Genomic DNA, 72,089 nt, shown 5'->3' with positions numbered 1-72,089 from the left:
TTACCAAGGTCATCACAAATGTTGTCAGATAGTAGGAACATATTCATCCAATATGTGGGTTGAGCCTGCGCCACACTTTTAATTAGTACTTCTTTCCCTGTCATAGACAGTTGAGATTTATTCCACCCTGCCAGTTTTGTCCACACTTTCTCTATAAGGAACCGAAAGGCAACTTTTTTGTCTCTCCCAACAAACATAGGCACCCCCAAATAAATACCGCATCCATTTCACAAATTTACACCAAGTAACTCACATACCTCAGTCATAGCATTGGTGGAAGTATTAGAGCTGAAGAGAGCCTCTGATTAATTATAATTTATCAACTGACCAAATGCTTCTTCATATTCTTTAATACACCATTTCACAATGTTTCCCTCTAGTTTATTTGCACGGAAGAAAAGTAAGATATCATCTGCAAAGAACAAGTGAGAAACAGTAGGTGCCCCTCTTGATATGTGACACCCGCCCCAGCCTCTCCTTCCTCCTTAGTATAGCTGAGAAGTCTTCCTCACAGAGGATGAATATATAGGGGATAAAGGGTCCCCTTGCCTTAGACCTCGACTCGCTGTGATTGGGCCCACTTTGTTGTTGTTATTCACCTCGAAATATTTCACAGATGATACACACATCAGTATCCACCGAATAAATTGATCATTGAAGCCCATACGACAAAGCATCTGTTGTAAGAACCTCCCTTCAATGCGATCATACGCCTTCCTCATATCAAGCTTAAGAGCTGCAGAACCCGTCTCACCTTTTGATTTCCTATGCATCCAGTGCATTGATTCAAAAACAATAAGCGCATTATCTGTAATCAACCTCCTGGGAATGAAAGCGCTTTGTGAGTCTAAAACCACTTTGTCAAGGATCTTTTTCAACCTATTAGCCAACACCTTCGAAATGATCTTGTATAGGACATTACATAAAGCAATAGGCCTAAAATCTGCTACGGTCTTTGGCCTTCCCTTTTTTTGGGATCAACGTAACAAACGTGTCATTAAGATCTCTTGGTAAAGATTCAGAGTTAAGGATTTGAACACAAAATTCGATAACATCTCTACCAATAATATGCCAAAAACTCTGGAAAAAACAAGGATTCATTCCATCGGGACCTGGAGCCTTGTCCGGGTGCATGGAGAAGACTCCTTGTTTGATTTCTATCTCAGTTACCTCCTCGGTTAGCAAAGCATTATCTAATGGAGCCACACGACCAATCACCGCATCAACGACTGACTCACACACCAACGGTTGGGCACAAAACAAATTGGAGAAATAATTAGAAATTACTACCCCCAAACCATCTTCCCAAGATTTCCACCCACCATTATCATCTTTCAACTAGGATATAGCATTTTTCTTTTTTCTAGCAGATGCCTTCGCATGAAAATACTTAGAATTGCGGTCACCATCCCAAAGCCAGTGTTGTTTTCCCTTTTGTCTCCAAAAGATTTCTTGTCTTGCAAGAGTATCCGAGTATAATAGTTAGGCCTCCATACCCGTCTTCTCCTGTCCACATCACGTCTCCCTCTTAGAGCTGACATTTGTCTCTTACTCTCCTTAATCTTCTCATGAAACTGCTTAGATAAGGAATCTCCCCAAATTTGAAGTGCATGATCACACATATTTATTTTCTCCATGATTAGGTTGATTGATATAGAGTTCCAGGCTTTTTTCACTATTTCCTTACATTCTCTTTCACGAATCCATAAATTTTCAAAGCGGAAAGGTTTAACCTTCACCACGTATACCTCCGAGCTCAGATGCAGGAGGATCGGAATATGATCTGATGTGGCTGTGACTAAATGCCCTACAATAGCAAGACGATGCTTCCTCCTCCAATTTGGACATGCCACTGCCGTGTTGAGTTTTTCCTCAACCCAGTTATCTGTGCCTCGACCTCTTTCCCAAGTAAACGGATATCCCCGACTCTCAATGCCTATCAGTTCACCATATTCAAGCGCCTGTCGTAAACCTTCACAATTTGGCAAATATATTTCTCTCCTTCCTCGTTTCTCAACTGGCGATAGGAGATCGTTAAAGTCCCCTAGACACACCCATGGGAGCATCGACATATCCTTTAACCTTCTAATCAAATTCCAAGAGTCTCTCCGTCGAGACACCTCTGGAAAACCATAAAAACCAGTAAGGCGCTAAGGCTCTTCACCTTCAAGTTTAACTATAATTTCGATATAATTTCTCCAATAAGTTAGAACCTCCACCAATACCCACTCTTTTATCTATCAGACCACCTTCAAAACCAAATTGTGCTTTCACATATTGGTACAATTATTAGTATTATTTAATCTAATGCCCGAATTTTGGAGCGATTTATAAAAATGACATTAATGCTAAAAAATGGTTTTGATTTATACTTTTGTGCTTAAAGTCTTAAACAATGACGCATGTATATCTGATTTTCACATTAAATTTACAGTTTGACTTATTCGTCAAGTATTAATTAAGGAGGCCTTTATTTATTATATTACCTACGCCTATAAAATTATCATTATAAAGGAGTATATTTTTAGTGTGTGTGTTGGGGGGACCTTATTTCCTTTAACAAATGCTTGGAATATTTTAAGAACATGTTGATTCATTGAACATTCTCTCTACTTTAAAAATAAGCATTATATTTTCTTTTGATTTTGATATATTGAGTTTGCCAGTTTGATGAAATTTAGCTACGTTAAAGCCGATAAATCTCTGTGGATGCAGCAAATTTATAATGGACCAAAATAACATTGTTTTAGCCAACCAATTTAATTTTGAATTAATAATCTTTTATTTTATTTATTAAATAATTAGGATTATTGCGTTGTAACTTTAAAAAATATTAGTTTATTTCACAAACTTTCAACTTGGTATATAAATTAGGGATATTGGTGTATACAATTATGAACTTTGCCTAAAATTTAGTATTACCCAAGAACTTTGAAATTGGTATATAATATCACAAACTTTGCATTTTGTTTGACATTTCCCAAACTCACTCAAATAAGATATTTTCTAGGGATGTCGAAACGGGTACTCGTGGGTACACGCACCCGATTTCGGCCGAATAGTTAGTCATGGTAACCGTCCCGCAGTAAGTCGGGTATTACCTGATACCTAAGTCGGGTATCTCGCACCCGACACCGCGGGTACCCGACCTGAAACATATTTTTTTTTTCAAATCTTCTTTTATTATTATTATTATTTGTATTTTAGTTGATTTTTTAAAAATACTACTTGCTTAATATAATAGTCTCACTTGAAACTTTATTTTTATAATTTTGTTGAGAATTGAGATGAAGCCATGTAATCCTTGATTCTTTGTCTTCGTCTATTTCTAATTTTTAAGTTAAAATTCTTAACATTTTATATTGTTAGAGTTATACATCTGAATTCAAGAATAAATAAGGAATTAGAAGATTAAATAATCATATGAGCTGCACAAATGCTCATTTGAATAAATTTTAAGAATAATTGAGAACTTATATTTTAAAAATAATAATTTGAATTATCTTCTTTAAATTTTCGTGTTACCACCTGTAAATTGTAATCCAAATTTAATTACAATGCCAAAAAATCCAAACTCCAAATCACCATTCAAAAATCTAAATACGAAAACAATTAAATAAAAACTCATAGTTACCTGAATGGACTGAATTAGCGGCAGCAAATGCGGGTGGAAGGAGACAAGGTGTTGAATAGTAGAGTAAGAGAAAAGATGGTAAAAAGATAAAAACACTTAACCCTAGCTAATTGAAAGTTAAAATCTAAAAAAATATGTTTTGTAATATATTATTAATAAAAAATTATATTATGATTTGTAAGCCAGTCCAGTTAGCAAGTATTAAATAAAAAATAAAAAATTATAAATATTAATATACATATCGGGTATTTCGGGACTATAGGGATTACCCGGTCGGGTATCGGGATACCCGATACCCCCAAAACCCAAAATAATTATACCCGACCCCGCCCCATTTCCCGATTTCATTGGGTAACGGGTACCCGATACCCGGCGGGTATCGGGTCGGGTTCGGGATTACCCGTTACCCGCTACCCATTTCGACACCCCTAACATTTTCTTTAAAATATTATTTTACGTAGGCAACCGTGATACGTTTTATGTTATTTTAAACCCTTTTCAAGTTCATATCATATAGGATAAAAAGTCACGTTGAAAACCACGTTGATTTAATTGTGTCAAGTATGATAAAAAAAGCCTCGTAAGTTAGTCAAATATAGTAATAGACATGCCGTGGAAAATACCAAACAAAATGCAAAGTTAGTGATAATATATATTAGACTAAAGTACCAAAATGGTCCTTAATATATTGTGATTTTTTTATTTTGGACCAAAACATTATCTTTTGAATTATTCAGTCCCTCACATTTGAAAACGGGTCACATTTGGTCCTTTTTGGACGGTTCCGTCAAATTTTTGACGATTTTAATTACCGGGTCACTAATCCGTCACTAACACAAACCAAGCTCAACACCGCCCCTTTATGCCCGTTATGCACTAACACAAACCAAGCTCAACACCGTCCACCTTGCGCCGGATCTCAGCCACGATCTCCTTATCCGCGGCCAGAATGTTGCAGTTTCGGCACGCTAAGGAGCCTTCAATCTGGTACTCCTCGGCGGGGTTGGTGTACACCTCTACCGTCATGCTCGACCGTCCGATTATAGACGATCTCCGCAAGCTGAACAACGCCTTCTTCTCCTCCGATCCCTCGCCGACGAAGCCCTCCCACCGCTGGTGCAGACTCGGCCTCTACTCGATAAAAATTGGGGAAAACAGATCAGTGAGTTGATTCAGATGCTAAATCACATGATCCAGAAATATACAGTTATAGTATACAAGTCATCACTCACATAGTTTTAACACATACATACTTACCAGATCTATACAGATTTATTCTTTACCAGCACCATCAACCATTTAAATTCCACATTCGTATAGTCTCCGTTGATCTCAATGAATTTACCACATAATCAGAAATCACATATCCATTCATAAAAATAAGCTAGTTGATTTCAGATGACCACACCAATTGTTCAATTAAACTCAAAGAATACATTGCAATCTTATTCAAATATCAACACACATACGAATAACAAATCAATAATATTTTCGCATATACGAACAAATATAGCCCTTTAAGTGCTTAGTGGCATACTAGGGTACGCGGACCAGATCAGAAACAGAATCAGATGCAGACGCGGATTTTGTCCTCGAGATGACTCCGCACAGACCACCCATCTAGGGTGCAGACAGATAATCAGAAAGATCAGGTATCTGATCAGATAAACGATCCTCGCTTCGGTTATCCAGAAGACGAGAGATCACAGAAAATGCAGCTCGCTGTCCTATGGCATGCCAATTGTACTCACAGAACACACTCAAGCACGAGGCATTAACACATCCAAGTATGCTCATTTTCATCAATTTACTTATTTCCAATAATCTTTATCATAATAGATTTGCAACTTCTTTTCACACGGTATCATATCAAATAAACGGATAGATTCCAATTCTCATAATACCATCACATATCCAAAATTCTCATATTTCACGCTATAAGCAACATATACAGATCACATAAAGTATCACCGATTAGCACACAATATTCTTTATGCAATCAAGAAGACTTATTTCAAGAATTGAGACCTAATGTAGAATATTCTACCTTAAAACCAAGAATCTCTTCCTGAAATCATTTATCCTTCGCCTTGTCATTGCTATCTCTCAGGGAAGAATTCCCTTCAATTATATAAACTTTTATCAACAACACTACCAACAATGATTTATAACAAGTTCTGTTTTCAATTACTTTCATCTACTAACATATTTTAGCTTATTACAGAGAATTTTATATTTCTTCCAAATTCCAAAAGCTAATTACCATGATCTAGCATAAAGACTCAAGTTAATCCACCAACCTTAGTCTGAACATTTAGAATATAACCCCAAAAGCTTATTGTGAACATCTTTAATAAAAAAATATGTAAAACTCCTCCAAATTCTATGTTGTGTATGGGCTGTCCCAAACCTTACCATGCCAAGAGTACACATTTCCTCTTTATAAAGGTGCAAATTATGGTTAACTATAAAATTTTAAAGCCAAACCAAGAAGCAAATTAATTTCTCAAACCAAAAAGAAGAATTCTAAGCTTTCCCTACATTCACACATCAAGATAAAATTTCCTTCTAATTCACTTCTCCAACTATATTAAAAAAAAAGCACTTAAACTATTAACAACTTAGTTTATCACTTAATTTCCTTAAATTTCAGTTTGAGGAAAATTAGATTTAAAACCTTAGCTTTAACTTGAAGAAATTGGACAAAATAGAGGTGCAAGGGACTTGCCTACACAAAGAAAAGACAAGTCTATCCTGGAGTTTCAGAAACCGGCAATGGTGACGGCAGAATCGGCGGTGGTGGCAGAAGAATCGGATGGACAGCCATGGAATTATGTATCAGAGACGGAGAGGGGGGAACGAGAAAGGACGCCACCTTCGACTGAAGGAGGTGGTCGACGGAGACATGGCGTCGCCGGTGGAGGGTCTGTGTTTTTGTTTTCCTTGTGTGTGTATATTTGTGAAAGAAAATGTAGGAGAGAAAGAATATAGAAGGTTCTCGTAAGTGGAAGAGTGAAGATAAAAAAAAATCTTACTCCCATTTCCAATTTATTTTTCTATTTCTTTAATTCACTCTCTTTTTTTTCCTTTTTCTTTTCTTTCTAAAATCCAACACCCGCTACTTAAATTTTTGCCTTTTAAAACTAATATAAACACATTTCTAATCAAATTCTTTCCTACTAATCCGACCCACAAATTTTCTAATCACCGAGACCACTAGTTTAACTTAAGTATAGACTCCTAACGCATTTTTTTTACTACTTTTAAATTTACGAAATTTTGGGTTGTTACACCTTCGCCGATCGCAATCGCGACACCAGAATCTTGTTAAGGAAAACTATCCTTTAATAGTCCCGAGGGAAGATCCAATCTGTAAGTCCCCACGCATTCGGCAACAACTCTTGCTCCATTCCCAACGCACAAGTCAACTTCCTTATGCCTCACTTTCATGCCGTCACTTAGACTCTGCACGTTATTACAAATGTGTGAGCCAAAAGTTGTATATAATACCCAAGATTAAGAATTATTCATAGACATATTTATCTCAATGACAAACATACCTGAGCTCCCACTTTCTACACCTAATGCTTTGAATTTTGGGAAATCTCTCTTCCAGTGTCCCTTCTCATGACAGAAAAGACACTCATCCTTTGATAATTTCGACTTTTTCTTAGCCCCTCCCCTCTTAGCCTTTAGAACAACATCAAGAAACAGGGGGTGAGGTGGATCTGGCGGCTGGGTTCGAGTGTTTAGCGGTCGGAGACCAAAGGTCAGCGTTTGTGGTTGGGGGGAAACCCCTGTTGTTTCTGCTGGGTTATCTGAGGGGGAAACCCCGTTTAATGTTGTCAGTCTTGGTGAGGGGGAAACCCCTGTTGTTCCTGTTGAAGTTTTGGAGGGAGAAACCCCTAAAGTTACTGTTGGTATGTCTGAGGGGGAAACCCCTGTTGAAAATTTGGAGGGGGGAACCCCTGTTCTTGATAGTAATGCTGATAAGGGGGAAACCCCGGTGAAGATTGTGGGTGGTGAAGCCCAGGAGGAGAAACAGTTGGTGGAGGGGGAAACCCCTATTTACATTGAGGGAGCAACCCTAGAATTGTCTGAGGAGGCGGTGGCTCCCATTACTGAAGAAACCCCGGAGCCCGTCGATGGGGAGGTAAATTTAGTGGTAGATATGACAGATGTCCCGGAAGAGACGGTTTCGCCGGTACACAAATGGGAAATTAGGCGGAAGGATGAGATTGATGATACAGCCCAACCTACTGGAACGGAGAAGGCAGATTCTCCTGGACCTAGCGATGAGGAGGAGCGCCGCCAGGCGGCGGAGAGGAAAAGGAAGGGTAAACATACAGCTACTTCCTTGGTCAAGAAGTCGAAGAAGGCCGTTGGGGGCAAGTCTGATGAAGCCTCACTTCCTCCACCTGCGAAAGTACCGTACAAGGAAGAACACTCTAACCCTGCCCAGTCCATTGAATCTGAAGAGGTCGAGTTTGAAGAACCAGAGGAGGAATTAAATTTTGAGCCCGCGGAAGTCTGGATCACTAAAGGACTGCTAGACGCAATGAGGAAGTTCGAGGATCCCAAGCGGGCGGCGACTTACAAGGAACGGTGTACTACGGGTAAGCTTGCAAAGTCTGGAAAACGTTATGATCCTGAGGAGTTGAAGGAGATAGCTTGTGATGAGGAGTTCCGGCAATATATCGAGGCCATCGGGTTCGACTGGCTGTTAAGGCATAGCACTGCGGAAGTACCAACGACCCTGGCACGTGAGTTTTTCTCTACCTTCCGACGAAAGCCCACCACAGATTTGGATGCAGATTCGATCACTTTCCGTCTGTTTACTGAAGAACACGAGATGAGTATCCGCGAATGGTCTCTCCAAATGGGATTGTTCACTCGTGGGGAGGATAACGAGGGGATTTGGAACGATCGGATGGTAGGAGAGCCGAAATTCACTCCTGATTTCAAACCATAATCTGCGTGGGAGTTCATCACCCATCCGAAGGTGGGACAGTTCAAAACAAGCTACTCGAAAGGGTTTCACATTGGGAATCACGTACTTCGTTTTGCTCAGACCTTTATCACTTACAATCTTATGGGTACTGCCAACTCTGCCTTGACTACAACGGATCTCTACTTCACATGGTGCATGGCCAAAGGAGTCAAAGTGCACCTAGACTACTGGTTAGCCCAGGCGTGTCATCAAATGGCCGCCAATCCTTCCAGACATATGTACACGTGTCACCTCTTAGGGGCTTACTTACAACGCAACACGATAATGAAGATCGCCAAATCTGCCCTTGAGGTAGATATGTGTGAGCCCCCAGAGGTTTTTAACATGGAATATTTCTTCAACAAAGGATTGCTATACATGTCTGGAAAGGATGTGTGCCTTTACGAAGTCGGCAGATTGGAGTCCCAGGTCAAGCAGGAGCAGGAAGTTATTGAGTCGAAAGCCAGTGTTGAGTTTGAAGAGATGAAAACGGAAGTGAGTGTTATGCGCAAGGAATTGGGTGCAGTTAGAAAAAAAGTGGCAGAGATAAGGACAGAGCTCGGCAGAATTAGGGATGAGATGCAGGCCCTCAAGGGGCGCATCACTATCTTGGTGCGAAAGTCATCTACACAGAACGATCGGATGGCGGAAGCCGTCAACCTGATGATGATGATGACAAAATGGCTGAAGGAGAAATTTCCCGAGCCACAAATGAAATTTCCTACTGAACCTAGCAGTGTGCCTAAGCAGCCAGGGCCAGGAAGTTCAACTCCCCAGCATCCCCCACCATCGTCAAAGCCCTTGACAGCCCCGTATGCATCAAAGCCCGTTTCAGTTAAGCAGACCGTGTCTAGACCAAGTGAGAAGGAGTCAGATAAGCTGGAGTCGCCGGGGAGGAAGAAAGCAAAAGTAACCCGCCCTTACGTTCCACCGCAGTTTGGCTCCCGTGGGAGCCAAACCCCGAAATAAACCCTCCTTGACCAAGTAACTTTACTTTCAGTTTTTTTTTTTCTTTTCCTCTTATTTTCTTTCTTATGTGTGTTTATTTGTTGTTTTGTGTAATGTGTTTTTTTTTCCGGCATGCTCTGTACATATTTGCTTGCGTTTATAATTGTTTTCTCCCACTTAGCCCAATCTTTGGTCTAAGTGTGAGAAGTTTGTGTTCTTTTCAAGCATGTTTTGGTTTTTGTTCTGATTGGAATTTCTCCCACTTAGCCCGATGTTCGGTCTAAGTGTGAGAAGTTTGTGATGTCTATGAGTGTTGTTTGTTTTGTGTTTGTTTGTCTGTTGTGTGCTGTTCATACTTCCCTGTTTCCCCCCTTCACTAGGATAGCTTGGGGACAAGCTTGAGTGAAGTGGGAGGGGGAGGAAGTCAGTGCAGTATGTGTTTTTGTGTTTAGGAGTCTCTAGGTCTAGTGTTTTTGTGTAGCGCATGAGTGAGTGGATATAATAAGACAAGATCCCTTTAGTAAGAGCAATTGAAGATATGATGTATGTCAACTTTGATGCCTTTTTTCCTTAATAAGCTGAATTCGGTTTGAATGAAGTAAGGACGATAGAACACGCCTTAGATGACTTAGTTGTGAAGCCCCAACATAAATGTGAGTTATAAGCCTATACACTTTGAGCTAACTTGTATAAAAAGGGGCCACCACTTGATGCTTAGGGAGTAGAGTCAGAAGGAGAAAAATAAAAAATTGGGTTATGGAGGTATAAGCTGGACGAAGTCCAGAAAATAGAGGTATAAGCTGGACGAAGTCCAGGAGAGGAATAAAATTAAAAGAATCGGAGGTATAAGCTGGAGGAAGTCCAGGGGAAAATATAAAAAGGGGGATAAAAGAGAAATTAATTTCTAAGGGCAGGAAGCAATAATAACCTGACCCAGAAATTAAAAAAAATTAGAAAATGAGGAGATTGTAGAAAGGAGAAACTCTCATAACCCGACGCATCAGTGGTATAACTTTGACTTAAGAGTGATTCAATCCTAACATCCCTGGTGAGGAATGAGTGATCGAGTGAATCCAACAAGTGGGAAGTCAATATGCTATCTTGACGAACTGACAGACCGACTAGGTAGAAGAAGGAAAAGGGGAGGAATTGAAGACTGTAGACGAATCGGATTGACCTTAAGCTTGTGGGGACGACTGCCTAAAAGTTGAAACTAGTTCATGCCTTTGTGTTTTTCTTCATGTTTAAGTGTTTGTTTTTTCTTTGTGAGTCTGTTTTATGTCTAGGTCTAGGAGTTTTTGTTTTTTAGAGTTGGTCATAGGATAATCATGCATTGAAATTCGCCTTATTCCTTTTTCTTGTCTTTATACTTGAGGACAAGTATGGTTTAAGTGTGAGCAGTTTGATAAGCCTATTTTCATGCATAGGTTATAGGGTAAAATTCTTGTATTTACGGGGTCTAACACATGTTTTAAGCCAGGTGTGTGGAAGATTTTCGCCAGATCCAGGAAAAGAAAAGGGCAATTGCATGGTCCAAGGAAACTGGCGAATAAGTGAGCAATTTGAAGAAAAATGACAAGACGGAGGAAATCAAGGAGCTGAAGGGTAGAATGGAAATTTCTATGAAGGCTTCTCGAAGATTATGTCCGCACCTATATAAAGAAGAAAGCACGCAATCAGAGGGGACCTTCTCGGTGGAGGCCTTATGACCAGATTGTAGCTCTAGCTCACTCACTTCTACATACCTTTGGGTTTCATCGGGAAATTGTGGGGTATTCTCGGGTTTATTTTTCTAGTTAGTAGTTGGGTAACACCTTCCTTACAGAGGGCGAAGAAACAATTTAATCGCTTTCATTTTACTTTACTGTCGTGAATTTCACCGAGCTTCGCCGTTCGAAGCTCGGCCCTGCTTGCTGTTGCATTTTCATTGTTTATGATATTTCTGTTTCCGTATTTGAATTGTTGATTAATTTCGATCATGGATGCCATTTATTTTGAGTTTGATGATGCTGCGGAATTGGATGTTTGATTTTTGTGTTGATTGGAGCAGATCGTTCGAATCAGAAGTTATGGAGTTGATTTTGTTTGTTGTTGGGTTCGGAATGCTTGGATCCAGAGTGGATTAAGCATCCGGCGGTTGGATCTGAAACAGGGTGATCGGAGTTGATGCCTAGCTTTCGTGTTTTCGTTTCATTCCGTCTAGTATATGTAGATCTGTTTTATTTCCGGCTAGTCGCAAGTTTCCGACGTCCGAATTTTTACATTTTGCTTGAATCTGGGTTCGTGATCTGTTTTCTTCATATTCGTGTTTAATTCAGCTGATGAGGTGCATGTTGCTATTAGTTAAAACTTTAGTTAGTTATTTCTGGAATTTGGTCGCCACTGTTACTCGCTTTCTGGTTGGTTATATCAGGAAGTTGTTTGCTCAGTCTAGGAAGTTAGTTGGTTATTTTTGATGTTCGTTGCCAGCGTGATGTTTACAGTTCCTAGGTCTAGTGGTTGATTTTGTGCCTAGGTCTAATAGTAGTTCACCTCAACCCAATTTACGTGGCAGCAGCCGCTTTCTAAACCAAAGTCTTTAGATGCTTTCTTACGTGTCCATCTTAATGGGATCGACCCCTGCTTCTCTATACTAGTCTATAGTATAACGGGTTGAGGGATCTTTGAAACACGAGTCTTGTGTGTCCAACGACTGAGTCTTCTATATTCCCTTGAGTTCCTAGACCTAGTGATCTAGTGGATTCATTGGAGTTAGTAGCTCGACCTAGAACATTAGAACCCACACCGCACACACATCGCTCGATGAACTTTCAGTGCTCCCTTGCTTCAGTCGTCCCCTTAGTTCACACCAGCAGGGAAAACACTTGGTCGACATAGATGAGGACGTTGATTCTTCTCTATGTTGCTCTGAGCTGTCTCTTAACTAAAATCAAAACACGAAAAGGAAAATATTAAAAATATTTACACCCAAAGTGTCTTACATCAAATGTAGGGTAAACGCCATCATCCCCGGCAACGGCGCCATTTGAAAGTGCGCTCTCTACACCACTCTTCTACTCTTTTTTGTCCTTTTTGTGTTTATGTCGTCTTGGAGTTGCTCAAGTAAAATGGCCAAACTGATCCGGCCGGTTTAACGTATGCCATCTCCTGCAAGATGCGAGTGAGTGGATCCATTTGAAATTCGGATTGATTAGCTTGATTCAAGTTCAACTTGAGTGAGAGTTCGAGAAGCCTTCAAAACCTTAACCCACTAATACTATTAACTAGTATAGGAAAGTAAGGATCGATCCCATAGAGAAGAGGCATTTGAGATTTGCATGCTGGACACGAAACGGGAATGGCTGCTGCCATGCTTCTAGGGGTGGGTTAAGTTAACTACTGGACTGGAGAGATTAAAGCTACCAAACTGATCAACTCATAAAAGCTTAACTAGTCAACTTGATCAACTCAACTGAACTTTCCATAAATGGACAAACAGAATAAACGGGAGACTGTTAGTCCCCTGCAAAGTGAACGATAAAGCAAAAACTTTTTAACGACTTCATCTTCTTCACAAAATCATCATGGAAAACAAAGCAAAGAATAGATCCGAGAAAAACTATAGAAGAGGAACATCAAACAACTCCTAAAATTAAATCTACTCCTAAAATCTAAGCTGCAGCTGCGTAAACACAAAACTAACCCATACTCATGCAGGAGCGAAACAGAAACTGCTAGATCTAAACACCCTAAGAACTTTCAAGCGTAAACATCAGATCTTACTAAATCAAAACACCACAAAACATGCTGAGTTAAGATGTGCGACATAAAATAGAAATCAAGACAGATCGGAAGTATCATGCATGAGAAAGAACATATCAGCCGGAAATGAAAACATAACTTCAAATCTACTAAATCAAAGCATCAAAAGTCGATAACATCCAAAAGTGAAATGAAAAACTAACAAGGAAAGCGGGAAATTGTTTCATTGCTTCTTCTCGAAGCGGAATAACAGAACCGAAAGCTAAAAAGTGCGGAAACCAACACCAAAACGCCAACTAAACTAAACTAAACTAGAATAGGACCAAGTGTGTGGTCGAAAACAGGAAGATGGAGTGTTTGGAGCTCCCAATTCCAGCTCTGGAAGAGAGCTGAAAACTAATGAGTGACACCGACGGAAGCTGCCTCCTTCCTCATTCTCTATCTCCATTTATAGGAAGGCGTGAGGTCTTGATCCTTAGGGGATTTGTTCTTTGAAAGGTCATCTTTACCCTTTGCCCTAGAGGATTTTTCTTGTGCGACACATTAGTCTTCTCATCGGGTGCTCTGCTGCGTGTCATTTGCTTCAACTTGATCCATTTGTGCAGCAATTTGGCTCCTTCTCCTGATCCATTCGTCCGCCCAGTTGATCAGCTCAGTTTCTGAAAACGGCGGACTTATACAGACACCTGGCTCAAAATTAGACGTTAGTTAACAGAATTTGATGAAGTTTTACTATTGAACACATGCATAAAACCAGTCTCATCAGTCAGTCATCACCTGCATATGTTTGTCCTGGCCGGCAGGATCACCCTGATTCACTGGAGGGGATGTGTACACTCCGAGTTTTTGTGCACTAGTTTTGGAGTAAAAAAAATATTTTGGACGAAGAGACGTTTGGTATAACCCGGATCATGGTCTTCTCATTCCGTGGTCATTGCACCCTAAACATCGGAATACTCATAGTCAATCTCCTCTGGGTCGAAAAAGTGGAACACCTCACAAAGGTCCTCTATGGAGAAAGAGTGGTTGCGGTTGCCGAGGTGAAAGTCAATGCTCTCGGGGGTGCGGGAACGGTGGTTCTTGTGCACCTTGAGTGTGCTTAGGAACTCGAGAGTGAGTCTCCTATATGATGGCCATTTCCCTTGGAACATGTGGATTAGGCCATTTCCCTCCCCGACGTTGCACAACGCCCAAAAGTCGTCTAGAATCCCCAAAGTACCAAGGGGAAACTCATGGGGGTACCGTGAGGGCACTGTATCTCGTACCGAGACTCTCTTCCACATTGCCTTTTGTTCATCCATGGGAAGGCTAACTTCGTAGCTCTTCGCATTATCGGGCTTGCCTCTTGTTGTCATTTTCCTACAAAAGAAAATTAAACTCTAATAAGAACACCAAATAATAGACAAACAATGGTTCCCCAAACTTGCACTAAACTAAGCATACATAAAAAAAATCATCAAAGATGCAGAAGTTTGTAACAAGTAAATATTCTAAAATGTAGCATGCGATCATGTGAAACAAAACCAGCAATTTAGAACAACTAAAATCCATCCCCCAACGTAAATTCATCCCCCATGCAGAGACGTATAACATAAACAACACAAAACAACAATCTCTATGACTACACATGTATTGCAATTCATGGAAGTAATAATAGCCTCACAATTCTATGAACATGATTGCAACATATAGACAACTAAGAACAAGAGGGAATTCATCAACAAAAACCAACAATTCATCACCCTATGCAAAATTCAACCATGAAACACAAGTAAAAACATCATCACACACCCATCCCCCATATAATTTATCAAGAAAGAGCAAAATCAATGGAAGAATTCCATCTAAGCTCAGAAATTAAAAGTATGATTCATACCTTGAGTTGGAGAGAATTGGACGATGAAAGCTTGAATTTAGGAATGGAATGGGAGAAGGAGAGTGTGGGTGTGTGAATTTGGTGATATTTTGTAGTTGGGGTCGTGTGCAGAGGAGAATTGGAGAAGACGTTGGAAGGAAAGAGAGAAAACTCACCTTAAATAAGAAAAAATGCGTCTCAGCCCCTTCCGTGGCAACCACTGCGAGTTTTGCAGCGACCGCTGCGCGTGTTATGAAAATGGCACCTCTCCAACAAGCCGTGGCGGTTCACAAAGCGGCCGCTACAACCCGCCCTAGGCCTGCTGTAACGGCCCGAATTTTCAAATTTTTTTTTTAATTAGTTCAAATACATCGGAAGTCGTAAATAAATTCAATTCTAGAAGTGTGTAGATAGTTTCTTATCATGTGAATTATTTGTTTGTGTGGTGTTTTTTTTATTAGAAATAGAGAAAGAATAAAAGAAAAGAAGGAAATGAAATAAAGAATAAGAAAAAGAAGAGGTTGGAGGGGTGAAAGATTTTTATCTCTAATCTCCCTTCTAGAATTCACGGGAACTCCAATCCCATTCTACATTTTTTCACTCCCACTTTTACACAAGGATGGATGGCTGCTCCTCCAGCGAAAGTGAGCAAACTCCCCTCATCTCCCTCTTTGCCTTAACATCTCTCTACTCACCCACACACAACACCATCTCTCTTCTCTGCATTGCCGTCGCCGTCGGCTTTCCGGCAGCTTCCGTCGCCGGTTTCCGACAATCTTAGAGTAGACTTGTCTTCCCTTTGAGCCAGCAAGTCCCTCACCTTTCGAATTTGTTCAATTTCTGCCTCATCTTAAAGCTAGGGTTCTTAAATTGGTTTCTCTCAATTTGAATTTAAGTAAAATTAGAGTATATAGTTGGATTATCTTAGATAGTAGGTTTTTGGAGGTTGTAAATATATATTATGTTGTGGTGAAAGAAATAAAGGAGATAGCCTTTTGTGTCATGTTCTGGCCGAATTTATCAACTCCGATTTAGCCAAGTAAACGTTCTCTTTTTCTTCCAAAATTTTAACTGGACATACTTTTATGTGTCTTCTGCTATGTGGCCAAAATTCAGCTTCATCCGAATTGAAATGAATTTATAATGAATTTTAAAAGGGGACTGCGCTGTTCGGCTAGGTCTGGGTATATTTTGCTGTTTTCAGCTGCTGGTTTTGAAGTTTTCGATACCCTTAAGGTGTTGCAAATTGTATTTTCAAATTTTCTGCATGAACCTTGATGTGTTGAGGGGCTCTTTGTAAAATTTCAACTGATTTGGATGTCATTTACTATTTTTAGAAAATCTCCAAACACAGCTGCCAGAACCTGTCAGGTCGTGATAGACAGTAGGAAAATGGCCATATCTCCCAACCTACTTGGAATTTTTGAAAGAACTTTGTTTTAAAATTTAACTAGACACCAAGGGGATTCTTTTGTCATAGGATTGACCTCTTGTACTCCGTGCAAAAGAAGTAACTAAAGAGAACTTGTTTATTGCTTAAGTTATTTTTGGTGTTGTGTTGATAAGAATTATTTATTGAAAGGTAATCCTGCCCCGAGAGATAGCACGGGCAAGGAGAAGGCGAAGGACTAAAGTGATCTAGTATGGCATTTTGGATTTTAAGGTAGTATATTCTACATTAGGTCTTAATTCCTGAATTAAGTTTACGTGATTGCATATAAAATATTGTGTGTTAATCGGTGATACATTATGTGATCTATATATTTTGCTTATGACGTGAAATATGTGAATATTGGATATGTGATGATATTGATAGAATTGGAATTAATCTGTTTATCTGATCTGATATGGTATGAAAAGAAGATACTGATGTGTTATGTTAGTGATTATTGAAAATAAGTATTGATATGAAAATGAGTATATTTGACTGTGTTTACGCCCCGTGCTTGAGTGTGTTCTGTGGGTACAATTGGCATGCCATAGGACAGCACGCGCTGCATTATCTGTGATCACTCGTCTTCTGGATAACCGAAGCGAGGATCGTCTGTTATATGATCGTCTATATGATGGGCCCCTTTCTGATCTGCCTGATCTGCACCTTAATGGGTGGTCTGATTATCTGTTTGCACCCTAATGGGTGGTCTGTGCGGCATCCTCTCGAGGACCATGGCCGCGTCTGTATCTGATTCTGTTTCTGATCTGGTCCGCGTACCCTAGTTTGTCACTAAGCACTTAATGGGGCTATATGTGTTCTGATATGTGAGAACAATGGTGATCGCTATGTGTTTTATGATATGTGATTGTGTGAAACCTCTGTTAACTCTGATAAATCTGACATGAGAGCATGTTTTGTCATATGTGTTTGGATATGTGAAACTGTAGTGATCTGTATATGCGTTGGTGTGATTATATTATATAAAGTGCTATACGATAGTGAATGCCAAGATATGACGTTATATGATCAAGGCGACGATATGTGAAAACTATATGCTTATGTGATGCTAAATTATATATTCTGATGCTAATGATCCTCTGATGCAAAAAGGGTGAATATGACAATGTTTGACATGATTTGACGTTGTATGAAGTTATGATTTTGCTCGACACTAGCTACTGATAATTGATCATATTTATTGGTATACTATGAGATTATATGATTATGCCTTAAGTAAGTCCCAGGAAATCAAGGGAGGACGATATAAAGGTCAGACTTTTATTGTTGTTATTTATTATTGATATATATGGTTATGAGAATGTTGGTTCTGGAGAATAGTCAAGGGTTAATATTGTAAACACATAGGTTGTATAATGTTTACTTAACTCCGGAAATTAGGCTCTAATGTTGAGTATACTACTGGGCTGGTTGAAGCTCACCCCTTCCTTTTCCCCCCTGCAGATTAGCTCTTTCGATGTACAACTGCTCAAGTCGGGTCACTAGCCAGCCTTTTTGTGTTCAAAAAAATCTTTCGGATATACTAGATGTGGCATGTATAGAAAGTGTAATAGAGTTTGGACGTTTCATTTACTTCGTTATCCAGGTTGTATAAATATATATATAGACTTTTGGAAATAGATTTATGGTCTAATTCTAGATGTTATATAGCAGTTTTTCCGTTTGCCAAGTAAAGGGAAATGATATATCTTTGTATAAAAAAATATAAAAAAAAGAATCAAGGAGTTTTCTGTTAATTCAGGATTCGTACCAAAATGTGATATCATTTATTTGATTATTAAAATAAACGGGTAAGGGGTGTTACAAGTTTGGTACCAGAGCCTAGGTTTAGGCGGTCCTAAGCTTGAGACGAGTCTAGAACATGCCACATAGGATTTTGATCCGGGTCTTTGCTAGTGACTTGATGTAGCTATTATGGTCTAGTGGTCTGAATATGTGAAATGAGAGCTGTCATTCGTGATCTTTCTTTGAGAATTCTTGTTGGTCCTCCTGTTGTTGGCATTCTGTTGCCTAAATAAGTTTTCATCCTCATTTGAAAATTTTGGACCGTCTATATGTATATTCTCTAAAGTCTCTTCTGGGATTATCCACTTGTCACCTTATTATATTGTCAGATTTTGACCATTCCATAATTCATGGAACTCTTCGATCTAAAATATTCTATGACAAAAGTTTGTTTCATATAGCTTGACTTTTGGGATTCATTGACCACGGCATTGCTAACCTGAATGATGAGATGTCCTTAATTCTAAATTTCATTGCATTTCATCAGCTTAGTGAGAATCTGGTGATAACTCCTTTTTGTTTTTACCATGCGATCTTTGAGTTATTACATTCTTGAATTATTACTATTATTTCGCATTTGTTGTTTTAGACCCTCCAACATGTTTGCCTTTTTTTTGCTGACCCTGCAAGATAATTGAATGAAGTGTTTTCCGGTTGAAATTATCTTCTTTGATCAATTCCTGATAATTGTATTGTTTTGGGTCACCTAAACATTGATTGCTTACTTATCTACCACCTCTATGTCATTATTTTCTATACCGAGTTTGTAGCCACTGATATGATTCGTATATTCCTATTGTTCCTTAACCATGATGTTTGTTAACTTCAAACCAAATGTGGCTCAGAGAATATGCTGATCAGTCTTTGTTCTATTGAAATTTTTACCACCTCAGTCGTACTTTTTTTGACCTTTAGATCACTGACCATTAGTTTATGTCTTTCGATTGTTTAAATGGTTCCAGAGGTTAGGAATATTTGAAATATGAAATAGAATTTCTGTGTGACTGAGAAAGTAGTTACGTGGAACTGGCCACTCCACGTAACTCGAATCTCGGTAGCGTCCCTCTTCGACAAACTGATTGGTTTTAACTTTGAAGCCATTTCATTCTTACCTTTGGTTAATCTTTCCAAACTGCTTTGCAGTTATCTGATGAAATCTATTGGTCAGTCACTCTGCTACCATGTATTAAGGGATCATCTATTTTCTCATCATTGTTGTTTCCCGTTGATTTATTCATTTCCAAGGAATTCGTGGATCGACCTTTCCATTTGGTATCTCTACGTCTTGATCCGAATTTTCTTTCATGATATCATATTCGTTGAACATCTGAATTGTAAAACCTCTGATCTTTGCCTCAATAAATACCTCTGAACCGTATCCTTATTTCTTGTTAGCTAATATTTTTCGTAGATCTGCACTAGAAAGTCATTCCTTGATGGATTTCTTCACACCTTCGTTTGAACCATTTTGTCTAAGGTCCTCATATTTGACTCGCAAAGTGGCACAACGTACTTTCATGTTTATTGCTTTTGTACTACATTCTACTATTGATTTTTCATCACAATCGTTTTCTTCTTCATCGATACTTTTGACTCTGTATTATTTCATCTGCTAGAGCTTCTTTCAAATCAAAGATGAACTAGTTTGTTCTTCCTGGATTTACCATTTTGAAAGTCTTCGTCCTGGCATTGATATATCATGTTTATGGAGGGTAGTAGAGGGAGTAGTATGTTGCTTTACACCATTTCTCTTCCACATAGATCTTCAGCTTACCTACTGTTATGCTCTTTTATATCCAGAGATATTTGGTGGCTCTGTATCAGTTTCCATAAGAAAGCAGTGATGGTCTCATGCTTGGTTCCCTTTGGTCTGTTTCTTCCTTCCACTTTACTTATGTGCATACGTCAATGTGGTTGTAGATATGGTTGCTTCGCTTTCATCCTGTGACAGGTGATGTTGAGTTATGTGCAATCCAAGTAGGATCTTAAGATATTTGATGCTGGCAACAGAGGGGGCTTAGAATTTTATCTATTCCATTTATTCTTCTATCTAGACTTTCTTGTTGCTTGTTGATATGACCTTCATTTTCCAGAACTTATCTTTTCGATGGGTCTTAAATAGTTTTCACTGGAAGGTTGTTCTGTTCTGGTTTGGTAATTGGTTTCCTCTTGCTTCATCTCATCTGCTTTTAATTTTTTTATATATTGTGTTGTGGATTTTGGGGAGCACTGGTTTCTGGGATTGCCGTTGATGATGCAAATTATCACTACTAATAGCAGCTTTTCTTCATTCATAAACATAGTTTTGATTTGCAGCCCTGAGTGAGTGGCATCAATCGCCCCCCTTTGATGAGTGTTTGGTGAGGTTTGTCTCTCTTCATTGCCTTGTCCTGTTTGCTTTAAAAGCTAACGTGATGGTTGTTCCTCACCTTGTGATCCCTATGCGGGCTGTCTGTGTGGGATCAGTGTGCTATTAGTGAAAGATTGATTGTGTCTGCTAGTGAAAGATTTGCCGTGTTCACTTTATTAGGTTTGTCTTTGTTGTTCATTTGGAGGTCGTCAGGAATCTTTCATACATCTGTTCAAGGTTATCGTTTCAATATTTCTGTACATTTCCATGGAACGTCCTTAGATTTGTTGTTTGCTCTAGCTCCCACCATATCTAACAGTACTTGGCGGTCTTTGTTTGGTGTCTGCAATGAATGCTCAACTGGACTTTGTGACAGAGGGAGTAAAGTAGCTGTTATGCTCCATTTTGTCTTCTACCGTGTTTATGACTTCTTTTGGGGAAGAGTGAGATTAGAAGATTACCTTAAAGGAGTGGCACAAAAGTGCCTAACCCGACATAATAATTTAGATGAAATTTCGAGGACGAAATTTCCTAAGGGGGGAGAGTTGTAACGGCCCGAATTTTCAATTTTTTTTAATTAGTTCAAATGCATCGGAAGTCGTAATTAAATTAATTCTAGAAGTGTGTAGATAGTTTTCTTATCATGTGAATTATTTGTTTGTGTGGTGTTTTTTTATTAGAAATAGAGAAAGAATAAAAGAAAAGAAGGAAATGAAATAAAGAATAAGAAAAAGAAGAGGTTGGAGGGGTGAAAGATTTTTATCTCTAATCTCCCTTCTAGAATTCACGGGAACTCCAATCCCATTCTACATTTTTTTCACTCCCACTTTTACACAAGGATGGATGGCTGCTCCTCCGGCGAAAGTGAGCAAACTCCCCTCATCTCCCTCTTTGCCCTAACATCTCTCTACTCACCCACACACAACACCATCTCTCTTCTCTGCATTGTCGTCGCCGTCGGCTTTCCGGCAGCTTCCGTCGCCGGTTTCCGACAATCTTAGAGTAGACTTGTCTTCCTTTGAGCCAGCAAGTCCCTCCACCGTTCGAATTTGTTCAATTTCTGCCTCAATCTTAAAGCTAGGGTTCTTAAATTGGTTTCTCCACAATTTGAATTTAAGTAAAATTAGAGTATATAGTTGGATTATCTTAGATAGTAGGTTTTTGGAGGTTGTAAATATATATTATGATGTGGTGAAAGAAATAAAGGAGATAGCCTTTTGTGTCATGTTCTTGTCGAATTTGTCAACTCCAGTTTAACCAAGTAAACGATCTCTTTTTCTTGCGAAATTTTAACTGGACATACTTTTATGTGTCTTCTGCTATGTGGCCAAAATTCAGATTCATCCGAATTGAAATGAATTTATAATGAATTTTAAAAGGGGGACTGCGCTGTTCTGCTAGGTTTGGGTATATTTTGCTGTTTTCAGCTGCTGGTTTTGAAGTTTTCGACACCCTTAAGGTGTTGCAAATTGTATTTTCAAATTTTCTGCATGAACCTTGATGTGTTGAGGGGCTCTTTGTAAAATTTCAACTGATTTGGATGTCATTTACTATTTTTAGAAAATCTCCAAACACAGCTGCCAGAACCTGTCAGGTAGTGATAGACAGTGGGAAAATGGCCATATCGCCCAACCTACTGGGAATTTTTGAAAGAACTTTGTTTTAAAATTTAACTAGACACCAAGGGGATTCTTTTGTCATAGGCTTGACCTCTTGTACTCCGTGCAAAAGAAGTAACTAAAGAGAACTTGTTTATTGCTTAAGTTATTTTTGGTGTTGTGTTGATAAGAATTATTTATTGAAAGGTAATCCTGCCCCGAGAGATAGCACGGGCAAGGATAAGGCGAAGGACTAAAGTGATCTAGTATGGCATTTTGGATTTTAAGGTAGTATATTCTACATTAGGTCTTAGTTCCTGAATTAAGTTTACGTGATTGCATATATAATATTGTGTGTTAATCGGTGATACATTATGTGATCTATATATTTTGCTTATGACGTGAAATATGTGAATATTGGATATGTGATGATATTGATAGAATTGGAATTAATCTGTTTATCTGATCTGATATGGTATGAAAAGAAGATACTGATGTGTTATGTTAGTGATTATTGAAAATAAGTATTGATATGAAAATGAGTATATTTGACTGTGTTTACAACCCCGTGCTTGAGTGTGTTATGTGGGTACAATTGGCATGCCATAGGACAGCAGCGCTGCATTATCTGTGATCACTCGTCTTCTGGATAACCGAAGCGAGGATCGTCTGTTGTATGAAGGGGCCCCTTTCTGATCTGCCTGATCTGCACCCTAATGGGTGGTCTGATTATCTGTCTGCACCCTAATGGGTGGTCTGTGCGACATCCACTCGAGGACCGTGGCCGCGTCTGTATCTGATTCTGTTTCTGATCTGGTCCGCGTACACTTGTTTGTCACTAAGCACTTAAAGGGGCTATATGTGTTCTGATATGTGAGAACAATGGTGATCGCTATGTGTTTTTATGATATGTGATTGTGTAAAACCTCTGTTAACTCTGATATATCTGACATGAGAGCATGTTTTGTCATATGTGTTTGGATATGTGAAACTGTAGTGATCTGTATATGCGTTGGTGTGATTATATGATATAAAGTGCTATACGATAGTGAATGCCAAGATATGACGTTATATGATCAAGGCGACGATATGTGAAAACTATATGCTTATGTGAAAAATGATATTATGTGATGCTAAATGATATATTCTGATGCTAATGATCCTCTGATGCAAAAAGGGTGAATATGACAATGTTTGACATGATTTGACGTTGTATGAAGTTATGATTTTGCTCGACACTAGCTACTGATAATTGATCATATTTATTGGTATACTATGAGATTATATGATTATGCCTTAAGTAAGTCCTAGGAAATCAAGGGAGGACGATATAAAGGTCATACTTTTATTGTTGGTTATTTTGATATGTATATGGTTATGAGAATGTTGGTTCTGGAGAATAGTCAAGGGTTAATATTGTAAACACATAGGTTGTATAATGTTTACTTAACTCCGGAAATTAGGCTCTAATGTTGAGTATACTACTGGGCTTGTTGAAGCTTACCCCTTTCTTCTTCCCCCCCTACAGATTAACTCTTTGATGTACAACTGCTCAAGTCGGGTCACTAGCCAACCTTTTTGTGTTCAGAAAATTCTTTCGGATATACTAGATGTGGCATGTATAGAAAGTGTAATAGAGTTTGGACGTTTCATTTACTTCGTTATCCAGGTGTATAATATATATATATAGACTTTTGGAAACAGGTTTATGGTCTAATTTCAGCCGTCATATAGCAGTTTTTTCGTTTGCCAAGTAAAGGGAAATGATATATCCTTGTATAAAAAAATATAAAAAAAAAGAATCAAGGATTTTCTGTTAAGTCGGGATTTGTACCAAAAGGTGACATCACTTATTCGATTATTAAATTAATCGGATAAGGGGGTGTTACAACCTGCCCTAGGGCACGACCTGCTCCTGCACACTAAAAACTGGGCAGCGACCGCCGTAGATAGTGCAACCGCCGTAGATAGTGCAACAGTCGCTAAATGCTTGAAATTTTAAGGAAAAACAGAAAAACGAAAATGAAGGGAAAAAGTAAAAACACGTTGGGTTGCCTCTCAACAAGCGCCTTTGTTTAAAGTCATTGGCTCGACTTGAAGTGACCCAACTAGGTGGGCGGATCGACGACTCTAGTGCTGAAAACCCTGAACGGGACCAATTTGTTGCAAATCCTTTTCCACCATTTGTATCTTCCGTTCAAGGTCTTGATTACATAGACTTTGGGTCGACTAGAGTTTGGGGCTACTTGTCCTTCTTCTTCTTCTTAGGCTTCTCCTGCAAGGGAGGTTTAGCATGTTTAGGCTTGCTCTTTTTGGGAGCTTGAGGAAGAGGATTAACAATAAAAATAGAAGGGTTAGAAAGATCTTTACCTTCTAATGGCCTAAAAGGCTTAGACGTGTCGGTCATCATGACCGCCCTACATTCGTGCTCTATCTTGGCTTGTTGCGCCTCTTCATACTTAAGCATTTCGCTCTCTATGTTGTAAGTGGAGCGACTGTAGTTGTCACTAATTGTGATCTCGCCTCTACCTACATCAATAAGAGCTTTGCATGTGGCTAGAAAATCTCTGCCTAGGATTAGAGGTACATTCTTATCTACTTTTATGTCAAGAATAATGAAGTCTGCAGGGAAGATGAAATCATCTACCTTTACCAAGACATCCTCAATCATGCCCACTGTTTTGATTGCCGAGTTGTCGGCCAACCTTATGATCACATCCGACGTCTTGAGTGGTCCGATGTTGAAATTTTCAAAGTATTTCAGTGGAATGATGTTGATGCTAGCCCCTAGATCGCAAAGGGCCTTGTCCACTTTCCCTTCTCCAATCGAGCACCTAATAATGAACTGGCCGAGATCTCTTTGCTTCACGGCTCTCTCCCTTTGAATAATCTCGCTACAATGGTGAGGCAACTTAAGGTCGGCTTTTGTAGGATTTTTCTTCTTCATCACGGCCTCTCTTAGTATTTAGCGACTGGCGTCTTCCGTGTCCCTGGCTTAAACTTCTTCTTTGGCTGGAAAGGGAATACAATCCCATTGTGCCGCACAAGCTCCTGCTTGGTGGGCGCCTCTGCCTCTTCGGTGGCGGCCCGCTGCGGGGTGTGCAGCGGTCCGCTGGGAGTCAGGCAGACCCCAGAATTCGTTCCGGAAGTGCTGCCTTCATCCTTTTTCTACTTGGTGACCCACTTCTTGTTTATATCGGCCACTCGTGGTGTGGTCTTTGCCTTGTCCTCCTCAATCTTTTGTTGGACTTGGTCCACTTGAGTCTTTATGTTCAAGACAGCAGTGGAAATTGTGTTGATTCCGGCCTCGAGGTTGTTCAACCTTGCTTCAACGACTTCAGTCTTGGTGTCATTGTTGTTCCTATCTTGCACTAGCACTTCTAAAATCTTCATGATGCCTTGGTCGTACTTCTCCTCCTTCTTGATGGGTTTAACTACTCCACCTTTGCTCACACTAAATCCTGCTGGGGGTTGCAAGAAATTAATGTTAGAGTACGAAAGGTTACGATGAGGACGGTTCCATTATAATTATTGAAATTACCGTCCCCTGGTTAGGGCGATAATTTTTGGTGTAAGGCCAATTGGGACCGCCTCCTTGTTGCACATAGTTGACATCTTCCATAGGAGCAGGAGGAGCGTCGGGTTTGGTGACCGCAATGATGGAGGTCGGTAGAGTCGGATCCTCTCTTCTCGATGTGTCCATTTGGTCAACCCGAACTCTAAGATCGCCCATATCCTTTGCAAAGGAGCTCTCTTCGAGCTCCTCTATAGCTGCTACTCTCCTTGAGTTATGCCTCTCCTTCGACCACCCCTTACTGTTGGTGGCGAACTCCTCAATAACCGCCATGGCATCCGGTTGATTCTTCCGCAAGAATCCTCCATTAGCCCCTGAATCCAACATAGCACAAATTTTCTCATTAAATCCATTACAAAGGATTCCTACTTGATGGTCCACGGTGAAACCGTGGTTGGGGCACTTGCGGAGGAGGCCTTTGAAACAGGAGACCCTCTCGTAGAGGGGTTCGTCGTGGCCTTGCATGAACTGGAAGATCTCACTCCCGAGCTTTAAGATCGTGCCTGGCGGGTAGTACTTGCCGAGGAAGGAAACCACTATACTATATCCTTCCACATGGAGACTTGCTCTGTGGGTAGACACTCAAACCACTCTTTAGCAGAATCAATTAATTAAAAAGGAAAGAGTCTTACCCTAATGGCGTCGTCGTCGACACCATTTAATTTCAAAGTGTTGGCAATCTCCACGAACTTCGAGAGGTGGCGGTTGGCGTCTTCCGTGTCCCTGGCTGCAAAAGGGAACTGCTCAACCCTTTGTATAAGGGGCATTCACCGCTCAACATTGTTAGCATCAATAAGAGGGCCTTCGGGAAAAGTTATCATATTCCCGTGATTGAACATATGCATCACGGGCACTATCTCCTTATTCCTCTTTTCTTGCTCCTCGCGGGCAGCCTTCTTCGCGTCTCTCTCATCCATCAACAACTTGACCATGGCCTGAAGCCTCTCTATCTCTGTTCTGTCTGCCATTGATTCTTGATCACTTCTTATTTTCCTACGGGTCCTTTCAAGTTTGAGATCGAGCGACTCTAAGATGTTCTTCCCAGACCGCATTCGTATACACAACTTGAAAGAAACAAAACAAAAACCAAATTAAACAAAAATTAAAAACAGAAAGCAATTAAATTCCAAAGTAGTAAAATTGTCCGTTTGAAGATATCAATCACAAAGTGAATGTATTCCCCAGCAACGGCGCCAAAAACTTGATGCACTTTTTATTAGCACCATAAATACCTGCAAGTATACAGAGTAGAAATAGTATAGCTAAAGGTCAGTACCGGATATCGATCACGGGGAAAACAATCACAGACTGTCTACCTTCTACTAAAACTCAATTACTATTTGGAAAACCGAAAGTTTTGGAGAATTTTTTAAAACAAAACAATTTTGAAAGAAGTAAACAACTAATTGCAAATAAATCATGGAGACAAAAATATAGAGATAAGGGAATTCCAGGGATGTGCGTTCACAGTTATGGTTATACAAATTCCAACTACAACACCCTAGCACAATTCTTACTTTGATAGAACGAGTCATCTAGCTTATGCTGATGCGATGCAAACGTTGATTACAAACATTAAGGTTGTCAATCTTAAATACGTAATTTCTAAAAGCTCCTAAGACCCTTGAAAAGTCCTCATTCTCAATTAACAGTGTCGTTTTAAAGGAAGCTAATTGTAGTGTCTACTAAGTGGATCTAACTCGCCAACCTCCTCTCACGATTATGTAGCAAGTTATAATAAATCATCACAGAATGTGTCACTCAAACGTGAAGCATTATCCAATTACTTAGGGAAGAAACAAAGTAATAACAAAAACGGATATTAAATAGAAAAAGGAATTGTATAACCAAAGTCGTTACTAACACATCCCTAGAATCCTATGAGTTTAGTTACACATGATTGAATAAGCTAAAAACATAGATTGTAGGGAAGACCATGAAAACATAAGAACTAAAGCAAATAAAACCCAAAGGTTGAATCCTTGTAGCCTTGATGATCTCTTGAATCCTTCTTCAACCCCTTGCACAATGAAGTACTATAAATTTTAAGCTCTGGAAATATTTGGCAAAGAGAAGATCTCTTTTGATGAAGCTTTTGGAGGTATTTATAGGGAGAAAATTGCCATTCTTCAGATAAGGAAAAGAGTTACATAATATGGTAAATCTTGGAGAGAAAGTAGGGCAAATCTGCTCGCCGCTGCACCTTGGCCAGCGGTCGCTGTGGGTTGATCCGAGGCTTCTGTCTCTTGGGCAGCGGTCGCTGCACTTGTTTCAGCGGTCGCTGGCAATCATCCGGTAACTCTCTAGACCCTTCGTAGCGGTCGTCATGCACTTCCCAGCGGTCGTTGGGCGTGTTCTTTCTTCCATGCACAACTTTCCCGGAGCGGGCCTCTACAGGCTTAGCGGTCGTTGGGCGCCAGCGGTCGCCAACTGTGTTGCAGTGGACTGCTGGACATGCAGAACAGCTCCAAATTTCCAACTTCGCTTTTTGACTCCATTTTAAGCTCAAATGTGCACATTTCTCACAAAACATGTCAAAATACCAAAATAGATAAAATATTCAAATAATGGACATGTAATGCAACTTTGACATTCAAAATGGACCAAATAATGGCCTTAAAACCGTGCAAAATTCGAGCGTATCAACTACATAAATATTTATTTAATTTCCTTTGACTTAAAATAAGGATATATTAGTCTATATATGAATTGTTATGCAAAACAATATATGGTCATTATGGCTACAGACATTATGTCTCTAAGTCAGTATTCTTAGTGCTTGTTTGTCAAGCTACATATGTGATAACTCAAAGTGAGATGATTTATTTTAATTTTGTAAGATAACAAAATTTTATCTTACTATTTGATAGCTTAAGATATCAAATGAGATTATTTGTTTATATATCTGAAAAAAACGTGTATGCCCTTCCTATATTTCTTTTTAGTTAATTGAGTTTACTTATAACATAATTAATGATTTTAGCATAATGAAAAATTTAACAATAGAAAACTTTATCAATTAGTATAAAATAAATTTTAAATTGCCGAAATCCTACAAATACCGATAAATTACAATAATGATTGTAAAAGCCATAGTTATGTTCCATACAAAAAGAAAAAATTATCATCTTAGTCAAAATTGCATACTCTCATGTGACGGAAGGAGTGATTTGCTACAATTATTTCTCTATTATCCAGTTGGATATGACTCACATTTACAAAAGCCCATTTTATAAACGAGGTTTTATACATAATGCATGTAGAGTAATGGTGATTGTGGCATGGATGTAGGTTGCTCCCCAGCTACTACAAATTTAATTGGTTGTGTTATCTGTCATGTTTTTTTAATCGTATGATTAAGATAGTTGAGTATCCATATATAGAGCAAGCGTTGAGCTGAGCCTCCTCACTTCATATCAACAACACTTACAAACTGTCCTATCTCAATTTGATCAGTTTGTGAAGGTGAAGATGAAAGTGAACGAAATGACGCGTAAGCTAGTGAAACCATGCAAGGCTACTCCACCGCAACCCGGCCACTACAAAATCTCTCTTTTAGACCAAATTAAAATCCCATCCGAATCCTCTATTATTCATGTGATGATAGAAAATCAAAATGTGTTTTGCTGGAAGAATCAATGGCTCAAATCTTGTCCAACTTCTACCCGCCAGCAGGGAGGTACAACAAGGAGAAATGTTGAAATTTGAGGATCAAAAGGAAAAACTGTGGAAAGAGGTGAGAAACCGCCATTGATGAAGTTGAAGAAACTGCTGTGTAACTGCCGAGAGAAAAAAGAGAGTAAAAGTGGATATTTCATTAACGACTACATTTTGAAAGAAATTAACTACAATTTACAATAATATGCCTTGTATATAGGCTGGATTAATGCTAAACTAACTAATTAAAAGCTACTAATTACATTTAAATTTTTCTATTTCAACAGTCTCCCTCAAGATGGAAGCATAACAAATGCAACCAATCTTGACAAACGCATTAATCAACAAAAATAACTACAGACATCAAATTTTATTCTAACTTCTACCTTCCCCTTAGAAAATCCATTTTCAACATTTGTAAATCATCCACTTGCTGGAATTGGAGTTGCCGCTCTCAACAAATGCAACCTTTAAAGGTAACACACTAGTACTTCTTGAATCAAGATTCAGATCCATATCACAAACCAACATCAAATACCACGGCCGAGAACACCTAGAATTATTCCATGTCATCCTAACTCCCCCTTCACAAAAAACTTGATTATCATCTGATACAGCAATGTCCACACCTGCCATCCAGAAGAAATTGTGCAGCCATCCTTGAATTTCATGGATTTTGACAAGCTGAGCTCTAAGATTCCTACTAATAATAACCTCACAACCAAAGGAAGAACAATAGAGAGACTAAAAACAGATCAAAGATGTAAAGGAAGATGAACAGTAGAGCTGAAGATGAAAAACACCATTGATGAGAAAGGAACAGAGAATCATCCGATTTTGAACGGAGAGAGATATTAAACAAACATCCGAATTAATCGGAAAACAGAGATAGATCTGAAAACATATTCAGAAAATCAACAACAAATTTGAGAAACATATCTCAAACAGAAACATCAATCGATTTTAATCGGTGACTAAAACGAGAGAAACTTGGATCATACAAATCCAGAAACAAAGGATACAAGCTTGGATCACACAAATCCAGAAACAAAGATACAAACTTGGATCATACAAATCCAATGAGCAAAGTTAAAAAAACGAGAGAGAAAACAGAGAATGAGATTGAGATTGAGATTGAGGAACAGATTTGAGAATTCAGATCGGCAGAAATTTCAAAGCCGAAGAGAGAGAATTGAAAAACCTGGAGCACCGGTGAGAAGACTGAATCCGGTGAGAGACTTGGCAGAAAACTCTCACGAATCAAAGTCACAAACCCTAGCTATGAAAAAAACGAAAAATCAAAACAAAAGATAGAGGAGATAGAGGTAATCAGAGGAGCAGCAGATTTGCGCTCTGATACCATGTTGAAATTTGAGGATCAAAAGGAAAAACTGTGGAAAGAGGCGAGAAACCACCATTGATGAAGTTGAAGAAACTGCTCTGTAACTGCAGAGAGAAAAAAGAGAGTAAAAGTGGATATTTCATTAAGTACTACATTTTGGAAGAACGTAACTACAATTTACAATAATATGCCTTAAATATAGCTGGATAAATGCTAAACTATCTAATTAAAAGCTACTAATTACATTTTAATTTTTCTATTTCAACAAGAAACAACAAGTGGATTGCAACGACCAAGGTGTTCTCTTTGTTACTGCTCAAGTCGACGTGGATCTCTCTCTCATCCTAAAGAGCCACGTGGATCCCCAGCAGCTGAACCAACTCCTCCCAGTAGACTTGGCTGCCGCCGATGGGCCCACCGATCCAATCCTCGCCGTCCAAATCAACAGGTTTCAGTGCGGGGGTTTGGCCATCGCGGCATGCGCATCTCACAGGTGATACAAGTAGTGATCCATATAGTACGCTGACGTGGAATATTGTTGTAGTGGGTCCTCCTATATTGCTTATAGCATCATAATCCAAAATCAAGACTAAATCTCTACCCTTAAATTTTATAATGAGTGGATGAGATTAAATCTTACGAATTTCAATAAATAGGAGTAGAAAACATATCAACAAATGGTAAGATTGTCTTTCTGTTATTATATCATAAATTTCGTGTTTTTTTATATCAACATAGTGTATTGCACATATCAATACAATGACATAAATATTTCAACAGAAGTACACAAAAATATCAACACAGTTTTATTGAGATTTTACATGCATTATATTGAGATTTTTTGATATATTTATTGATAAAAAATCTCCTTATCAACATATACAAAAACTGAAATAAAAATCATCAAATTTCATCATCCGAACGTCGTCAGAACATACGCAATTGTAGAATCCTTATAAAATTACCTTTAATTTGATATATTTTTTACAAAAAAATAATTTAAATTGAGAGAGTTATGTAAATTTAAAGTTTTAGGATAATTTTAATAAGAGACAATTGATATTAATATTCTTTAATTTTATTTAGCAATTATTTAAATATAAAATATAATCCACCTAACATTATATTAACCATTAAATCTGCTAATCTATGATTAAAAATTAATCTTAATTTTGGATTGCTAAATCACATCTCTTGTTGTAGTTATATTTCTATCATTTGTGAACAATAGGTTCATTGAATCAACCTCCTTCACCTCATTCCTCACGGCCTGGGCCCAGGCCGCAGAGACAGGCGGAAAACTACTAATTAAACCCTTTTTCGACCACCACTCCTACTTTCCCGCCGAGAATCTTCCATCCCACAGCGACAGACCCCGCCAAAAAATCATCGTCGAGCGCTACGTGTTCGACAGCAAAGCCATACAGAGACTGAGCCAGCAGCTGATATCTGAGCGGCCGCTGTCGAGGGTGGTTGCGGTCTCCACCTTCCTCACCCAGGCCCTCCTCCGCGCAGACATCGCGCGCCGCGGGGAGCCCCGAGCCGCCCTCATCAGGCAGCTTATCAATATTCGGGAAAGAACTGTCCCGCCCGTGCCAAAGCAGGCTTTTGGCACGTGGCTTTCAGGTTCTTTCCTCGAGCTCGCCGCGGACCACACCGCGTCAGCCGCTCTAGGGGAGAATTTTCCCGCCTTGGCGTGGAGGATCCGAGATGCCACGTTGCAGGGCGTCCGCGACTGCGCTCCGGTGCTCGGGGACAAAGAGTTTGGTCGGAAGTTGCTGGTCGGCAATTTCTTGGATGCCAACAAGAAAGCTGAGACTGAAGATTGTAAGGTGATATGGTTGATGGATTTCTCCAAATTCTGCGACTACGAGCTGGATTTTGGGTTCGGAAATCCGGAGTGGGTGAGCATCGCAACGGTGCCGGTGACGGATCATATAATTATGCTGAACAACAGAAGCAACGACGGAATCCAAGCGTGGGTGTGTATGAAAGAATCTGACATGCAATTTTTCCGACAGGATAAAGAGATTCTTCTGCTTAGTGCAAACACTTCGGGCTAGAATGTGTGGAGCATTTGATCTATTCAGATTGTATTGTATGTGTGGATTGTTGAATTTGATCTATTGGGATTGTATGTAACAAGCTTATACACGCAGCATTGCTGTGTTCAGAAAAGAATGAAGAAGATATTTTGAAGAGAATGAAGATAACTCTGTTTATTGATATTTTGTTTTATATGAAAAATACAATGAGATACACCACCTTATATACTACAAAGACTATGGTGCAGGTGAGACCAAGCACACACGATAAAAGCCAACAAACTAACTAACTAACTTGAGTAACTAACAACTGAATCCAGCTAGGTGACAGTTGTGCATGCTCCCTTTCATTCACATGTAAAATGCTGAGCTAAGATCATTTCACGTGTGCATGGCTTCCTTCGGTTGAGGTTTCTGCTCTTTCTCTAATACTCCCCCTTCAAGATGGACTGTAGACTGATTTAAAGTCCATCTTGAACAGCAAATCATGAAAAGGTCCTGCTGCAAGAGGTTTTGTGAAAGATGTCCGCAAGCTGAAGATTATTTCGAACATGTAATGGCTTGACCAATCCTTCGGTGAGTCGTTCTCTAATGGTATGGCAGTCGATCTCAATGTGTTTGGTGCGTTCGTGGAAGACTGGATTTGAGCTTATGTAGACCGCTGCTTGATTATCGCAATAGAGAGGCACTGGTTTCTTCACTTCTATCCCAAAATCTTTGAGTAAAGCAACAATCCATACCACCTCGCAACATGCAAGCGCCATGGCTCTATACTCTGCTTCTGCGGATGATCTGGAGTGTGTTGTTTCTTCGAGCGCCATGATATAAGTGAAGTTCCCAGAAGCAAACAAAAGCCAGAAATGCTTCTCCTAGTGTCTGGACAAGCCGCCCAATCCGCATCAGAAAATATATTTATCAACAAATCAGAATTGGCTGAATAATGAAGTCCATGGCCAATTGTTCCTTTCAGATATCGTAGAACCTTTTCAGCAGCTATCATATGACCAGTGTGAGGTTTAGATAGGAACTGACTTAGCTTATTAACAGCAAAGGTTATGTCGGGCTGAGTGATACACAAATACACAAGGCGTCTTATCAACCTTCTGTAAATGGTAGGATCTGCAAGAAGATCCCCTTCATCTTGTTGTAATTGTTTGCTTGAGTCCATAGGTGTATTAGAAGGCTTGCAGCCAAGTAAACCAGCATCTGTGACAAGATCTAAGGCATATTTATGTTGTGAAATGAATATACCAGCTTTGTTTCTTGCAATTTCAATTCCCAAAAAATATTTGGGATTTCCCAAATCCTTGAACTTGAAATGGGCAGCAAGAAAATCCTTGAACTCACTAATGAGTGTGGGGTTACTGCAAGCAACAAGAATGTCATCCACATAGATCACTACTCCAAAGAAACCTCCATCGTCTGATCTTTTAAAGAAATAGGAGTGATCTGATGCTGACTGAGCTAATCCAAAGCCGGATAGTACTTGAAAAAATTTCAAATACCATTGTCTTGAAGCTTGTTTCAAACCATATAGGGATTTTTTCAATCGGCAAACAAGCTTACCACCAGATTCTGGACTTGGATGTTGGACCTCCAATCCAGGTGGTAGTGTCATATAGATTTCTTCATCAAGCTCACCATATAAGAAAGCATTATTGATGTCTAGGTGAGCAAGATTCCAACCATGTATAGCAGCTAAAGCCAGTAGCATCTTGACAGTAGTTAACTTAGCAACAGGTGAAAAGGTATCATGGAAATCCACCCCAGCATGTTGTGTGAAACCTTTTGCAACTAGCCTTGCTTTATATCTTTCCACCGTAGCATCTGCCTTGAATTTAATCTTATAAACCCATTTGCATGATATAGGAATCTTCCCCGATGGTAAAGTGGTGATCAACTATGTATCAGTTCTCACCAGAGCTTGCAGTTCCTCTTGCATAGCTAAAACCCACTCAGGGTGTTGAGAGGCTTGTTTATATGAGGTAGGCTCGGTGAGAATAGATAGAAGTATGATCAATCTTTGATAGGGTTCAGAAAGTTTGTTCAGAGAGAAGTAAGAAGAGAGAGGGTACTTTGAAGATGATGTTACAGAGTTGCAGATATAATTTGCAAGGTGAGAAGGTGGCTTGATATTTCTTCCAGATTTGGATTGAATGGAGATGGGTTGAGAAGTACTTTGCTGATGCTGAACAGATGTATGTGAGGTGTTTTGCTGAGGCTGAACAGAATTATGTGAGAGTGAAGAGTTTGGTTCAGGAAATGGAGATGGAGATTGGTGTGAGAGAGGAAATTCAAATTCATGAAAAACCACATTCCTGCTTATGAAAATGTGATTATTCTTACCTGAATGGATATAAGGGATACAAGGTCATGGACTTGGAGAATAATCACATTTTCATAAGCAGGAATGTGGTTTTTCATGAATCTGAATTTCCTCTCTCACACCAATCTCCATCTCCATTTCCTGAACCAAACTCTTCACTCTCACATAATTCTGTTCAGCCTCAGCAAAACACTTCACATACATCTGTTCAGCCTCAGCAAAACACTTCTCAACCCATCTACATTCAATCAAAATCTGGAAGAAATGTCAAGTCACCTTCTCTGTCACGACCGCCCCTAGGGTTAATAAAAGCGGGCGATCGCGACTTAAAGGGGCTTAATGGACAGGCATAGAAGACTAGGGTTTTCAATAAAAGTTTGACCAAGAATTTAAGTTTAATAAATAAAACAACCAAAAGTATTTATGTTCAACAAGTAAATGACTAAGGGTTTAGCATTTATTCAAAATAAGTAACGAGTTTGCAAATATCCCAAATTAAACAGTTTTTGAATTTAAATAAAAAGTATGTAAAGCAAACATCACAGCGGAAGCATCCAAGAGAAGAGTGACGTCGTGTGTGAAGACACGACGACACTCGGAGTTTCAAAACGACCATAGTTTATTATTAATTCATGCTCAACACCACCAACCGCTCGTCGCTGCTCAACCTTCACATAGAGAAAACATATGCAGGGCTGAGTACTTTCGAAAATACTCAGTGGCTCATGCCAAAAATATTTTAAATAAGAGTACATATTATCATGCCATACGTAGGTAACCATCGGGGTTTGAGCTTTATAAAGGCCCGAGGCACCAAAATATTTTCCATTGTTCAAAATAGCGACTGCGCAGTCTTTTTTCCCCATCGTCATCAATCATATCTTCCAATACATGACAAGGAATGCGGCCGTAAACCAGGTCACTAGACCGGCCAGCCCGTACGCTAGCACACAGTCTACCATAGGTGTACACTAATCCAAGTAGGGTTTGCGGCCCTACGAGGACCCGAATTCGATTTATATAGCAGTGGCAACAGCCACATCAGATAGGCATGTTAAAACAAATCACGGCATGATAATCGCTTTAAACCACCCTTATAGCTCCACAGTCATACGTAAAAGATTTTAGTAAAAGAAAACCCACAAAAATGTAGGGTAGAAAAGAAGCCCACCTCGACCGTTTAGATTTCGACTACTGCTTTCCCTTTGTTATCACGCTTCGCGCACGAGTTATTACCTTTAGATAATATATATATCTTATCAGTCACAACCATCGACTTAATATTATGCATGTCTCTATCGTTTTCCCTTTTCCCCCCCTTTGAACAGCGCATCATGTCATCACATATATCAATCAAGTAATTCACTTATAACAACACAGTCTAGAAGATAAATCTTACTTTTATATAATAGTTTACCATAAAATGTAAGTGAATTTAAATTAATATTGGAGTGTAGGGTCCATAACCAAAAGTAGTAAAAAAGCAAATAAGACATTTATTGGCGAGTAGACAAAAATAGCATAATGAGACGATTATTGATGAATGGAGGGACTAGTTTTTTATATATCACTTCAGTTTACAGTTTAGTTTCACAATTGTTGATTACTCCCTCTGGTTCTCATTAAATGGCACATATATGATCGGTGTATGTTTTAAGAAATTGTTTGACTTTATGGATGAAAGTGGATTGAAAAAGTTAGTGGAATGTGGACCCCACTTCTATATATTAATTTTATAATAATTGTGAGTAAAATGAGTCAGTGGAATGTAAGGTTCATTTACTAAAAATAGTAAAAGTGAAATGAGACTTTTATTGAAAACCGTTCAAATAAGGAAGTATTGCACATTTAATAGGGAATGGTGGGAGATAGAGTAGCATTTAATGGTCATATTTTTCGACAAGATGAGGAGAAGAGAATGTGTGCACTCTTTCTACGTATGTATTGCGTTAACATTGTGTGCATTGTTAGAATGTGTTAGAGGCCATTGGAGAAGAGAATATATAATCATTTTTCATGCAACCTAACAACAAATTTCTTCAAAAATGTATGAATCCTAAATTTATAAAATTAATCCAACATCAAATAAATTTTAACAAAATTATACACAAAATATCAATAATAATAAAAATAGGGTCACATCTTACATGAAAACACTTTAAAATGGCGATGGGAGGAAATGTCATCTACTGGAGCAAGAACTCGCCGGAAAATTATAAAGGTCAGCTTATGTTTTCTATCACGCAGGGGAGGGATCTGAATATGGTGTAAGGCCATCTGCAACGCTGTCTCTTATCCGTCCATTAACCGTCTCTTAAATTACTATTCTTGGGCCTCACTGTACTTTTTACTACATATCTTAACTCAGGGACAGAACCTGCAACCCTCCATCTCTTATCCGTCTCTTAACCATCTCTTAAATTACTATTCATTCATTTTCATTTTTTATTTTTATTTCCAACAAATTCAATTAATAAAAACACACTTCATTAAATAAAATAAAATTACAACATAAAATAAAAATACAACTTAAAATTTAAAAAAAAAACAAAAAAACACATAATTAAAATACTAAAAATATAAAAATTTCATAATTTAAAATACAATTTTATAGAAAATAAAAAACTACTCCGCCGGCGAATCATCTCCTGAAGGCGGTTGAGGTGCACTGAAGCCACCTGGAGGCGGAATACCAAGTTGTCTTGCCATAAACTCAATTCCGGCAAGATAGACTTGGTATTGGGGAGGCGTCATGCGGGAGGTGTCCGCCATAGTGGCGGTCATGTACATGGACGTTAGGGAGTTCGAGGGTGCCCCCGAGCCCGCCTGGCTTGATTCGCCTCGGCTCCTCCTCTCTTTAGCCGCCTTCGCCGAATTTCTCCCTTGCGGCCGACGGCGCCCACGGAGGACCCCCCGGCATCGTCTGTCGTGCCCTCAACCTTTTGCGAGGCAACCTCTTGTGCGGCGATGCCCGAACCGCCCTCACTAGACGAGTATTGGCCACCCGTCGTGTGCTTCATGCGCTTCGAGGTCGAGCCCGAGCTGGACCGGACATCGTCGGCCCACCTTTCCTCGTCTTTGACGACCTCTCAAACATCGACATGTTTGAATTGTTTGGCGGTGTCGTCGAAGTAGACTTGCAAAGTCGACCTCAGAATGTCGGCTCCCGTGGCTCCGCTTTGGTAATGAGCCGCTTCACTCTTGTAGATGGTGCAGAATTTTTTGACCTCACTGTCGACTCGGTCAAAGTGAGCACGGAGCATCTTAAATGTGCGGCGGCGGGACCCCTTCGGCTTAATCTCGGGTAGGCATCGGTGACCTTTTCCCAGAAGCACTTCCGGGATTGATTCCCGACGATGGGATCGTACGAGACGCTGATCTAGGCGTTGTACACAGCCAGCGTTTCCTTGGGGACGTACGGATGCCGACCTAGATCCTCCTCCTCCTCCTCGTCCGCCTCTGCCTCCGCCCTGGAGCTTCCACCGCCTCGGCCTCCTTCCGGAGTGGGTTCAACCGAATAATCCTCCTGAATCTGGGATAATCCCTCCGAATACATCGGGGAGGAGGGACGGGCGTATGCATTCACATCAAAATTATCCCATTTTGATGTGAAAGAAAAAAATAAATAAACATCAAATATAGAGTAAAAAAATAAAAAAATTCTTCTTCGTAATGATTTTTTAGGTGTCGTTTTCAGAGTTGTGCTATGGTCGTATTCCAGCTAATTTTAATTTATTAGTTTGCTGACTTTTTTTGAAGATTGGACTTTTTCAAATCGATTAGCAAATTATAGTTTTCCTACCTTCTTCGAATTTTCTCTGAGTGTCGATCGAGCAAACAAACTCTTGTCACGATGTGCAGCGAAAAAACGACGGCAATTTGGTTTCTAGATCGAATCACGTTTCAGCTGAAAAGAAGGGCCAAAAATTGACGCTCTTTGAAGATCTTCTTCAGGATTCAGATGCTGTAAATTTTAATAGTGATGTATTCAACGGAAATTATTGCCCCTCCGACTATGAGAGCAACGTTTCCAGCGGCGAAAACAAGATCTGAAATTCAGTCGGAAATGGCGGTGGGGAGGAGATTTATGGGATAATTACGAAATTCTAATCAATGATGTTGTTGCACCCACCCCATATTTGTCTTTTTGTTCGATGGAGAGCCCGAGTGCAGCCCGTAGGTGTTTCAGTGAAGTATATTGTGCATTACAGTGATGTATATTTCTGCATGCTTATAGTGTATTGTTTTTCATTTTAGGGAAGTATATTGAGCAATTAGTGAACTACAATATGCTTACAGTGAAGTGTATTGAGCATGCCTTGACATGGAGTATATTTAACATATAGTGATGTATATTGTGCATTACAATGATGCATATTTCTGCATGCTTATAGTGAGTTGTTTTTCATTTTAGGAAAGTATATTGAGCAATTAGTGAACTACAATATGCTTATAGTAAAGTGTATTGAGCATGCCTTGACATTGAGTATATTGAGCATATAGTGATGTATATTGTACATTACAGTGATGTATATTCTGTATTACAGTGATGTATATTGTGCATTACAGTGATGTATATTTCTACATGTTTATAGTGAATTGTTTTTCATTTTAGGGAAGTATATTGAGCAATAAGTGATCTACAATAAGCTTACAGTGAAGTGTATTGAACATGCCTTGACATGGAGTATATTGAGCATATAGTGATGTATATTGTGCATTACAGTAATGTATATTTCTGCATGCTTATAGTGAATTGTTTTTCATTTTAGGGAAGTATATTGAGCAATTAGTAAACTACAATATGCTTACAGTGAACTGTATTGAGCATGCCTTGACATGGACTATATTGAGCATATAGTGATGTATATTATGCATTACAGTGATGTATATTTCTGCATGTTTATAGTGAATTGTTTTTCATTTTAGGGAAGTATATTGAGCAATTAGTGAACTACAACATGCTTATAGTGAAGTGTATTGAGCATGCCTTCACATGGAGTATATTGAACATATAGTGATGTATAGTATGTATTACAGTGATGTATATTTCTGAATGTTTATAGTGAATTGTTTTTCATTTTAGGGAAGTATATTGAGCAATTAGTGAACTACAATATACTTACAATGAAGCGTATTGAGCATGCCTTGACATGGACTATATTGAGCATATAGTGATGTATATTGTGCATTACAGTGATGTATATTTCTGCATGCTTATAGTGAACTGTTTTACATTTTAGGGAAGTATATTGTTCATATACTGAAGTATATTCTGCATGCCTTATAGTGATTTTAATATGTTATTTATTATATATATATTTGTTATGGATATTCCTCTCTAAATAGAATAATGGATATTCATTTCTAAAATTATAAACTTTGATCAAATTTGTGCTTTTCACTGATTCTAAAATTCGTAGTTATTGTGCAATCAAGAGAAATAAATTTTGAAGCGCTGCCGATCAGGTGAAGCCATTGAAGTGGGCGGTTAGGGTCGCCGAACAACAACTCCCACCAAAATCTTATGTTAATAAAATAGATCACTATAACAAAAAATCAAAGATACATCACTCTAACCGTGGAACACATCACTATAACCATGTTTTTACTTCACAGATGTTTACAAAATAGATCACTATAACAAAAAATCAAAGAAACATCACTCTAACCCTGGAACACATCACTATAACCAAGTTTTTACTTCGTTGATGTTAACAAAATAGATCACTATAAGAAACCTCGCTCTAATCGTGGAACACATCACTATAACCATGTTTTTACTTCACTGATGTTAACAAAATAGATCACTATAACAAAAAATCTAAGAAACATCACTATAACCCTGGAACACATCACTATAACCATGTTTTTTCTTCACTGATGTTAATAAAATAGATCATTATAACAAAAAACTCAAAGAAACCTCACTCTAACCCTGGAACACATCACTCTAACCATGTTTTTACTTCACTGATGTTAACAAAATAGATCATTATAACAAAATATCACAGAAACATCACCCGTTTCCATTAATTTCCATTAGTTTGTCAAAAATCTTTCCGTCCATATCCTGCTCAAATCTCAATCGCTCGTTTCCGCCGCAATCCAGAAGCAACAAAGGCACAAATTCTACGAATTCTGGCGATTAGAGACTAGTTTTAATTCAGCGGCGGGACCCATTAGAATAGATATGCAATGTGAAGTTGGGTTGTTGATGCGAACACGTCACACCCACAAGAAAATCAGAATTCATGCTTGTTTGTTTAATTACTAGCATTTATTTTGGACCAAATCGATCAGAGTCCAAATCTGATGAGTACTGCCGCAATCTCTGTCGTGGGTCCGACCAGTTGGGGCCAGAGGACTGGCCGACGACGTCCGCCGCGAGCGGCTCTGGTGGAGGCGGCGAAGCCCCGATCACTTAGAGGCGGCGGTGAAGAGGAGGGCTGAAGAAAAATTCTCTAAATGAGAGAGATTCATGTTTTACCCAGCTTTGTTTGTTAAATGACTATTTTACCCCTACCTACTTATATTGTGAAGTAATTTTCTAGATCAGTTTCGAAATCCTAAGCTGATTTTTCAACCCTTGATTTCTTAATCTTGTGGTTGAAATTTATTCTCTAGTTATATACTTAAGGAGTACTTGCCCTATATCACTACTCTCTCTCTTATATATATATAGAGGTCTATATATATATATATAGAGAGAGAGATGTGTGATCAAATACAAACCCCTATCTATAATACAAACTACATACTTTAATCCTACACACTCCTTGTAAGTAATCAACGATTAGCAATGTGATTCATATGTCAATGTCAACGCCTAATACTATTTATGTCACTAGGGGGAATGTCAACGCCTAATACAAATTCTGTCACTCGGGGGAATGTCAATGTCAACGACTAATACAAATTCTGTCAGTAGGGGAAATGTCAACAATGTCAACGCCTAAAGTTTGTATAGTTTGTATTATAGAGGGTTTGTAGATTATCATGACTCTCTCTCTCTCTCTCTCTCTCTATATATATATATATATATATATATATATATATATATATATGTTGGGCGCTCATTGTGAGTGCCTCTTGAGCGCCATTCATTCTCTCTCTCCACGTCACCTACTCTTTCCATTTTTTAATATGTGAAATTCATCCAATTCAATTCATCTCATCTTCTTCAATTCTCCAAATCAACATCACTTCTCTTCTTCAATTCCCTTTCGTGTTCTCATTCAGTGCAATTCTTTCAAATCAATTTCACCTTCTCTTCTTCAATTCTCAAAATCAGAAACTATACCATAAATTGCCTCTCTTCCATTACTGTAAATCTACATATCAATGTTTCTTTTTCACTTTCTTATCTGCAATGTCAAATACGTTCACTTTGGATATATTGTAGAAGAAGAGTTTGATGAATGTGTAAATTGCATTTGGATTGGATTTGGAGATGCGGAGAGTGATGTAACTGAATTAATTACAACAATTTTGTTGACTGGGGAGGCAAACAGGTTAGGGAAGAGTTTTCATGGTTTTGGTTCAGCAGATATCTTGATCGCGATGATTACCATGAAATTAAGGCTGATGCCTTCCGGAATAAAATTATCATTTTTAATTTCATCTTTGATTCTTTATTATATTTTAATTTTTGTTAATATCCTTTTTTATCTCTTCACCGTATCTTCATTGAGAATTTACCTACAAATTACCTTGATTCTTTTTTGCTATCAAAGATGCAATCTTTTTTTCCTAAATAAATTCGAGGTTATTCTGTGTTCAATTGTTGTCACGACCGCACTTCCTAAGGATAGGAATCACGGTGGGTCGCGACTAATGGGGGAATTAAGAAGCGGGGAAGAAGGGGAAAAACTATCAAAGGGGTACAACATGTAGATCGACAGTCGAAACTTCATTATCAAATCATAGTTTTAGATCACGAAGCAACATAGTTCGAACAAAAGTAGTCCAATGAATTATAGAAAAATATAGGAGTTCGTAAAACTGAGAGTAGCGGAAGCAATTGAGAGTTAGCTACTACTATGTATGAAGACACAATAGCAACCGAAACATTTATTGAATATGGTCTCGGTCAAATGCTCAACATCCTTCGCCTCCTGTTCACGCTCAACCTGCACATAGGGAAAACATATGCAGGGGCTGAGTACTTGATGCACTCAGTGAACTCATGCCCGAAATACATTTATTGATAAAATTATGTCAAGCCGTCATTGAGTGAAACTCAGGTTTTACTTTAAAAGGCCGAGAAACACTAAAATCATTCCTTAAATAAAATAGTGTCCGCGCGGACCATGTCATCGTCATCTTCCATCATATACCATATCATAACCATCATGTGAAACGAGAATGTGGCCACAAACTCGATCACTTGACTGACCGACCTAAGGGACGGCTCACGATCCCCATCAGTGCACTAGCCTAAGTAGGGCTTAGACCCTAGTTATGCCCGAATTCGTTAACCATCAAAGTTTAGTAGAACATTATTCTAGAAGACAATCAGATAGGCAATTCAAAACATAAAGTACGGCATGACATAATATTTAAACCACCCTTATTTAACCTTAAACATATCATTTGCAAATAAAGAGTTTAAGCAATAAAGCCCACCTCAAAAGCTTTGAAATTTCCTTAAATAGCTTCTCGTTCCGACTTTAGCGGGCGTACGAACCACCTTTTCGGAACAAAAAACATAAAGTACACATCAATCTCAATAACGAAGACATTTAAAATGCATGGACTCTAATTAAAGTCTTTTATTTCATTTTCTCGGTTTTTGTGCATTTTCGATTATTCGGCGGCTGCCCAAGGCATCACGTGCGACGTCGGTCGGCCGCTTACGCCCATTCTTTCCTCCGGTAGTCGGCCCAAAACATAATTATTTCTGCATCTTATATCTTCTATTTAATTAATAAGCCCCATCAAAATAAAAGAGAGCCCAAACTTTAAATAAGCTTTCAATTAAATTATAAGGCCCAAATAAAAAAACAAAGGCCCAACTAACTAGAAACAAACAAAGGCCCAAGTCCTACTCTACCCTCTCCACACCTCTCGCCCTCTCTATCCTTCTCTCTTTCTTTTCTCCTCCCAAATCCCGTCGACAAAAATCGGGGAATTGAGGATTCTTCTCCTTCATCTTCCACCTTACCACAGAATCATCGGCTCAATTCCACCGAGGGATCCGTCGCGTTGACGTCACCGCTGGAGTCGCCGGTCGCTGCTGGAGTCGCCGGCTCCCTCCCTTCCGCCAGCCGCCGTTAACAACGGGGTCCAGCCCCCCCGGTAGTCAGCCCCTGCTGTCGCCACCGCCCCGAACCACTCCGATTTGACCCGAAACAACTCCGATCAGTCCCGCCCTCCACCCGAACAGCCCCGAAACAACCCACACGGTATGTTTTTATTACAAAGTTAAGTTCTTTCGCGGTTTCGATTAAGTACGGCGATGTTCGATTGATTTTTAGTTGTTGAAATGTTTGAATTACTTGTGGGAGGTGAATTATGAGATGATGTAAATATATATATACAAAAATTCATGCTTTGGGGATTGAAAAGAGATTATACCTCAAGAAGGATTGAACTTGGTGGTGGAGGAGCAAGAATGGTAGCAAATCCTACTTCCTTCTCATTCGGCTCTCACTCTATCGCTCGGCCTTGTCTCTCAAAATTTTTTTTTCTTCTTGAGATGTTGAAGTAGACGAGTAGTGGAAGATAAATAAGTTTAACTCTTGGGTGACTCTTGATTTCTTTGTAGAGTTAGTTGAGGAAGATGGAAGGTGAAGAGAGTTGGAGGTGGAGAGTCTCCATGGAAGCATTCGGCCGAGAGGGGAATGAAAGAAGGAAGAAGAAAAGAATTCTTGGGCTTGCTCCCATTTGTTTGGAATGAATTGGGCTCCTAAATTAATTGGATTGTTTTGGGCTAAATTGATTGTAAGCCCAAGTTTGTATAATATTATCAATTGGTTTAGACTTTTAAATTGTTATGGCCCAAAGCCATTTTTATATATAAACATTTGGTCTCTAATTTAATTGAGAAGCCCAAATATATATATATACTTTGCATTCTCGCATTTCTCTCAATAATTAAAATTCACGGAACCTTATTCAATTTCGTTATCTTGTTCTTCACAAAGATTAAAAATCGCCCGGCGTCACAATTTATATGTGGTGTTGTTCCAAATATAAATTCCTCGACCGTTCCTTGGTCCACGCGCGCCGTTCTCTAAAATATACATCTCAACCATCTCATTCATTATGCTAAGTTTAGCAATATCGTCACCATTACTTTAACAAGACATTCACACGTCTCCTAAAGTTCCACAATTACATAAAAAGGACGTCCCAAAATCACATCATCACATAAATACCATACTTTATTCCCAAGCACATTAACGAGAAACATAGCATGCTTAATTAAAATTTTATTAATTATTTCATGACATGCTTTAATTTAGTCGAGTTTGTGGATGGAAAGCAGTACTAAAATTTAGTCGAGTACCAAGCTCTCGTTGCAGACTTATCCAAAATCTTGAAGTGAACCTTGTGTATTGGTCCAATGTGATTGTTACTGGCACTCCATGTAGTCGAATGATTTCTCTCACATAAATCCGGGCTAGCTTGTCGGATTCATGAGTCATGGGAATAGGTATAAAATGCGCACTCTTAGCGAGGCGGTCTATGATTACCCAGATGGCAGTATTCCCTTGTCGAGTTTTTGGTAAACCCGTCACAAAATCCATGGCGATGTGTTCCCATTTCCATTCCGGGATCTCTAGCGGTTGCAGCTTCCCATAGGGTCGTTGATGCAGAGCTTTTACTTGTTGGCAAGCCAAGCATTTCTCCACAAATGAAGCTATGTCCCTCTTCATTCCATCCCACCAGAATGATCCTTTCAGGTCATGGTACATCTTTGTACTTCCAGGATGAGCGGTATATGGAGTCTCGTGTGCCTCAGTCAAAATATCATTTCGAAGTCCTTCGTCATTCGGCACACATAGTCTTCCCTCGTAGGTAAGGGCATAGTCGAACCTTCTCCAAATCTTTATCATTTCTTTGACCTTCTCTTATCCTTGTTCGCAGATTGGGTGCAATTACCAAGGTAGCCATTTTTCCTTTTACGGTCTCCGGAGCTCTCACCACTTCCAAGCGCATTTTGCTAAATTCGCGAATCAAATCTTCTTCTTGAGTGAGAAAGGTAGCCAATTGTGGTTTGGCTTTTCGGCTCAGTGCATGTGCCACTACGTTTGCTTTGCCCGGATGATAGTTAATGCCACAGTCATAATCCTTGACTAGCTCGAGCCATCTGCGTTGCCTCATGTTCAAGTCTTTCTGCTCAAAGAAGTATTTTAGGCTCTTGTGATCAGTAAAGATCTCACACCGAACTCCGTAGAGATGGTGCCTCCAAATCTTCAATGCATGCACAACGGCTGCTAATTCCAAGTCATGAGTGGGGTAGTTTAGCTTGTGTGGCCTCAATTGACGTGAAGCATTAGCAATCACCTTACCGTTCTACATCAAAACACATCCAAGTCCAACCTTAGACGCGTCAGTGTAAACCACATAATCTATTCCCGGCTCTGGCACGGCTAGGATAGGTGCAGTGGTCAACTTCTCTTTCAACAACTGAAAACTAACCTCACATTCCGGTGTCCAATTGACCTTGGTCCCCTTCTTCAGTTGTTGGGTCATCGGCCTTGCAATTTTGGAAAATCCTTCGATAAATCTTCGGTAGTATCCTGCCAGACCCAGGAAACTCCGAATCTCATTTGGGGTCTTTGGCGCCTTCCATTGTTGTACGACCTCCACCTTTGCAGGCTCAACTCGAATCCCTTCGGCGGTCACAATATGCCCCAAAAAGTTTACTTCCTTTAGCCAGAAATCACACTTACTGAACTTGGCGTACAACTTTTCCGTTCTCAGTGTCTCTAGAATGATCCTTAAGTGCTCCTCATGTTCTTTTTCATTTTTCGAGTAAACCAGCACATCATATATGAACACCAGGATGAACTTGTCCAAGTATGGATGGAATACTCGATTCATTAAGTCCATGAATACCGCAGGTGCATTTGTCAGTCCAAACAGCATTACTACAAACTCATAATGCCCATACCTTGTTCGGAACGCCGTCTTGGGTATATCTTATCTTCGTACCCTCAACTGGTGATATCCCGACCTTAAATCCATTTTCAAAAATACCCCTGCTCCCCTGAGTTGGTCAAACAGGTCATCTATTCTCGGCAGAGGATACTTGTTCTTGAGGGTCAATTTGTTCAATTCCCGATAGTCTATGCACATTCTCAGCGTTCCGTCTTTCTTCTTCACAAAAAGCACAGGTGCTCCCCACGGCAATACACTGGGTCTGATGAAACCCGAGTCCAAAAGTTATTGTAGCTGAATTTTGAGTTCTTCCAACTCTTTAGGTGCCATCCTATAAGGTGCCTTCGATACAGGTGCGGCTCTTGGTTCCAGATCGATAGTAAACTCCAACTGTCGATCAGGCGGCGGTCCTGGCAAAGCGTCAGAAAAAACGTCGGGGAACTCACGTACTACCGCCACATCTTCAACTTTTCTTTCTTTCTTGTCATGTCCTTGCAGGTAAACGAGATAGGCAGAATGCCCCTTTCTAATCATCGTAGTTGCTTGAAGTGCCGATATTACACAAGTCCGCTGATTCATTGAAATCCCGTGGAAGGTAGTGGGTTCCTTCCCCGGGGTTTGTAACGAGATTCGTCTCTCTTGGCATCGAATAGTGGCATAGTTTTCAGCTAGCCAGTCCATCCCCAAAATAATGTCAACGTTATCCATTGGCATTACATGTAGGTTGTGAGCCACTAAGCTAAGTTCTCCCACCATAAATTCTATGTTCGAGCAAGATCGTGAGATGTCTATAAGGCCTCCTACGGGTGAGTTCACGTTCATCTTATGTTCAAGTTCATCAACAGGAAGTTCTAAAGCATCTACGCAGGAGTGGGATATAAAGGAGTGTGATGCACCCGTATCAAACAGAACAACAACAGGCATGTCAAGTAGTGTTCCCATACCTGCCAAATTATCCTGTTTCGGGTCTCCCTGTGCGGCTTTAGCTTGTTTGCGTCCCAAAGTATAGGCCCTACCTTGAGTGGGATATGGTTGGCGACGCTGTTGCGGCTGCTGAGGTGGTGTAGGATTCCCTCGAGGCCCATTTGGTGTTCCCCCAACTCCAGCGTTATTGTTGTTCGGGCACTCTTTGGCGAAGTGTCCAACTCCACCACACTTGTAGCATACATTCGCCCCGTTTCTGCACTCCCCCATATGATTCTTCTGGCACTTGGCGCAGGGAGGTGCTTTCTGACGGTACTCTCCACCTTGATATGGAGTAGTTTGCTTTCCCTTGCCCCGTGCAGAGTTTGGGGTGCCTTGGAACCTCTTGTTGTCAAAGGATTCTCGGTTCCCGTCCCACTTTCTCTTGTCCCGAAAATTCTGTTGTGGTGTAGGTGGTGTTGGGGTAGTAGGCGTTGCTGTCTTTTCTCGTGGCATTGCTTCCTCCACGTCCAATGCACGAGACAGTGACTCAGCATACGAGAGCCTTCCACGGCATGCCAAAGCCATTCTTATTTCATGCCTCAGACCGGCACAAAACTTCTCCGCCATTTTCTCGTCAGTATTCACCTGCTCCGGTGCATATCTAGACATATCGCATAGGGCACGGTCATATTCCGTCACTGTCATCCGCCCTTGCTTCAGATTGTAGAATTCGGCCTCCTTCGCCTTGCGTTAACTCCTCGGGATATACTTATCATATAGTTCCTCCTTGAAGTCTTACCATGTCAGGGCGTCTAGTTGTTCACGCGTCATCGTCCGCTACTTGGTCTCCCACCAAAATTCCGCGGACCCAGTGAGCTGGTAGGTCACGCACGATAGGCGCTCCTGATCGGTGCACCTCAGGAACTTGAAAATGCGCTCTATGACCTGAATCCAGGTCTCAGCCTTGGCCGGATCTCCCATTCCATCAAACACGGGAGGGCGTTCCTTTCAAAATTCCTTCTCGATATTTCGTTCCGGCTGTGGTGGTGGCGGAGATGGTGGTAGTGGTGGTGGTGGTTGTCCTTTAGGACTACACTACTTTGGGTCTCATTACTTTGGGTCTCATTACTGGCAGTTCATCAAACACGGGAGGCCTCGTTTTCATGATGAACTGCTGCGCGTCGGGGAGACATTCTGTTTAACACACGCGTCAGTACAAAAGTCCGAATTTACCATCACCACACCACACCACACAACCTTTCCAAAAATGATTTCACAAGTTTTCCATACATATCAAAGTAAAACGAGCACAACAGTAAAACAACAGAAATTTTATAACTTAAAACAAAACCTGTTTCAACAAGGTCTTTGCAACAAGTACAACCGAAAACTCAAAAGAAAACATTACGTAGTTCGTTAAAACAAAACATCAAAAAAACTAAGAAAACTGGAAAAGGAACTCTACTCCTCGGGTGCTCTTTCAACATTCGCCCCTTCCTCGCTTTCAACTTCAATCTCCCTTTCAAGAGGTTCTTCATCCTCGTCGGGATCATCTTCTTCCTCCATGGGATCCTCCTCATCTTCAAGGGGTTCCCCCTCATCTTCAAGAGGATCTTCTTCCTCCTCTTCCTCATCGTTCTCCCTCACATAGGTAGCTACGTCGATATGCTTATCGACAACAAGGACTTCCGTCACGGGAGGTGCGGAGGTGCGCATCCCCAGGCGCCGGTAAACCATCAATCAACCTCATTATGCCCTCGTAGTGTTTCACTCCATACCCATGGGCATCCCTCCATAGTGCCAAGTAGTCAGAAACGTATGACATCAAAGGGGCCCTCTCGTCTCTCTCGAACTCCCAGCACAGTTCCACAGCTCGCAGCCCATTCTTGACGTACCTGCCCCTTAGCGGTGCGTGAATCATAATCGCCATCTACATGAAAGTAAGTTTCCTTAGTACGAATCGACGAAAAGAAACAAAACAGTGTAGAGAAGGGTAAATACGTGTAGATAACGTCATACGTGCTACCGTGTGTAAACCTGCCGGTTACCATACAGAAAAGGGTCATAACAATTCTTTCTTTTTAAGTTATCATCTAAGGATAGATGTTCGTGTATTGGGAACGTAGTGACTCGCAATCTCGTCAATCTTTCGATCTAGCGCGAGTCGCGCTTCACAAGGTTATCCTTGTCTTGTCATCTCATCATCCTTTGGGATTCGCTATTTTCTATGCCCCATTTGTTCCATCGATACATATATTGCCTTAAAAGGAAATAGTCCGCATGTATGTGACTAGCCTACGTCTAAGGCATTTGAAGTCTACATCTCAATCATATCCCATTCATCATCACGTCCAACTGCCTCGGTTCAAAACTTTTTACCTTCTTTCTTGTTGAGCGCGGCGAGACGGAATGTGGAGTCTTCAATGAATACTCTTTTAGTCTAGCGAAACGAGTCTAGACTAGATTGAATAAAAGACTCTCGGTCCAGAGCGGAAGGAAAATTGGCTCTGATACCATTCTGTCACGACCGCACTTCCTAAGGCTAGGAAGCACGGTGGGTCACGACTAATGGGGGAATTAAGAAGCGGGGAAGAAGGGGGAAAACTATCAAAGGGGTACAACATGTAGATCGACAGTCGAAACTTCATTATCAAATCATAGTTTTAGTTCACGAAACAACATAGTTCGAACAAAAGTAGTCCAACGAATTATAGAAAAATATAGGAGTTCGTAAAACATAGAGTAACGGAAGCAATTGAGAGTTAGCTACTACTATGTATGAAGACACAATAGCAACCGAAACATTTATTGAATATGGTCTCGGTCAAATGCTCAACATCCTCCGCCTCCCGTCCACGCTCAACCTGCACATAGGGAAAACATATGCAGGGGCTGAGTACTTGATGCACTCAGTGAACTCATGCCCGAAATACATTTATCGATAAAATTATGTCAAGCCCCTAAGGGACTGCTCACGATCCCCATCAGTGCACTAGCCTAAGTAGGGCTTAGACCCTAGTTAGGCCCGAATTCGTTAACCATCAAAGTTTAGTAGAACATTATTCTAGAAGACAATCAGATAGGCAATTCAAAACATAAAGTACGGCATGACATAATATTTAAACCACCCTTATTTCACCTTAAACATATCATTTGCAAATAAAGAGTTTAAGCAATAAAGCCCACCTCAAAAGCTTAGAAATTTCCTTAAGCTTCTCGTTCCGACGTTAGCGGGCGTGCGAACCACCTTTTCAGAACAAAAACATAAAGTACACATCAATCTCAATAACGAAGACATTTAGAATTCATGCACTCTAATTAAAGTCTTTTATTTCATTTTCTTGGTTTTCGTGCATTTCCGATTATTCGGCGGCTGCCCAAGGCGTCACGTGCGACGTCGTTCGACCGCTTACACCCATTCTTTCCTCCGGTAGTCGGCCTAAAACATAATTATTTCCCCATCTTATATCTTCTATTTAATTAATAAGCCCCATCAAAATAAAAGAGAGCCCAAACTTTAAATAAGCTTTCAATTAAATTATACGGCCCAAACAAAAAAACAAAGACCCAACTAACTAGAAACAAACAAAGGGCGAAGTCCTACTCTACCCTCTCCACACCTCTCTCCCTCTCTATCCTTATCTCTCGCTTTTCTCCTCCCAAATCCCGTCGACAAAAATCGGGGAATTGAGGATTCTCCTCCTTCGTCTTCCATCTCACCACGGAATCGTCGGCTCAATTCCACCGAGGGATCCGTCGCGTTGACGTCGCCGCTGGAGTCGCCGGTCGCTGCTGGAGTCGCCGGACTGCACAGCTGCTGTCGCCGGACAGCACAACTGCTGTCGCCGGCTCCTTCCCTTCCGCCAGCCGCCGTTAGCAACGGGGTCCAGCCCCCCCGGTAGTCAGCCCCTGATGTCGCCACCGCCCCGAACCACTCCGATTTGACCCGAAACAACTCCGATCAGCAACGCACTCCACCCGAACAGCCCCGAAACAACCCGTAAGGTACGTTTTTATTACAAAGTTAAGTACGGCGATGTTCGATTGATTTTTAGTTGTTGACATGTTTGAATTACTTGTGGGAGGTGAATTATGAGATGATGTAAATATATATATACAAAAATTCATGCTTTGGGGATTGAAAAAAGATTATACCTTAAGAAGGATTGAACTTGGTGGTGGAGGAGCAAGAATGGTAGCAAATCCTACTTCCTTCTCTTTCGGCTCTCACTCTATCTCTCGGCCCTCTCTCTCAAATTTTTTTTTTCTTTCTTGAGATGTTGAAGTAGAAGAGTAGTGGAAGATAAATAAGTTTAACTCTTGGGCGACTCTTGATTTCTTTGTAGAGTTAATTGAGGAAGATGGAAGGTGAAGAGAGTTGGAAGTAGAGAGTCTACATGGAAGCATTCGGCCGAGAGGGGAATGAAAGAAGGAAGAAGAAAAGAATTCTTGGGCTTGCTCCCATTTTGTTTGGAATGATATGGGCTCCCAAATTAATTGGATTGTTTTGGGCTAAATTGATTGTAAGCCCAAGTTTGTATAATATTATCAATTGGTTTAGACTTTTAAATTGTTATGGCCCAAAGCCATTTTTATATATAAACATTTGGCCTCTAATTTAATTGAGAAGCCCAAATATATATATACTTTGCATTCTCGCATTTCTCTCAATAATTAAAATTCACGGAACCTTATTTAATTTCGTTATCTTGTTCTTCACAAAGATTAAAAATCGCCCGGCGTCACAATTTATATGTGGTGTTGTTCCAAATATAAATTCCTCGACCGTTCCTTGGTCCACGCGCGCCGTTCTCTAAAAGTTCCATCTCAACCATCTCATTCATTATGCTAAGTACAGCAATATCGTCACCATTACTTTAACGAGACATTCACACGTCTCCTAAAGTTCCACAATTACATAAAAAGGACGTCCCAAAATCACATCATCACATAAATACCATACTTCATTCCCAAGCACATTAACGAGAAACATAACATGCATAATTAAAATTTTATTAATTATTTCATGACATGCTTTACTTTAGTACTTAAAAGTACGGGTGTTACAATTGTCCATCTTGATAGTTTTTCCTCTGATCCCACACGTCCACCTCAAGTATTAGTTGGTGTGGTTCGCCCCAGTTTTGGTATTCACGTTCGGACAAGCAAAGGTTTGATTTTTCACTAGACCTAGTTTGTTTTCATATTTATTAGGATCAAGAGATTGGCATCCATTGGTTCCTTTTAAAGTTACTTTTGATTTATTTTTATAATATTGTTTTGCAGTCACCTTATGGAAGAGGATGTTCCTGTAAGACCTTGAACCTTGACCTCTGTCTTTATTCATTTTATTATGTTTTTATGTTTTTTTCATGTGAATTATATAGCATAGAATGTTACTGCCTCAATATTATGCATATTGAGAAACTAAGTTGCACAATCATTTTTACATGCAAAGAATAACGAAGGGGAAATCAACTACTTAAGTGAAAATATGAATGATGGACTATATATTCCTCAAGTTGCAAAAGATCGGAAGCCAGAGATTGGAATGAAATTTGCAACAGTAGATGATGCATTTTCATTCTATAATCAGTATGCATGGGAATCCGGTTTTAGTGCAGGATTAAGCAGTAGCAAAAGGAACAAGATGAATAATGAAGTTGTTTGGAAACAATTTGTATGCTTCAAAGCTGGTCAAACTGATGAAGATCGTTCAAAGAAAAGAAAAACGAGTGGTGACACAATCAAGACAAGAGCTCGTGGTGAAGTTAGAACTGGTTGCAAGGCAAAAATTACTATTGTCAAACAACAAACTGGACCTGATTGGAGTGTTAGTGTCTTTGTGGAAGGTCATAATCATGGACTTTCTACTCCTTCAAAGGTGCATTTGCTTCGATCACACCATAATGTTTCTATGGTTAAGAGAGTATTGACTCAGCAATTGTCCGAAGCTAATATACCGACATGTCAACAAATGCAATTATTGGAGATAGAGTGCGGTGGACATGAAAGTGTTGGTTGCACGGAGAGAGATATTAGGAATTTTGAGAAAGAATTAAAGGATGAGCAAAAGGGGATTGATGTTGAAACTCTTAGAGAATTCTTTACCTCAGAGAAAGAGAAGAATAAAGCATTTTTCTTTGATTATGAGAAGAATAAAGCATTTTTCTTCGGGACCACTACCAAAACATAAAAAAATGTTATCAAAAATTCTATATCTCCTGAGGATTTTGAGCATGGTTGGAGTGAGGTAATCAGAAGTGCTAACTTAGAGCAAAATAAATGGATATTGTTGATGTATGAACTACGACATAAGTGGATTCCAACATACTTTAGCCATGTATTTTTTGCTGGGATGTCAAGTAGTCAAAGATCTGAGAGTTCTCATTCGTTTTTTAAGAAATATGTCTCCAAGGTTACTCATGCATGATAGACAGAGAGATCATATATCTTGTAGTTGTGGAAAATTCGAGTTTGATGGTATTCCTTGTAGACACATGCTAGCTTTCTTCCGCATTAATCAAATATTTGAACTACCTGACAAGTATATACTCAAGCGGTGGACACGAGAAGCTAAGATTGGTGTAGTATATACAATAGATGATGAGAACTCCAATGATGCTCCAACAAGATTTTTGATGTCACGACATTCCAAGTTATCATATAAAGCTTCGATATTGATTGATGTTGCATCTTTGACTGATGAAGGCACAAAGTTTTTCGATGAACAACTTGATTTCATAGATAGTAAACTCAAAGAAATGGGTGTTAGTCCAACAACTGAATATGGAAGTCAAAGAAGGAAAAGCTCAGATAAAGCCATAAATATTGGCGATCCTTGTCAAATAAGAGCAAAGGGCTGCGGTAAGCAAATGCTATCATCAAAAAAGAAGTCAACTTTAAAGCTTAGGGCTTGTCATGGATGTGGGCAACGTGGATTATCACATGACAAACGTAATTTCCCAAGTTTAAATGATGGGTATGTGCATAATTGTTTCATCATGTATATTGTATAGTATTTTAGTACCCAATAAATTTCACTTCACTAACTTAACTCTCATATTTAAATTTCAGATCTGTTGCAGGTTTTGGAAATGAGCAACAAGAATGAGAAGACTTGATATGTTATGCAAGTTGAAGAAAAAAGATAGCTTCAAGATAGAATGATATCTCTTTTTTTTGCAAAATGAGTTGCAACTGTTATGTTACTTTTTCTTGGAATCAGTTACTGATGTTGGATAGTATTAGATGTTTTTGCAAAATGAGTTGCAATTGTCAGGTCTTCGTATAATCTTAGGTGTTTTTAGTACCATGCTTACCTAGTTTGGTGACCTCTTTTTGATTCTTCAGTTTAAATAAAGTTTTATTTTATTATCAATTCTTACATAGTATTAATTTATTTGTGGTAGTATTTGCTAACTTTGAACTTAATAATCTGTAGTAAGTAATAAATGTTTAACATCTTCTGTTCTTATTACATTATATGTTGCTTTGGTATATTATTCTCAGTTTGCAATGTATATCTGTCATCAGTTTAATTCTAGTAATTAGTCATAATGAAATGCTATTTGTAGTCTTGCTTGTATCCTTTTAGTTGATGCAGATTGTCGTATTGCCTGTGTCCTTATGGTTGTTGCTCAACCTGACTTGTCTTATTACCTGTCTACTTGGCTGAACGGTTACTCTTATGTGAGAGGGAATCATTGAGATTGAGTCAAATACTATGCATGCAGATTCACTTGGCTACAATTTTTTGGTAAAATGACTTGAGGAAATTGTTACTTGTAGAATATTTAGCCTTGTGATGTTTCTGATTTGTTGTGTTGCTCAGTTTCAGTTGATTTTAATGAAATATTGAATAGTCATCTCATTAGGTAGAAGCTATCCATTTGTTTCTTCTTTCTCAAATATGTAGACTATTTTGCACCTTCTTAACATATTTATATTGCAAGTGCTATCATGAAATGCAGTAATCATGACGCACTTAGCCACATTTTGGTATTGCTGACACACAATATGTAAATAACGTTAATTCTAGTAATCTTTGTTACAAGATGACTAATAAACTCTCAATTTCATCAAGCCAATATCCAACTTAGCCGATTAATCAAAAACAAAATTCAAACTCTCATTTTTATCAAGCCAAGATCCAACTTTGTAGATCAACAAAAAACTAACTCCAAATTGGAATTAGGCTGAAGGAAAAAAGTGAAGAGTGTTTATTGAATATGTCGTAAAAAGAGTGTATATTGAGTAACTGCAATCATTGTTTTAGCATTTTCTCAAACAGCTGGGTTGCAGGCAAGAATGATCAATTAAATTCCTCACAATCTTAGTATCAAGCAATTCAATTTTCCAGTAGCCAAAAGAACACTATGAAAGATCCAAATTCATTATCAACATTCATAAACTAATTTTACAATCAAGTACACTTAATCCCTCTTAAGTACAATGAAACCAAATCTTAAGCCCACCCGGACTGCATCAATTGTCGGGCACTACAACTCCCTCGACGGATGGACTCTTCGACGTGTAGGTGGCTCTTTCAATTTGCCTCAGCATTGAGGTTGTGAATTTGAGAATTGAAGAAGTGAAGTTGAAACTGATTTGGATGAATTTCACAGATTGAGAAAAAAGAAAGGGATTTGATGAAGAGAAGTTGAAACTGATTTGGATGAATTTCACATATTGAGAAAAATGAAAGGCAATCGAAGAAGAGAATGTGATATTGATTTGGAAGGATTTCACATATTAGGGAAAACAATTCTGATTTTGAGAATTGAAGAAGAGAAGGTGAAATTGATTTGAAAGAATTGCACTGAATGAGAACACGAAAGGGAATTGAAGAAGAGAAGTGATGTTGATTTGGAGAATTGAAGAAGAGAAGATGAACTGAATTGGATGAATTTCACATATTAAAAAATGGAAAGAGTAGGTGAAGTGGAGAGAGAGAAAGAATGGCGCTCACAATGAGTGCCCAGCATATCATCTCTCTCTCTCTCTCTCTCTCTCTATATATATATATATATATAGGGTAGTGATCAAGATATAACTAATATTAAGGGTATAACTAGAGAACAAATCTCAGCCACACATCTTAATGGAACAAATATTATTTATTTTAATAATATAAAATAGGCCAAGGGTATTTTTGGAAATTACATTATCAAATTCAAATTTACGTGATTTCCTTTCTTTCTCATTCCAAATCTGCGATCCTTTTTTTCTCCTTCCAAATCTGCGATCAAATCTCCTTCGATTTGGGGCGGCGCTGATGCAGGCACTGGCGACGTGGCAGAGTTGGGGCGGTTGGTTGTGATGGGCGTCGCATCGTGTTGATGTTGGTGGTGGTAGCCGTGATTTGGTGACAGCGGGAGAGGAGCTGCGTTGGTGCGCCACGGATTGTGTGCGGCGGTGATGTTAGTTGAGAGAAACTCCGTCCAAGGACACTGTTGTTGAGAGCGATACGGCAGCGTCTGCGGTGTGTTAGTGATGGATGATTTCTTGGGCTTGTGTTTTTTGGATGGCATTGTTGGAAGTAAGGTTTGTGGTATGAGAATGTGGTGATGAAAGAGGATGTATCATGTATGTATATTGGTAGGTGGCCCTTGGTCCCAAGCTTGATCAATTATTCATTTTATGAAATGTAAATTGTTTAGTTTGAAGAGATTTTCAAAAAATAATTTCGTTCGGTGCATACATAATTAGTATGGATAGAGTTGAATGGTGGAAATATTATACTAAGAAAAAGAAAGGATGGAGCTTGGGGAGCAAGTACTTATAATTGTTTTTACTTTTTAGAGATCACAATGAATTAAATATGGCCAATTTTACTTCACTGTTGTTAACAAACACATCACTATTAGCATGATTTTACTTCACTGTTATTAACAAAACACATCACTATTAGCGTGATTTTACTTCACGGTTGTTAAGAAAGCACATCACTCTTAGACTGATTTTACTTCACTCTTGTTAACAAAACACATCACTCTTAGTCTGATTTTACTTCACTCTTGTTTACAAAACGTATCACTCTTAGTCTGATTTTACTTCACTCTTGTTTACAAAATGCATCACTCTTAGTCTGATTTTACTTCACACATGTTTACAAAACCCATCGCTCTTATTCTAATTTTACTTCACTCTTGTTTACAAAACGCATCTCTCTTATTCTGATTTTACTTCACTCTTATTTACAAAACACACCACTCTTAGTCTGATTTTACTTCACTCTTGTTTACAAAACGCATCACTCTTAGTCTGATTTTACTTCACTCTTGTTTACAAAACACATCACTCTTATTCTGATTTTACTTCACTCTTGTTTACAAAACACATCACTCTTATTCTGATTTTACTTCACTCTTGTTTACAAAACACATCACTCTTAGTCTGATTTTACTTCACTGTTGTTTACAAAACACATCACTCTTATTCTGATTTTACTTCACTCATGTTTACAAAACACATCACTCTTATTCTGATTTTATTTCACTTTTGTTTACAAAACACATCACTCTTATTCTGATTTTACTTCACTCTTGTTTACAAAACACACCACTCTTATTCTGATTTTACTTCACTCTTGTTTACAAAACACATCACTCTTAGCATGATTTTACTTCACTGTTGTTTACAAAACACATCACTCTTATTCTGATTTTACTTCACTCTTGTTTACAAAACACATCACTATATGAGTAAGATCATTTTCTCAAGATTGAAATGTTCAATATGCTTTTAGCTAAACACCCCTTGATAAAACATTAATTACAATCAGCGAAAGTTGAACTATCAATTAGCCTTTAAATAAAGTGACATGATAACAAAAATATTTGTAAAAGTAGATCATCAAAAATAAAGTTTGAATCCATAAGACACTTGTCTCTCCTGTCATTAATGATAATTAAGTAAGCCTACTGATTAAATAATGCTTAATCCAAATAGTGAAACAATTTATGTTGACAGATAAGTGGCGTCGTTTGCATATTGACGCCGACGTGTGCCTATTTTCAAATACTTCCCCCTCTCACAATCACGCTCCTCCACTTTCTCACCATCACGGAAACTGAGAGACAGAATGAGAAAGGCAACATGGAAACTCAGAAATGGTCTCGCCGGTTCCGGCCGATATCGACATAGCCAACTCCATCGACCCTCTTCACATCTCCGAGATCGCTCAGGATCTCAATCTCAGCCCGCAACAATACGATTTGAATCGGACGCGCGATCTCAACCCCCAAGAGTAGTATGAAGCGGGAAGATGAGGGAATTTGCAGAAGAGATTGAGATAAAAATTTACGGAACCTATTTTTTCTGTGCAATGACCATTATACCCCCTCCTTGTTATTGTGGAGTAAATTAGTATTTGAGGGAACTAATATCTCATTAAATTCAAAAATTAATACTAGCCCTTGATTTTTTTGATCTTGTGGCTATTATTTGTTCTCTAGTTATATGGTTAAGAGGTGCTTTCCATAGATCATGACCCTATATATATATATATATATATATATATATATATATATATATATATATATATATATACGGGTACATTATAATGATAACCCCAATTTCCGTAACTAAATCTGGACCACACATTTTTAAAATCACGTGGTCTAGATTCAAACTTAGATTTACTTCATAAAAAAAGCGCGGGGGTAAATATGTCATTTCGCTCATGCTAAAATTTTCGTATCCAAATTTCACTCATTTAATTTCTGAATTTCACTCATTTTATCATTTTATCAGTCAGACAAAAGTATCATTTTATCAACCCAGAGTATCATTCTATCCTGCAAAATTATCATTCTATGCAATAAACCTAACATATATCATTTTATCATTTTATCAGTCAGTCAAAAGTATCATTTTATCAACTCAGAGTATCATTCTATCCGGCAAAACTATCATTCTATGAAATAAACCTATCATTTTATCACAAAGCAGTAAACGTATCATTTTATCAAATCAGAGTATCATTTTTATAAGGTTACTGTCATTTTATCCGCTTAGATTATCATTTTATCAGGTATAAGTATCATTTTATTAAACAAAAATGTCATTTTATACACCAAATATACCTATCATTCTATCAGCTGAAAGTATCATTCTACCGGGCAAAACTATCATTCTATCGGCTGAAAGTATCATTCTATCCGGTAAAACTATCATTTTATGCATTAAACCTAACATTTATAAGCTAAAAGTATCATTTTATCAACTCAGAGTATCATTCTATCCGGAAAAACTATCATTCTATGCAATAAACCTAAAATATATCATTTTATCAGTCAATCAAATCAGAGTATCATTCTATCCGGCAAAACTATCATTCTATGCAATAAACCTAACATATATCATTTTATCATTTTATCAATCAGTCAAAAGTACCATTTTATCAACTCAGAGTATCATTCTATCCGGCAAAACTATCATTCTATGCAATAAACCTAACATATATATCATTTTATCATTTTATCAGTCAGTCAAAAGTATCATTTTATCAAATCAGAGTATCATTCTATCCGGCAAAACTATCATTCTATGCAATAAACCTATCATTTTATCATAAAGCAATAAACGTATCATTTTATCAACTCAGAGTATCATTTTTATAAGGTTACTGTCATTTTATCCGCTTAGATTATCATTTTATCAGGTAGAAGTATCATTTTATTAAACAAAAATGTCATTTTATACACCAAAAATACCTATCATTCTATCGACTGAAAGTATCATTCTACCCGGCAAAACTATCATTCTATCGGCTGAAAGTATCATTCTATCCGGCAAAACTATCATTTTATCAGTTTTATGTCATTTTGTCACGTTAAAGTATCATTTTATCAGCCAAAACTATCATTTTATAATGCAAACCTAAAATTTATAAGCCAAAACTATCATCTTAACACAAAAACGACAATACATAATTTAATTAAATAAGAATTTCAATACATGAATCAAAACAATCAATAAAATAAAATATGAACACAATCAATAAGCTAAATAATAGATAATGATTGTTACCTTCGTTATTTGCTACGTTCTCCATCGAAGCAAATTCTGACAGCTATTGAACAGATAATCAATGAAAATCTGGAGATTATGGAATAATGAACCAAATCGGAAGGAAATCTGGAGTCTATTGAAATAATCGGAAGGAAATCTCTATGGAAATAATCAGAAGGAAATCTGGAGTCTATGGAAATAATTGGAAGGAAATCTGGAGATTATGGAAATCTGGAGATTATGGAAATCTGAAACAAAATCGCGGAGAATAGGAAAGAATCGAACTGAGAAAGAGAGAAAGAATGGAGCGAAATTCAGAAATTTAAATGAGCGAAATGACATATTTACCCCCGCGCCTTTTTTTATGAAGTAAATCTAAATTTGAATCTCAACCACAAGATTAGAAAATGTGTGGTTCAGATTTGGTTATAGGGTTATTACGATATTTAGGGGTTATCATATGATCACAACTCTGTGGGTAAAATGATTGGTTCAGTGATAAAATGAAATTTTTGTTTCATAATGATAGCTTTAGATTTTTGGCTGATAAAATGATAATATGAGTTCCATTAGGTAAAATAATATCCCTTATGTCAATAACAATTTATATTTTTAATTGAAAGGACGAAAGAGCATGTGCCATAATATCCACTGTCATGGAGGATATACATGGTGAAACCGGAGATGATGAAGTTTTAAAAGACAAAGAAGATGTTTTGAAAAAGACCAAAGGGAAGAAGAAGGTTTCCCAAGAACCTGCAGTTGAAAAGGAGAAAGTGCCCAGAACAACAAAGAAAATTGTTGAAGCACTGTGCTCTCCCTACAATGTCAGGGCAGTAAATATAAAAGGAAAACTGAATAAAGAAGAGAAGGAAATTATGTACTGGTTGATGACACATGAAGAAAGCGAACTGTAAGTTTTGAATTACTTAATTATATTCTTATTAAATTCTTTTAACTAACATTAAATATGATTTTGAGATCAGTTATGAGATGGTTTATGAGAACGACATGATCAGCATGTTCAAGATTGATTTCCACACCCTTGCTCCACGTACGTACGTTAGTATCAACATCATAGATGCATGGGCTATGTACCTCAACTACAATGAAAAATTCAAATCAAATGCATCTCCGAGTCGTCTTTTCATCAACACCACACCTACGGTACAGTAAACGGGTAAATAAGTAATAGCGTTACATTAAAAGTTAAATTTATTTACAAAAATGTAAACATGACAGGTATACAATATTGCTGCGAGGAAACCTGATTGGACTCAAGCCGAGGCTCATGAAAAATTCTGCACAGCGTTAAATGAATTTGTGTTAAAGATTGAAGATTTCAAATGGGAAAATTATGACATGGTAAGTCATAATGAGATATACATTACAGAACAACGTACCTATATATTTGAAAATGACATTTGTATATAATGTTTTGAAAATTAGATATTATTTTTGATATGGGCGCACGATCATTTTTATATCATGTGCTTCAATCTCAAAATTCAAATGCGGGATGTGATTGACAATGCTCTGGTTACTGAAGAGGTGATAAAGCAGAAATATGGAGGTGCATCAACTATGCTGGTATGTTTAGTTAAATGCATTCAATATCATTTAGTACCAAAACATAATACTCCCTCCGTTCCATAGTAGTGGAGTCATTTTGCCATTTTGGTACGTTCCATAGTAGTAGAGTCATTTCCTTTTTTAGTAAAAGTTAACACATTTCTTCTCACTTACTTTACTCTCTCTTACTTTATTCTCTCTTCATCTCTCTATTTTCTTAATCTTCGTGCCAAAAAGAAATGCCCCCACTACTATGGAACAGAGGGAGTATCATTTTAAATCAACCTCATGTATGTTTTGTGTTATTTGAATAGAAAAATTTCTTCCGAATTTATCTTGGAAATGGTGTTAATCCAACAATAGAGAGTATTGTCAAAACGTCAAAAATCAGACACATGACTCTACCTGATAATGACCTGACCCAATAAGGCCTAACCTGAACCCGACCTGTTAAGGAAACTGTAAATCCGAACACGAACCCGACTTGCTACCTTCAAATCCAAACACGACCCGCACCCGACACGAACCCGTTATCGACACGATATAATATGAGTTGACACGACACGATAACAACCCGAACCTGATATTACACGATTAAACCTTAATTTTTAACCTAATTTACACAATTAAAATTCGTTTTATACTATTTAAACTTAATTTATAAGAAATTAAAAAATTAAAGTAATATATATTTTATAAATAATAATAAAAATAATAATATTATTTCTTAATGGGTTACCCGTATCCGACCCGAAATTATCGAGTTCTTAATGGGTCAACCCGATAAGGACACGGATCCAATAAGACTTGACCCCAACCCAATAATTTCGTGCGGATTCGTGTCAGATTATATTGTCGTGTCGAAAATTGCCAGCCCTAACTCTACCATGGCAGAACGATACAAACAAAGTTGACTGTGGAGTTTATGTGATGCGCCACATTGAGACTTACATGGGTGGTCCAGTTCGTAACTGCAATTCAGGTTAGCGAAGAACGGGACAGAGGCTTTCATAAAACTTCATGCCAAATATACTGAAGCATTGCTTGTTGGAGAAACTAACAAGAAGGCTTTTGAGACATTTTCAATGATACAGCAGAAGTTTCAGAATGATAGGAAAAAAGGGGAAATCAATGTTGAAAAGATGATTAGAGAATTTGAACCCCGTAAAGATAGGTTGTAGTTGTAATAGTAACTTGTAAGACATTTTGTCACGTTAAAGTATCATTTTATCAGCTTATATGCCATTTCTTCAGCTTATATATCATTTTATAAGGTTACTGTCATTTTATCCGCTTAGAATATCATTTTATCAGGTTAAAGTGTCAGCTTATATAGTTTCACAGGCTAAAATAATAGTTGCACTTGATAAAATGATGGTTTTAGGGGATAAAATATCATTTTCAGGGGATAAAATGATAGTTTAAGGGTATAAAATGATAGTTTGAGAGGATAAAATGATAGTTTCACAAGGTAAAATGATAGTTAGACTTGATAAAATTATAGTTGCACTTGATAAAATGATAATTTTGGCTTATAAATTTTAGGTTTAATGCTAAAAATGATAGTTTTGCTTCATAGAATGATATTCTGAGTTAATAAAATGATACTTTTGCCGATAGAATGATACTCTGAGTAGATAAAATGATACTTTTGCCTTATAAATGTTAGGTTTAATGCATAAAATGATAGTTTTGCTGCATAGAATGATACTCTAAGTTGATAAAATGATACTTTTGCTGATAAAATGATAGTCTCAATTGTTAAAATGATAGTTTTGCTTGATAGAATGATACTCTGAGTAGATAAAATGATACTTTTTGCGATAAAATGATACTCTGAGTTGATAAAATGAAACTTTTGCCGGATAACATGATACTCTTAGCTGATAAAATGATACCCCTAAATATCGTAATAACCCTATAACCAAATCTGAGCCAAACATATTTTCTAATCTTGTGGTTGAGATTCAAACTTAGATTTACTTCATAAAAAAAAAACACGGGAGTAAAACTGTCATTTCCCTTATTTAATTTCTGAATTTCGCCAAATATCACGTAAAATGATAAAATGATAAAATGATAGGTTTATTGCATAGAATGATAGTTTTTCCGGATAGAATGATACTCTGAGTTGATAAAATGATACTTTTGACTGACTGATAAAATGATAAAATGATAAAATGATATATGTTAGGTTTATTGCATAGAATGATAGTTTTTCCGGATAGAATGATACTCTGAGTTGATAAAATGATACTTTTAGCTTATAAATGTTAGGTTTAGTGCATAAAATGATAGTTTTGCCGGATAGAATGATACTTTCAGCCGATAGAATGATAGTTTTGCCGGGTAGAATGATACTTTCAGCCGATAGAATGATAGGTATTTTTTATGTATAAAATTACGTTTTTGTTTAATAAAATGATACTTTTACCTGATAAATGATAATCTATGCGATAAAATGACAGTAACCTTATAAAAATGATAGTTTAGCTGAAGAAATTGCATATAAGCTGATAAAATGATACTTTAACGTGACAAAATGACATAAAACTGATAAAATGATAGTTTTGCCGGATAGAATGATACTTTCAGCCGATAGAATGATAGTTTTACCGGGTAGAATGATATTTTCAGCCGATAGGATGATAGGTATTTTTGGTGTATAAAATGACATTTTTGTTTAATAAAATGATACTTTTACCTGATAAAATGATAATCTAAGCGGATAAAATGACAGCAACCTTATAAAAATGATAGTTTAGCTGAAGAAATTGCATATAAGCTGATAAAATGATACTTTAACGTGACAAAATGACATAAAACTGATAAAATGATAGTTTTGTTGGATAGAGTGATACTTTCAGCCGATAGAATGATAGTTTTGCCGGGTAGAATGATATTTTCAGCCGATAGAATGATAAGTATTTTTGGTGTATAAAATTACATTTTTGTTTAATAAAATGATACTTTTACCTGATAAAATGATAATCTAAGCGGATAAAATGAAAGTAACCTTATAAAAATGATAGTTTAGCTGAAGAAATTGCATATAAGCTGATAAAATGATACTTTAACGTGACAAAATGACATAAAACTGATAAAATGATAGTTTTGCAGGATAGAATGATACTTTCAGCCGATAGAATGATAGATTTGCCGGGTAGAATGATACTTTCAGCTGATAGAATGATAGGTATTTTTGGTGTATAAAATGACATTTTGTTTAATAAAATGATACTTTTACCTGATAAAATGATAATCTAAGCGGATAAAATGACAGTTAGCTTATAAAAATGATAGTTTAGCTGAAGAAATTGCATATAAGCTGTAACGACCAGCTAAGCCGATATTATTATAAACTATATTATTAGCTTGATTATTTATATAACGGACTTTTATGGGATTTAAATCCGAGCTACGATATATTGTCGTTGCTATTTGTTTTGACGATAGGAAAGTGAATAGAACACGTAAAAATATTACACTTATGTGAATATTATAAATTAAAATAAATAAGTAAAGTCCCATAATTAAAATTTTAATATCCGAAACATCCAACAAAAGTCCAACAAAAATTTAATTTATACATCGTAGGTTTTAAGAAAATGGGTACTTCAACGCGGACGGTCACGAACTTGAACCACTTATACCTACACCAAATTAAATGATTAAGTAAGCAAATACTCAAATAATTAATAAAAAAATAAAAAAATAAAAATAATAATTATTATTTAATATATATATTTATAAGCTTATCCAAGAAGGAATCCTTGTCATGGCAGCATTTAATGCTGCCTTAATGAGTTGTAGAAATAAAGAGTGTTGCATTAATGATACGCGGAAAAAAATCCTCATCCGTCATCCTCTTACACATATTGAGATTATCCTCTGACCGAATAATTGAAAGTTATGCGCCACTTGCATCTTTTATGTATATATACGTATATACAAATCTTTTTGTCTCACCCACCTCACAATCAAACTTTCCAAAAAGAATTCCACATAGAACTGAGGGAGAGTTGCAGATAATTGTAGAGTCAAGCACTATAATCCAACAACACTTTACTTTCCACATAAAAAGGTAAATTCCGAACCATTCTTTCCTTTTTCATACATGTACGAAGCGTGCATATATTAGTTGGAAATAAGAATATGCCCAATGTTAACAACACAGTGAGATTAACATGTTACACATGAATCTTCCAAGTAGCAAGACATTATTCAAGAGTCACCAAAACTTTTAAATCAAAGATTAAAGAAATAAAACCAAAAAGGAAATAGAATAGAGTTTCCCAAACTTACCTCTCGGGAGTCGGTGAGGAGGCAGTGACCCGCGCTGGAGTGGCGCCAGGAAGCTTCTCCGGCAGCACGAGGCACGGAGAGGCCGAAGCCGCCGCCTGTGCATGCACAGTGGTGGCAGCGGCAGATCCGAGAGAAGAAGAGGGAGCGAGGGAAGAAGGAGAGAGGGCGCTGCCGGAGCAACGACGCCGAGCGACGACGGCGGTGTACGCGGGGCGGCGAATTGGAGCCGGTAGCGGCTGATGTGTCGGTGCTGAGACGCCGGGAGGGACGACCGCAGCGGCATCGATTCCTGTACAGCAGCGATTCGGCAAAACGACGAGCTCCTGGAGCTTGAGCATCTTTAAATTTTGAAGATGTGGGTGTGTTCCTTGTTTAAGATTTACACAAGAGAGAGAGAGTTGAGGGAGAAGAGGGAGTATACGTGTACATCTCACAAAATGAAGAATTGGAGTGTACGTGTACTTCAATTCCTTTATTGAAATAATTCCTTAATATTCAAAAATCGAAGTGAGGAGTGTACGTGTTTTTTTTAAGGGAGTTCATATGTCTTTTGTTTCTTGGACCAACTCTTTTTTTTGTTTTGGTGGGCTAGTGAATAAATTATATTGGGCCTTTGGTTTTTAAAAGAATTAGGCCTCATTAATTAAAATTGAATGTTTTGTTTGGGCTCTTTTATTTTGTTTGGGGCTTCATAATTAAATTGGAGATATAAGGTGGGGGGAATAATTAAGTTTGGGTCGATAATTAATCGTGATGAATTATTTAATTAATCCCAGAATATTTCAAAGGATGAATAATTTTATCTTAAGTCCAAATAAATATATATATTAGAAGGGAAAATGGTCGCGATAATTTAATTGTGTACTTTTCTAATTTTAGAATTTTAATTCGATATCGTGGAGGGAAATATGACGAGCCAACGGAGGAACTTTGGCGGCCGCCGAATAATCGAAAAACGAGAAAAACGAGATAAAAGACTTTACTTAGGATGCATGCATTTTTATTTATTTATGTGACAAGTGTGTTAATTTTTGTATTATCTAAATTTTAAAGATGAATCATCGCAAGTGAAATGTGCTACCAAGGGGAAGAAAGTGCTTGAGAATTAAGCAGTCGAGGTGAGCTTTCCTATACTAAAAATACAAATCGTAATTTATGAAAACACGAACACATGTTTGTGAGTTTTAAAGATATTGTCTTGCCACAAATGTTTTGTGTATGATGCCTATCTGTTTGGCTAAGGCCAAGTGAATTATGAATGACGGATATAAGTCGAATTCGGGTCCCAGTGAGGGTGGTGTCCCGGCTCGGACTAGTGTACACGGGATACCTCTGACATGTTGGGCAGAGAAGGTGACCGTGGAAGGTGGCCACCTTCCCGGCACAAGAATACCTCTGACATGATGAGCAGGGAAGGTGACCGTGCGAGAACACCATCTCGACGGCACAATGTGATCAGATATGGCTAAGTACAGGAAAAAGGGACTGCAGTCCAATGTGAATATTTTTAGTAAGCTCGGGTCCTTTTCAATAACACCCCCGAGTGTTACTGTGATGATGACTTGACAATATTTTCAAATGTATATGTGTAATTTTCGGCAATGTGTTCACTGAGTACTTTTTGTACTCAGCTCTGCATTTATTTCTAAATGTGCAGGTTGAGGAAGTGCTATTGAGACAAGGCATTTAATTCAGTCAGATTTTGACTCTCGGAGGTTCATGTCTTCATACATGGAACCGCGTTCATTTGCTTCTGGTGTGCATGTGAAAAGACTCAAGTCTATTTTGTTCAAAACTCTGATATTTTAAAATTTTTACAAACAATTACTCGAGTTTTTATGATCGAGTATCTTTCTTCTATGTATCAGCACTTAATTAGTCATGTCTCGCAACCAATGTTTGATTTTATTTTCCCTTATTTCTTTCCCCGCTTCTTATACCCCCACCCCTAGTCACGGTTCCCCGACTATGCTATCCTTAGCTAGTGCGGTCGTGACAGAGTGGTATCAGAGCATTCTTTCTCGCTTTGAACCCGAGAGTCTCCTTTGAAAATCTTTGGTCTAGCCTTGTTCCACTAGACTGCCTAATCGATGAAAACACTCTTAGCACTCCGTCCCATCGCGCTCAACGTGGAAAAAGGTAACTTGTTCTTTTTCAAAAGAAAGTCAAGATGTTTAAAAGTTTGAAATGGAGAAATAACTCATGCAGTTAATTTGAGTGAACAGATGAAAATACAAGTTTAAAGAAAGAGTTGATGTTTCTTAATTTTGTAGCGTGCTTAAAGAAAGAGTTAGTATGTCTTTTCTTGGCTAAAGATTGTGAATGCATGAATAAAATAAGTAACTTTCCTAAATGGAAAAAGGTACTGAAATATGAAAGTATAAAGTATGCGAGTCTTGTACCAAGTGGTGAAATGATATCTCTTTTTGAGATAGTCATTGAATCATGTTGCTAGTATGGGGAAATCAAAATTTCCAAAGAACATAGAATACTTAGATATGCATTCCTTCTAGAACACAATATGAACTCGAACTTAGAAGTACAATATGAACATTTCTCGCTTTCCCGAGCGATGAAAAGAAAAGGACGCGATAAGAAAGAAACTTCGTCATGAGAAAAGCAATCCAACATAGAACAAAACGATGTTTCTAGAAAGATGGTAGGGGTTAGATGCCATTTTCTACGTCCCAATGACATGAATAATCCGGGTTAGCCATTGTCTTTCTGGACAATCCAATCACTCCAAGGATCATAACTTTGATCCAACTAAGCGATGTACACATACATAGCAAGATAATATGATTACAATGTAAACAAAGAACCTAGCTCTACAATATAAGTAAGCAGAAACGACGTGTTACGAGGATGAGCGTTATGATGAACCGAGAGCACCAAAGAGTCGTAATCCCCACATATGGTCATCTAACGTGATTGTAAAGTGAAAGTAGCTTGTGAGCAAAGTTTCCCATAACTCATTTACCCTTCTCTATAAAGAGTTAAACAAGGGAATACCACCATTGTAGTTAACCAGGAAGATTCATCAGCAACGGTTACTTGGGTTCCCATGAATTCCATTTTCTCACATCCCCCTTAATCAAAATACTTTTGTTGTTTAAAATCTTAAATGACTTCCTTTGCAAGGTAATGTGGCATTATTTTCCCTCTTCTATGTCAAGCTTGTAAATCACTTTCAGTTTTGATCTTGCTCCCTTATGTTTTCTAATAACTTCCAGTGACTACGGTCCTTCTTTACTCGTTCTGTATAAAAGCAATACATTGACTCTCTGAATTCTTGCCATCAAACTCCTATACTAGGAGCTGCTGTATTTATAGCATTCATAATGACCATGTTTCCCTAAACTATTGTCTCTTCAATGATAAAATGATACTTTTACCTGATAAAATGATAATCTAACAGATAAAATGACAACCTTATAAGAATGATAGTTTAGCTGAAGAAATTGCATATAAGCTGATAAAATGATACTTTAACATAACTCTTTTACATTTTGGTTTGGTTTGGATAAACTGAGAACATCATAAATGATAATCAGCGGATAAAAGACAGTAACCTTATAAAAAATGATACTATGAGGCGATAAAAAAAAGATGAGTGGTTGTATTGTGCTTTATGATAAACTGAAGGTTATTGCATAGAATGATAGTTTTGCCGGATAGAATGATACTCTGATTTGATGACTGATCTAAATGATATATGTTAGGTTTATGCATAGAATGATAGTTTTCCGGGGAATTTTCGGGAATGATACTCTGAGTTGATAAAATGATACTTTTAGCTTATAAATGTTAGGTTTTAATGCATAAAATGATAGTTTTGCCTTTTTTTTGTAGAATGATAACTTTCAGCGATAGATGATAGGTATTTTTGTGTATTAAAATGACATTTTGTTTAATAAAATGATACTTAACCGATTAAAAATGATAATTCTAAGCGGATAAAATGACAATAACCTTATAAAATGATACTCTGAGTGATAAAATGATGCGTTTACTGCTTGGTGATAAAATGATAGGTTTATTTCAAGAATATTTTCCATTGTTCAAAATAGCGACTGCGCAGTCATTTTTTCCCCATCGTCATCAACCATATCTTCCAATACATGACAAGGAATGCGGCCGCAAACCAGGTCACTAGACCGGCCAGCCCGTACGCTAGCACACAGTCTACCATAGGTGTACACTAATCCAAGTAGGGTTTGCGGCCCTACGAGGACCCGAATTCGATTTATATAACAGTGGCAACAGCCACATCAGATAGGCACGTTAAAACAAATCACGGCATGATAATCGCTTTAAACCACCCTTATAGCTCCACAGTCATACGTAAAAGATTTTAGTAAAAGAAAACCCACAAAAATGTAGGGTAGAAAAGAAGCCCACCTCGACCGTTTAGATTTCGACTACTGCTTTTCCTTTGTTATCACGCTTCGCGCACGAGTTATTACCTTTAGATAATATATATCTTATCAGTCACAACCATCGACTTAATATTATGCATGTCTCTATCGTTTTCCCTTTTCCCCCCCTTTGAACAGCGCATCATGTCATCACATATATCAATCAAGTAATTCACTTATAACAACATAGTGTTTTTGTCAAGATAGAAATCTGGCAGCACTGCGCAACCATTTTATAAAAATTATTAAAATTTCACCCGACTTCCGTTGGGGCTAAAACTTTACCACAATGCAGTAGACTCATCAACTAACTTTCAGTTTAAATTTCATATCAAAATACCCCTTTTTGGTTGGTCAAAAAGGACAACGTAACCTACTGGTCGAGAAAACATTTTCTGCCAGAAATGCGCAGTCAACTTTAAAAATTCACCAAAAATCCATCTTTTATCCAAATGAGTTGAA

The 72,089-nt window shown here is 38.3% G+C and overlaps 4 protein-coding genes and 1 long non-coding RNA gene across 8 annotated transcripts; 2 read left to right on the top strand and 3 right to left on the bottom strand.

Moving 5' to 3' along the window:
* Positions 1 to 4,254: 4,254 nt before the first annotated feature.
* Positions 4,255 to 5,760, bottom strand: LOC121754198. The gene is made up of 2 exons (XR_006040559.1): positions 5,682 to 5,760; positions 4,255 to 4,765 (listed from the first exon to the last, which is right to left on the bottom strand). It is a non-coding gene; the product is annotated as an uncharacterized LOC121754198 (long non-coding RNA).
* A 9,824-nt stretch (positions 5,761 to 15,584) lies between these two features.
* LOC121754982 (pelargonidin 3-O-(6-caffeoylglucoside) 5-O-(6-O-malonylglucoside) 4'''-malonyltransferase-like) lies at positions 15,585 to 33,023 on the top strand. Of its 4 annotated transcripts, none has more exons than XM_042150273.1 (5): positions 15,585 to 15,812; positions 16,751 to 16,831; positions 29,385 to 29,664; positions 31,197 to 31,420; positions 32,159 to 33,023. In XM_042150273.1, the coding sequence occupies exons 3-5, from the start codon at positions 29,545 to 29,547 to the stop codon at positions 32,988 to 32,990; spliced, it is 1,176 nt and encodes a 391-aa protein (XP_042006207.1). In that variant the 5' UTR covers positions 15,585 to 15,812; positions 16,751 to 16,831; positions 29,385 to 29,544; the 3' UTR covers positions 32,991 to 33,023. The 4 variants fall into 4 exon arrangements, 3 of the variants coding, with proteins under 3 accessions (XP_042006207.1, XP_042006205.1, XP_042006206.1); XM_042150271.1 differs by having other exon boundaries at positions 15,585 to 16,207; XM_042150272.1 differs by lacking the exons at positions 15,585 to 15,812; positions 16,751 to 16,831 and adding an exon at positions 22,159 to 22,642.
* On the bottom strand, positions 24,597 to 25,301 carry LOC121754484. Its single transcript, XM_042149833.1, has one exon. The coding sequence runs from the start codon at positions 25,299 to 25,301 to the stop codon at positions 24,597 to 24,599; it is 705 nt and encodes a 234-aa protein (XP_042005767.1).
* A 21,699-nt stretch (positions 33,024 to 54,722) lies between the features above and the next one.
* LOC121754483 (protein FAR1-RELATED SEQUENCE 4-like) lies at positions 54,723 to 55,429 on the top strand. Its single transcript, XM_042149832.1, has 2 exons — positions 54,723 to 55,297; positions 55,393 to 55,429. The coding sequence occupies exons 1-2, from the start codon at positions 54,723 to 54,725 to the stop codon at positions 55,427 to 55,429; spliced, it is 612 nt and encodes a 203-aa protein (XP_042005766.1).
* An 11,009-nt stretch (positions 55,430 to 66,438) lies between these two features.
* On the bottom strand, positions 66,439 to 67,547 carry LOC121754983. Its single transcript, XM_042150274.1, has 2 exons — positions 67,210 to 67,547; positions 66,439 to 66,557 (listed from the first exon to the last, which is right to left on the bottom strand). The coding sequence occupies exons 1-2, from the start codon at positions 67,545 to 67,547 to the stop codon at positions 66,446 to 66,448; spliced, it is 450 nt and encodes a 149-aa protein (XP_042006208.1). The 3' UTR covers positions 66,439 to 66,445.
* Positions 67,548 to 72,089: the final 4,542 nt, after the last annotated feature.

This window comes from Salvia splendens, chromosome 11 (genome assembly GCF_004379255.2).
Source record: "Salvia splendens isolate huo1 chromosome 11, SspV2, whole genome shotgun sequence".
NCBI classification, from domain to species: Eukaryota; Viridiplantae; Streptophyta; class Magnoliopsida; order Lamiales; family Lamiaceae; genus Salvia; species Salvia splendens.
The sequence above is the reverse complement of the archived record's forward strand: the minus strand, read 5'-3'. Positions and strand labels throughout refer to the sequence as shown.

What these genes read in the sequence shown, in the direction of transcription:
- LOC121754483 (XM_042149832.1), top strand. Translation starts at nt 54,723, where the DNA reads ATGTCTCCAAGGTTACTCATGCATGATAGACAGAGAGATCATATATCT. An exon ending in TTCCCAAGTTTAAATGATGG is followed by an intron (nt 55,298 to 55,392) that starts GTATGTGCATAA and finishes TTTAAATTTCAG; the next exon opens with ATCTGTTGCAGGTTTTGGAA.
- LOC121754982 (XM_042150273.1), top strand. Translation starts at nt 29,545, where the DNA reads ATGTGTTTTGCTGGAAGAATCAATGGCTCAAATCTTGTCCAACTTCTA. An exon ending in AGGAAAAACTGTGGAAAGAG is followed by an intron (nt 29,665 to 31,196) that starts GTGAGAAACCGC and finishes TATTTCAACAAG; the next exon opens with AAACAACAAGTGGATTGCAA. An exon ending in GCGGCATGCGCATCTCACAG is followed by an intron (nt 31,421 to 32,158) that starts GTGATACAAGTA and finishes TGTGAACAATAG; the next exon opens with GTTCATTGAATCAACCTCCT.
- LOC121754983 (XM_042150274.1), bottom strand. Translation starts at nt 67,547, where the DNA reads ATGCTCAAGCTCCAGGAGCTCGTCGTTTTGCCGAATCGCTGCTGTACA. An exon ending in TCCTCACCGACTCCCGAGAG is followed by an intron (nt 66,558 to 67,209) that starts GTAAGTTTGGGA and finishes AATTTGGTGTAG; the next exon opens with GTATAAGTGGTTCAAGTTCG.
- LOC121754484 (XM_042149833.1), bottom strand. Translation starts at nt 25,301, where the DNA reads ATGAAGAAGAAAAATCCTACAAAAGCCGACCTTAAGTTGCCTCACCAT.